The sequence below is a fragment of the Eretmochelys imbricata genome, chromosome 27 (assembly GCF_965152235.1).
Source record: "Eretmochelys imbricata isolate rEreImb1 chromosome 27, rEreImb1.hap1, whole genome shotgun sequence".
NCBI lineage: Eukaryota > Metazoa > Chordata > Testudines > Cheloniidae > Eretmochelys > Eretmochelys imbricata.
In genome coordinates this window covers 2338302-2395709 of record NC_135598.1, presented here as the reverse complement: position 1 = coordinate 2395709, position 57408 = coordinate 2338302, and the positions used below count along the sequence as shown (strand labels likewise).

The 57408-nt window shown below is 50.0% G+C and overlaps 1 protein-coding gene across 1 annotated transcript; it reads right to left on the bottom strand.

The window, feature by feature from the left end:
• Nucleotides 1-22601: 22601 nt before the first annotated feature.
• On the bottom strand, nucleotides 22602-53400 carry KIF18B (kinesin family member 18B). The gene is made up of 15 exons (XM_077806281.1): nucleotides 53079-53400; nucleotides 51425-51582; nucleotides 50389-50493; nucleotides 44499-44609; nucleotides 38783-38980; nucleotides 38247-38423; nucleotides 37634-37708; nucleotides 32257-32369; nucleotides 31613-31748; nucleotides 30738-30838; nucleotides 29189-29394; nucleotides 26075-26660; nucleotides 24930-25040; nucleotides 24458-24555; nucleotides 22602-23721 (listed from the first exon to the last, which is right to left on the bottom strand). The coding sequence occupies exons 1-15, from the start codon at nucleotides 53398-53400 to the stop codon at nucleotides 23615-23617; spliced, it is 2604 nt and encodes an 867-aa protein (XP_077662407.1). The 3' UTR covers nucleotides 22602-23614.
• Nucleotides 53401-57408: the final 4008 nt, after the last annotated feature.

Genomic DNA, 57408 nt, shown 5'->3' with positions numbered 1-57408 from the left:
GTTCCAGTCCCCTAATCATTTTTGTTGCCCTCCGCTGGACTCTTTCCAATTTTTCCACACCCTTCTTGTAGTGTGGGGCCCAAAACTGGACACAGTACTCCAGATGAGGCCTCACCAATGTCGAATAGAGGGGAACGATCACATCCCTCGATCTGCTGGCAATGCCCCTACTTACACAGCCCCAAATGCTGTTAGCCTTCTTGGCAACAAGGGCACACTGTTGACTCGTGTCCAGCTTCTTGTCCACTGTAACCCCTAGGTCCTTTTCTGCAGAACTGCTGCCGAGCCACTCAGTCCCTAGTCTGTAGCAGTGCATGGGATTCTTCCATCCGAAGTGCAGGACTCTGCACTTGACCTTGTTGAACCTCATCAGATTTCTTTTGGCCCAATCCTCTAATTTCTCTAGGGCCCTCTATATCCTATCCCTACCCTCCAGCGTATCTACCTCTCCTCCCAGTTTAGTGTCATCTGCAAACTTGCTGAAGGTGCAATCCACACCATCCTCCAGATCATTAATGAAGATATTTAACAAAACCGGCCCCAGGACCAACCCTTGGGGCACTCCGCTTGATACCGGCTGCCAACTAGACATGGAGCCATTGATCACTACCTGTTGAGCCCGATGATCTAGCTAACTTTCTATCCACCTTATTCAGTGTTAGAAGAAAGTGACTCTCTCTGTGATGCTTCACCATTGTCACATGACAGTAACATGCTCACCCCAGGTATAACAGCACTAACTTTAATGGAGTTACACCTGGGAGTAATTTAGTTTGAGGTCTGTGAAATATGCTTAATAGGAACATCAGAATTGCTAGAGTGGATCAGACCTGAGACCCATCTAGCTTCGTGTCCTGGCTCTGACCAGCAGATGCTTCAGGGAAAGGTAAGAGAACCCTGCAGTTGCAGATGAGGAATAACATGCCCCCACACTAGGTCTTATCCTGGTCTCTGGTAGTCAACGATTGGCATAAGCCCAATACAGGAAGGTTCGTATCCCTGATAGTATTTTTTCAGCATTAATTAGGGTAACTGGATATTCTTGTATCCATAGAAATGCCCAGCTGTTTTTTGAATCCTGCTAGGTTCTTGGCCTCAACAACTCCCTGTGGCAGTGAGTTCCACAGGCTAATTACATCTTGCATGGAGAAAAGTGTTTCCTTTATCAGTTTTGAATTTCCCCCCTTTTAGTTTCATCGTAGATTCCAAGTCCAGAAGGGACCATTATGATCATTGAGTCTGACCTCCTGTATAACCCAGTCCAGAGACCAGCCCCACAATAATCCCTAGAGCACAGTTTTTAGAAAAACATCCAGTCTGGATTCAAAAATTGTCAGAGATGGAGAATCCACCACGACCCTTGTAAATTGTTCCAATAGTTAATTACCCTCCCTGTTAAAATGTTACACCTTATTTCTGGTCTGAGTTTGTCTAGCTTCAGCTTCCATCTATTAGATCATGTTATCCCTTTCCCAGCTAGACTGAAGAGCCCATTATTAAATATTGTGGCTACTTACAGACTGTGACCAAGTCCCCCCTTAACCTTCTCTTTGTTAAGCTAAATAGATTGAGCTCCTTAAGTTTATCACTATAAGGCAGGTTTTGTAATCCTGTAATGAGTCTCATGGCTCTTTGCTGACCCCCTCCAATTTATCAGCATCCTTCCTGAACTGTGAACACCAGAACTTGAGCCAGGATTCCAGCAGTGGTTGCACCAGTGCAAAATGCAGAGGTAAAATCACCTCTTTGCTCCTATTTGAGATACCTCTGTTTATGCATTCCAGGATGGAATTAGCTCTTCTGGCTACAGCATCACCATGGGAGCTTGTGTTCAGCTGATTACCCACCACAAATGCCTCCTTGTTCTTATATTATGAGACAGGGAGAACAGAAGCTCTTGCTCTATCTTCTCTAGACCATTCAGTATTTTATATATTTTTATCATGTCCCCTCTTGCCCCCTCCTTTCTAGGGTAACAGCTTCAGTTGTTTCAATCTCTCTGCATAGGAGAATTTTCACAGAATCATATCAATGTAGGGCTGGAAGGGACCTCGAGAAGTCATCAAATCAAGACCCTTGTGCTGAGGCAGGACCAAGTAAACCCAGACCATCCCTGACAGGTGTTTGTCCAACCTGTTCCTAAAACCCTCCAGTGACAGGGATTCTACAACCTTCCATGGAAGCTGGTTCTAGAACTTAACTACCCTGAGAGCTAGAGAGTTTTTCCTAATATCTCACCTGAATCCCTTGGTGCAGATGAAGCCCATTACTGCTTGTCCTACCTTCAGTGGACACGGAGAAAAATGGATCCCCAGCCACTGTTCTCAGATCCCTTCAGTCTTTTTGTCTCAAGACTAAACATGCCCAGGTTTTTAGCCTTTTCTCGTAGGTCAGGTTTGCTAAACTCTGATCATTTTTGTTTCTCCTCCTGACTCTCTCCAGTTTGTCCACATCTATCCTAAAGTGAGGCACCCAGACTTGGACACGGTATCCAGCGGAGGTGTGACGAAATGGGACTGTTCTTAATGTTTCCTCTGAATATTGTGGGGGTGCCTCAGTTTCTCCTAGGCAGTTCTTAAGTATCTAGGTGGTGGGGTAAGGGTGTATGATCATTGCAGAGCCCTAGAGAGCAGGTGTGTGCAAAGGTCTGGACACAGAGAATGGCCGACACCCTGTTTCCTGGCAACTGATGGCCTGGGCCCTTCCTGCCTGCAAGGTGAGAGCTGAAGGGTTGGAGAACAAAGGAATCCAGTGACCTCCTGGCCCGGAAAAGGGACAAAGCCCAGGGGAGGAGGGGCTGGAGGGAGTTTCAGTTTGGGGCTGGCTGGGACATGGAGTGAAGTGCAGATGTGGTTGTCTGGCTCACGGCCCCCAAAATGGACCCAGCTGAGGGGTCTGTTCTCTGCACCTATAAGCTCCATGTTAGACCATGTTCCTGTCGTCCAATAAACCTCTGTTTTACTGGCTGGCTGAGAGTCACATCTGACTGCGAAGTTGGGGGGCAGGACCGTCTGGCTTCCCCAAGACCCCGCCTGAGCGGACTCGCTGTGGGAAGCGTACGGAGGGGCAGAGGATGCTGAATGCTCCGAGGTCAGACCCAGGAAGGTGGAAGCCGCGCGAGCTGTGTGTCCTGCAGACAGGCTGCTCACAGAGAGGAGACTTCCCCAGAGTCCTGCCTGGCTTCATGGGGAGCAGTTCCAGAGCATCGCCCGGGGACTCCGTGACAGGAGGCCTCCCGAGCGCCGAGTAGAGTGGAACAATGATCTCTCATGTCTACATACAACACTCCTGTTAATTCACCCCAGAACGCTATTAGCCTTTTGCAACTGCATCATATGGTTGACTCATATTCAGTCTGTGATCCAATATATCTGATCCCCCAGAGCCTTTAAAGCAGTACTGCCACCTAGCCATTTATTGCTCATCTTGTTGTTGTGCATTTGATTTTTCCTTCCTAAGTGAAGTTCTTTGCACTTGTCTTTACTGAATTGCATCTTGTTGAGTTCAGATCAATTCTCTAATTTGTCAGTGTTGTTTTGAATTTTAATCCTGCCCTCCAAAGTGCTTACAACCCCTGCCAGCTTGCTGTTATCTGCAAATTTTATAAGCATGCTCTCCGCTCCCATTAATGAATCAAGCATTTCATATTTTCATGAATCAAGCCATTAATGAAAATATTGAGTAGTCCTGGACCCAAAACTGATCCCCTGCGAGACCCCACTACATGCCCCCTCCCAGTTTGACAGCGAACCATTGATAACTACTCTGAGTATGGTTTTTCAACCAGTTATGCACCCACCTTATAGTGATTTCATCTAGACCACGCGTCCCTAGTTTGCTTATGAGGGACTGTGCCAAAAGCCTTACTAAATTCAAGATATCTCACACCTACTGCTTCCCCCCATCCGGTAGGCCAGTCACCCTCTCAAAGAAGACAGTTAGGTTGGTTTGGCCTGATTTGTTGTTGACAAATCCATGCTGGCTATTCCTTGTAACTCTATTAGCCTCCAGGTGCTGACAAACTGATTGTTTAATAATTTGTTCCAGTATCTCTCCAGGTATTGAAGTTAAGCTGACTGGTCTATAATTGGTCTATAATTCCCGGGTCCTCTTTGTTCCCCTTTTTAAAGATAGTAAGTACTATGTTTGTACTTCTGTATTCTCCAGTATGGGACCTCACCCATCCTCCATGAGTTCTCAAAGATAATTACTAATGGTTTCAAGATTTATTCAGCTAGTTTCTTAAGTGCTTTAGGATGAATTCCATCTGGCCTTGCTGACTTGAATATGTCCAACTTATCTACATATTCTTTGAACTGTTCTGTCCCTATTTTGGCTTGCCTTCCTCCCCCCTGGCTGTCAATATCAATTGTGTTGAGTATCTGGCCGTTCTTAACCTTTAGAGAGAAGACTAAAGCAAAATAGACATTAAACACCTCATCTTTCTTGATGTCATCTATTATTAGATGCCAGCAGATCGAGGGACGTGATCATTCCCCTCTATTCAACATTGGTGTGGCCTCATCTGGAGTACTGTGTCCAGTTTTGGGCCCCACACTACAAGAAGGATGTGAAAAATTGGAAAATATCCAGCGGAGGGCAACAAAAATTATTAGGGAACTGGAGCACATGACTTATGAGGAGAGGCTGAGGGAACTGGGATTGTTTAGTCTGCAGAAGAGAAGAGTGAGGGGGGATTTGATAGCTGCTTTCAACTACCTGAAAGGGGGTTCCAAAGAGGATGGATCTAGACTGTTCTCAGTGTTAGCAGATGACACAACAAGGAGTAATGGTCTCAAGTTGCAGTGGGGGAGGTTTAGGTTGGATATCAGGAAAAACTTTTTCACTAGGAGGGTGGTGAAACACTGGAATGCGTTACCTAGGGAGGTGGTGGAATCTCCTTCCTTTGAGGTTTTTAAGGTCAGGTTTGACAAAGCCCTGTCTGGGATGATTTAGTTGGGGATCAGTCCTGCTTTGAGCAGGGGGTTGGACTAGATGACCTCCTGAGGTCCCTTCCAACCCTGATATTCTATTATTCTATGATTCCATTATTAGCTCTCCTGCCCTGCTAAGTAGAGGACCTTCACTTTCCTTCACCTTTCTCTTGCTCCTAATGTATTTACAGAACATCTTCGTATTGCCTTTTATGTCCCTTGCTAGGGTAACTCATTTTGTGCATAAGGACTGGGACGGGGAATAACACAGAGAATGCATCCGATGAAGTGAGCTGTAGCTCACGAAAGCTTATGCTCAAATAAATTGGTTAGTCTCTAAGGTGCCACAAGTCCTCCTTTTCTTTTTGCGAATACAGACTAACACGGCTGTTACTCTGAAACAGAGAATGCTGTAACTCCATTATATAAACCAAAAGGGTGGCCTCATTTGGATATGTGTGCGGCCTTGGGGGTTCAGAGAAGGGTGACGAGAATGGGTCAAAGGGCCTGGACTTCAGAAACGCACACTGTAACAGACTCAGAGAGCTGATGGTATGGTCCCATGGGAGGAGAATCTAAGTGGGAAAGGAGTTCGGGGAGGTGTCAGTTTCTCAAGGAGACAGGATTAAACACACCTCTGCAAACTATTCGGATGCGAAAGAAAGATGGGAAGAATAGTGAGAGGCCAACACAGCTCCATCCGGAGCTCTTTAATGACCTGAAAATCAAAAAGGAATTCTACAAAAAGTGGACGCCAGGATGAATTACAAAGGGTGAACACAAAAGAATGGCACAAGCATGTAGGGGCAGAATATGTGTAGTGGTAGCACCCAGGAGCCCTTGTCACAGACCAGGACCCCATTGTGCTAGGTTCTGCACAAACATAGAACAGAGAACGAAAGAGAGTCTCTGCCCCAAAGAGAGCACAGTCTAGGTGGGGGGAGGGATAGCTCAGTGGTTTGAGCATTGGCCCCCTAAACCCAGGGTTGTGAGTTCAATCCTTAAGGGGGCCATTTAGGGATCTGGGGCAAAAATTGGGGATTGGTGCTGCTTTGAGCAGGGGGTTGGACTAGATACCTCCTGAGGTCCCTTCCAACCCTGAGATTCTATCATTTTATGATAGGTGTCAGAAAAGAGACGACAGATGGATACAGACAGCACTAGTCAGCGTGATGGGCTGTGCTCTGAGCACGTCAGCTGTTCATAGGCATCACGGCAGAGGAGCGCTCTGAAGTGGATAGTGCGGTGGCTTTGTGGGTGATTACAGGGAGCTCCTCCAAGGCAGGGGGGCAGCAGGGAGAAAGCACAAAGGGGCTTGTTTGAAAATGTAAACGGTGGGCACCAGAGGCTGGGATCACGAGCTGAGCAGAGGTGAGAGGTGATCTTTGGATACTGAATGAGACCCACTTGCTGGGGGTGATGGGCCAGGAAGGGCCTTGAGAGCGAAGACAGCAGCTAATGTTTGGTGCACTCGAGAAGGGGGGAGCCCCGGACGGGGATGCAGACACGGGGAGACGTGGCCAAAGCAATGGGCTAGGGGAACGATTGTTACATTGCAGCAGCATTGGGAATGGATCTGAGTGAGGCTCGATAGTGTGTGCCAAGGCCAGAGAGAAGGACGGTGTGGTGATCAAGACGTGGGTTGCTAGGAGCTGGGCAAGAGCTCTTGCTCTGGGGGTGGATAGGAAAGGCCGGATCTCAGAGATGTTCTGCAGACAGAGCTGGCTGGGTTGAGACACATCCTTGGGGTGAGCACCTAGAGGGAGGGTTGAGTCAAAGCTGGAGCCCAGGTTATGGGCCCGAATGACAGGCAGGTGGGTGGTGAGAAAGGAGGTAGCAGGAAGGGTGCTGGGGGGAAGATTAAAGAGTTCTGCTTTAGCCATGTTGAGCTTGGTGGTGGTGTCTAGACATCCACAAGGAGATGTTAGAGAAACAGGGCAAGATTTGGGTTTGGACAGGAGCCACGTCTGGAGCAGAGAGGTAGATCTGTGCGTTGTCAGCACAGAGATGGTGGCTGGATTTCTGTTTGTGGATGGGATTACGTAGGGATAAGGTGTAGCGGGAGAAGAGAAGGACCAAGGACACAGCCTGTGGAACCCGTGCGGAAAGCTGGAGGGGCATGAGGAGGATCCTGCGAAGGCCGCGCTGAAGGAGCGATTGGAGAGGCAGGAGGAGAACCAGGAGAGGACAGAGTTGTGGTAGCCAAGAGAGGACGCGATTTTGCGATGAGGAGCGTGGCTGATGGTGTCAAAGGCAGCTGACAGCTCAAGGAGGATGAGGCTGGAGCACGAGGCCTGAGCTTTGGCTCGGAAGAGGTCAGCAGGGGTTCAAGGGGGGAAGCTGGATTGGAGAGGGTCTAGGATGAGAGTGAGGAGAGGAATGTCAGACAGCGACTGCAGACAGCTGGCTCAGCAGGCTTAGAGGTGGTAGGGACATGGGGCAGTGGTCTGAGAGCAAGTGGGGTCCTGGGTGTTTTTTTAAGATAAGAGAGACGAGTGCATGCTTGTGTGTGAGGAGAGTAAAGGAGCGGCCAGGACTGGATTCAGACTCAGACAGCAGAGCCTGAGGCTGAGCTGGAGTCAAGGAACAGCACCAGGGGCCGAGCCGGAGTCGGGACCCGGGGACTGGGGCTGGGGGCCGAGCTGGAGTCGGGACCCGGGGACTGGGGCTGGGGGGTCAGACGGAGTCAGGACCTGGGGACTGGAGCTGGAGTCGGGACCCAGGGACTGGGGCTGGGGGCTGACTCATGACCACTCAGTCACAGATTATGGATATGTTACAGGAGTGGGTGGGTGAGGTTCTGTGGCCTGCGATGTGCACGAGGGCAGATCAGTGGTGCCCAATCTTATTACACAGGAGGGCCACATAAACATAAGCTCAACCTAGTGTGGGTCAAACAGGTTCTAAAGATCTGAATCAGATTTAAAGCCACCTGCAGCATAGGGTTGCCAACTTTCTAATCACACGAAACCGAATACCCCTGCTCCAAGGCCCCACCCCCCGCTCGCTCCATCCCCCTCCCTCTGTCACTCGCTCTTCCTCACCCTCACTCACTTTCACTGGGTTGGGGAAGGGGTTTGGGGTGTGGGAGGGGGTACGGGCTCTGGGCTGGGGGTGTGGGCTCAGGGACGGGGCTGGGGTTGAGGGGGTTGGGGTGCAGGAGTGGGGGCAGGGTCCTGGTGGCGCTTACCGTGGCTCCGAGGAAGTGGCCGCCAGGTCCCTGCAGCCTCTGGGCGCATGCGTGGCCAGGCGGCTCTGCACGGTGTGTGCTGCCTTTGCGCCACCCCCACAGCTCCCATTGGTCATGGCTCCTGGCCAATGGCAGCTGCGGAAACGGCACTGCAGCCTCCCAGTCTCTGGCCAGCCCAGCACCTCGGGGCCTCAGGGACCCGGCGTCTGCTTCCAGGAGCCGCACGGAGCCACGGCAGGGACTGCCACAGCCCCCGCTGCACTGACGACCCGACTTGTGACGGCCTGGCAGTGCCGACCGGAGCAGCCAGGGTCCCTAGTGACCAGGCGTTCGGTCAAAAGCCAGACGCCTGGCAACCCTACTGCAGCGACTTGTAGTGGAAGGTCAGCTTGTTCCGGGTGTACTTAGACAGGGTGTTTCCATGTACTGTGTGGCCTATTTACGCACTTGTGTAACCTAAAATGATGTAAACGTGGCGACCAAACTTTAACGAATCGGCCGCCGGTGTATGATGTGGAGGCAGGCCACAGGCCTGATGAAATGCTCTGGGGCTCAGCGCAGGTGAGGCACCCCGGGCTAGGTGATCGTAATGGTCCCGTCTAGCCTCACAGGCCACGAGTCCTGCACAGCAGCAGCTCAGGGGTCCGCTCAGCTGCGTCCGGTACCCCCTCCTGGCGCAGGCCGTGCGCCTGGGCCAATCGGTAGGGCTGGACATCTGTCCCATCGGGCGCTTTGTGGGCGGAGCCTCCGGGGGCCCGAGTCCCGCTAGTCCTGCACTGCGGGGCCCACAGAGCTGCTGAGTGGCAGCTGTGGTCTGGGCGCCGCTGAGGGTCCCGCGGTCCCGGGTTCGAGAGCCACCATCCCGCACATCAGCCTGCTCCTGAGATTTCCAGCAGAGACGCTCCGCAGAGCCGTAGCACCGGGAGTGGTGGCCGGGCGTGAGCCCGGGCCAGGCGCGGGCAGGGCAGGGACCGTGTGGGGGGCAAACCTGTCAGGGTGGACGAGAGCGAAGCCTGGAGAGCCAACAGCTATCTCGCCGGAAGAAAGGGCAGGTAGGAGAGAGTGGAGGAGACGTCATCACGGCTGGAAGGGCCAGAAAGGCCGAATGACGGGGCTGGTGGGTGATGCTGGAGGAGACCAGGTGATGGCTGGAGGGGGAGACTTGGCAAGAGAGGCCGGGCGTGCAGCGGGGCGGAGGCTGGGGGCACTGCCACACCCCCTGGTTGAAGCATTAACAACAACGAAACACGTGGTTTCCACCCTCTGCACCCCCACTATAACAAGTATTTCAGCCCCACGGAGTGCATGGTGAGACTGAGCTGAGTGACCAGCCCTGGGCGAGTCAAGCAAAGCAGGACCGATCCCCAATTAAATCATCCCAGCCAGGGCTTTGTCAAGCCTGACCTTAAAAACTTCTAAGGAAGGAGATTTTACCACCTCCCTAGGTAATGCATTCCAGTGCTTCACCACCCTCCCAGTGAAAAAGTTTTTCCTAATATCCAACCTAAACTTCCCCCACTGCAACTTGAGACCATTACTCCTTGTCCTGTCCTCTTCTACCACTGAGAATAGTCTAGATCCATCCTCTTTGGAACCACCTCTCAGGTAGTTGAAAGCAGCTATCAAATCCCCCCTCATTCTTCTCTTCTGCAGACTAAACAATCCCAGTTCCCTCAGCCTCTCCTCATAACTCATGTGTTCCAGACCCCTAATCATTTTTGTTGCCCTTCGCTGGACTCTCTCCAATTTATCCACATCCTTCTTGTAGTGTGGGGTCCCAAAACTGGACACAGTACTCCAGATGAGGCCTCACCAGTGTTGAATAGAGGGGGACGATCACATCCCTCGATCTGCTGGCAGTGCCCCTACTTATACATCCCAAAATGCCATTGGCCTTCTTGGCAGCAAGGGCACACTGTTGACTCATATCCAGCTTCCCGTCCACTGTAACCCCTAGGTCCTTTTCTGCAGAACTGCTGCCTAGCCATTTGGTCCCTAGTCTGTAGCGGTGCATTGGGTTCTTCCGTCCTAAGTCCAGGACCCTGCACTTATCCTTGTTGAACCTCATCAGATTTCTTTTGGCCCAATCCTCTAATTTGTCTAGGTCCCCCTGTATCCTATCCCTGCCCTCCAGCGTATCTACCACTCCTCCCAGTTTAGTATCATCCGCAAATTTGCTGAGAGTGCAATCCACACCATCCTCCAGATCATTTATGAAGATATTGAAAAAAACCGGCCCCAGGACCGGCCCCTGGGGCACTCCACTTGACACCGGCTGCCAACTAGACATGGAGCCATTGATTACTACCCGTTGAGCCCAACAATTTAGCCAACTTTCTACCCACCTTATAGTGCATTCATCCAGCCCATACTTCTTTAACTTGCTGACAAGAATACTGTGGGAGACCGTGTCAAAAGCTTTGCTAAAGTCAAGATACAATACATCCACTGCTTTCCCTTCATCCACAGAACCAGTAATCTCATCATAGAAGGTGATTAGATTAGTCAGGCATGACCTTCCCTTGGTGAATCCATGCTGACTGTTCCTGATCACTTTCCTCTCGTGTAAGTGCTTCAGGCTTGATTGCTTGAGGACCTGCTCCATGATTTTTCCGGGGACTGAGGTGAGGCTGACTGGCCTGTAGTTCCCAGGATCCTCCTTCTTCCCTTTTTTAAAGATGGGCACTACATTAGCCTTTTTCCAGTCATCCGGGACTTCCCCCGTTCGCCACGAGTTTTCAAAGATAATGGCCAATGGCTCTGCAATCACAGCCGTCAATTCCTTTAGCACTCTCGGATGCAACTTGTCCGGCCCCATGGACTTGTGCTCGTCCAGCTTTTCTAAATAGTCCCGAACCACTTCTTTCTCCACAGAGGGCTGGTCACCTCCTCCCCATGCTGTGCTGCCCAGTGCAGCAGTCTGGGAGCTGACCTTGTTCGTGAAGACAGAGGCAAAAAAAGCATTGAGTACATTAGCTTTTTCCACATCCTCTGTCACTAGGTTGCCTCCCTCATTCAGTAAAGGGCCCACACTTTCCTTGACTTTCTTCTTGTTGCCAACATACCTGAAGAAACCCTTCTTGTTACTTTTAACATCTCTTGCTAGCTGCAACTCCAGGTGTGATTTGGCCCTCCTGATTTCATTCCTACATGCCCGAGCAATATTTTTATACTCTTCCCTGGTCATTTGTCCAATCTTCCACTTCTTGTAAGCTTCTTTTTTATGTTTAAGATCTGCAAGGATTTCACCGTTAAGCCAAGCTGGTCGCCTGCCATATTTACTATTCTTTTGACACATCGGGATGGTTTGTCCCTGTAACCTCAATAGGGATTCCTTGAAATACAGCCAGCTCTCCTGGACTCCTTTCCCCTTCATGTTATTCCCCCAGGGGATCCTGCCCATCAGTTCCCTGAGGGAGTCGAAGTCTGATTTCCTGAAGTCCAGGATCCGTATTCTGCTGCTTACCTTACTTCCCTGTGTCAGGATCCTGAACTAGACCAACTCATGGTCACTGATTCCCAGATTCCCATCCTCTTTTGCTTCCCCTACTAATTCTTCCCGGTTTGTGAGCAGCAGGTCAAGAAAAGCTCCCCCCCCAGTTGGCTCCTCCAGCACTTGCACCAGGAAATTGCTATGTTCTATGCTATGAATTGCTATGAAATGTTCTCCTGGGCTGCGCACAGCAGGGCCCAGGAAAGCTGCCTCCGCCCCTGCCCCACCCCTTCCCCTGAGCCCCTGCCCTCACTCCACCCCTTCGCCCCCAGACCCCGTCCCCTGAGCTATGCGTCCCGGGAGACTGCAGCAGGGGTCGGGGTCAGGCCTGCCCTGCACTCACCGGGTGGTGGGAAGTGGAGCGACCCATCCCCAGCCCGCTCTGCTGCACCGCCGGTCACGGAGTGTGCGGGAATCGGGGCCCTGCACCCCTCTTCCTGCGATTCCCCGTGACTCTCAGCCAGCCAGTAAAACAGAAGGTTTATTAGACGACAGGAACACAGTCCCAAACAGAGCTTGTCGGTACAACCAGGACCCCTCAGTCATGTCCCCAGACCGCTCCAAACTGAAACCCCCTCCAGCCGTCTCGGCCAGCCTCCCCCCGGCTCCTCCTCTGGCCTTTGTCCAGCTTCCCGGGCCAAGGTGTCACCTGGCCCCAGCCCCGTCCTGGCTCAGGTATCGTCCTTCCAGTGAACCCCCTGTGCCATCCCATCCCCAGTGCAGACAGTGCCAGTAAAACTCCCCTGACATCCCCAGGTCAATCCGCCCCGTCCCCCCAAGCCCAGGAGCCAGGGGAGCAGAGCGGAGCAGGCTGGGGCCAGTCGCTCCATTTCCCGCTGCCCCGTGACTGCGGGATCGGGCCCGACTCCCACTGCCTTGGCTGCTCCTGCCTCCCAAAGCCCTTGGTCGCAGCCCCCCGGCCCCACTGCAGAGGCCCGGGCCAGCCCCCCGACAGGGCAGCTGTGTCGGGCTCCGCAGTCTCTGGGGATGACCCTGGGTGGACGGCCGGTAGCAGCCGCAGGGATTGGGAGTGGATAGAGGAGTGGGCTGCTGCACTGCTCCACAAGTGGGAAGGGGGCCGCTGGCAGCAGCAGGACGGAGAGAAGCCGGGGACCCCCACCCCAGTCTGAGCCAGGGCAGGGAGGGGACGCCTTGCTGAGGGGAGCAGCGGCAGAGGCCATGTCAGCTGCTGAGCCAGGAGTGGGAGGCAGGGAGCAGTGGAGGGGAGAATCCCTGGAGAGGGAGGAGGAGCAGGGGTGGGATGGAGGGAGGGCCAGGCCTGGGCGAGGAGGGAGTGGGTGTGGGGTCTGGCTCTGAGCCGGAGGGGGAGACTGAGACGGTGGAGCAGGGGGGAGCAGCTGGAGCTGGGGGAGCTGTCGCGGGTGAGGGGGAAGAGGGAGGGGGAAATGGAGCAATAGGAGCCGGTGGGGGGAAGGAGGAGGGATGCTGTGATTGTTGTGGGGCAGGTCTCTGGCCTGTGTTGTCCAGGAGTCAGACGAGAGGCTGGTCCCTGCTGGCCTTGGAATCGGTCAGTCGCTGCAGAAGAGGGTGTGAGGAGAGCAAAGGGCGAGTGATGCGTAGACAAGGGTGCGCACACATGCGTGCACGCAGACACGCACACGCAAACACGCACACGCAGACACGCACACGCAGACACACACACGCAGACACGCACACGCAGACACACACACGCAGACACGCACACGCAAACACGCACACGCAGACACGCACACGCAGACACACACACGCAGACACACACGCAGACACGCACACGCAAACACGCACACGCAGACACACACACGCAGACACGCACACGCAGACACGCACACGCAGACACACACACGCAAACACGCACACGCAGACACGCACACGCAAACACGCACACACAGACACGCACACGCAAACACGCACACACAGACACACACACACAAACACGCACACGCAAACACGCACACGCAGACACGCACACACAGACACGCACACGCAGACACGCACACACAGACACGCACACGCAGACACGCACACGTATGTACTCATGCACACAGACACACAGAGACGCACGCACTCGCACACATGTTTATTCACTTGGAGACACCTGTCACGGAGTGTGGGGGAGCCCAGGCCCTGCCCCCCTCTTCCTGGGATTCACTGAGACTCTCAGCCAGCCAGTAAAACAGAAGTTTATTGGACAACAGGAACACAGTCCAAAACAGAGCTTGTGGGTACACCCAGGACCCCTCCGTCAAGTCCTTCTGGGGGAGCAGGGAGCTTAGACCCCAGCCCTGGGGTTCCCTGCGTTCCTCCACCCAGCCCCAAACTGAACTAAACCCCCCAGCAGGCTCCCTCCTGCAGCCTGTCTTCACATTCCTGGGCAGAGGTGTTACCTCCCCCTCCCCCTCCTGGCTCAGGTGACAGGCTCTCAGGTCTCCCAACCCCAGGGCACATTCCCAGGTCAACACTCCCCCCTCCCTGCTGCGTCACATCCTCACAACACCAGATACACACAGGTGTGAGGAACGCTGGGAGGGGCGTGGTGTGGATGCTCTGCTCTCCCTGTGGTGGGTCGCTGGCCTGTGTGGCCCCACCCTGCCAGGGAGCGGTAGGCTGGGGGTGGGCTCCCCCACTGGCAGGATCTGGGTGGGGAGGGGCGACACCCTGGGACAGGAGATGTTCCCCCCTCCAGTCGCTGCCTGGCCCTGCATGTGGGGGGATGGCACTGCTCTCCGCCAGCTCCAAGCCATCGCGTCTCTTGTTCGACGGGTTCTCGACAGCCTGCTCTCACCCCCCCACTTTATTGCCTGTATGGCACCAGCACCTGGTCCCATCGCTCTGGGCTGGTGCTGCAGCTTCGCGGTGCAGCTGGCTCCATAATGCAGCTGGACTCAAACCGGTCGTGGCGGGGCAGCTCAGTGGCAGGTCTGGCAGGCAGCGCGGGTGACTCTGAGGCTTTGGAGCTGCTCCAGCCACAGGGCGAAACCCTCCTCTTCGCTGGAAGTCCCGGCATCCCCAGTCGCTGTCCCTGCTGCTGCTTTCTTCTCCCTGGCCTTGGGGAGCGGCAGCCTTGGTGCCTTTCCTGCTCCCCAGGCACTGTGGCCCAGGGGCTTGGCATTTTCTTTCTGCCTTTCGCGCTGCTTTCCATGGTGGGCACTGGACCATGGCGCCTGCCTTCTCTGGCCTGCCTCCTGGCTCCGTTCGCTGGAGCCGACGTACTCGCTCCGCACTAGAGACTGCTGTCATTGTGAACCTTCCCCTGGGCAGTTCAGCTGCCGTTATTCGTAGAGACCTTTCTTGAGGGCAGGGGTCGGCAACCTTTCAGAAGTGGGGTGCCAAGTCTTCATTTATTCACTCTAATTTAAGGTTTCGCGTGCCAGTGATACATTTAAAGTTTTTTTGGAAGGTCTCTCGCTATAAGTCTATATATTATATAACTAAACTATTGTCGTATGTAAACAAGATTTTCAAAATGTTTAAGAAACTTCATTTAAAATTAAATTAAAATGCAGATCTTACGCTGCTGACCCGCTCAGCCCATTGCCGGCCTGGGGTTCCGTTCACCTAGGCCGGCAGCGGGCTGAGCGGGGCCTGCGGCCGGGACCCCAGCTGGTAAGGGGCCGGCAGCCAGGACCCCAGACCGGCAGCGGGCTGAGCGGGGCCCGTGGCCGGGACCCAGACTGGCAGCGGGCTGAGCGGGGCCTGCGGCCAGGACCCCGGCTGGCAAGGGTCTAGCAGCCAGAACCCCAGACCGGCAGCGGGCTGAGCGGGACCAGCGGCCAGGACCCCAGACCAGCAGTGCGCTGAGCGGGGCCTGCAGCCGGGACCCCAGCTGGCAAGGGGCCGGCGGCCAGGACCCCAGACCAGCAGTGCGCTGAGCGGGGCCTGCAGCCGGGACCCCGGCTGGCAAGGGGCCGGCAGCCAGAACCCCAGACCGGCAGCGGGCTGAGCGGGGCCAGCAGCCAGGACCCCAGACCAGCAGTGGGCTGAGCAGGTCAGCCCGCTGCCGCTCAGCCCGCTGCCAGTCTGGGGGTCCGTCCGCCGGCTCCTGCCAGCCAGGGTCCCGGCTGCCAGCCCCACTCAGCCCGCTGCCGGACTGGGGTCCCGGCCCTGCCCACATAGACTGGGTACCTACCTTCTCCCTGGTTCTAGCCATTCTCTTCCTCTCTCTGCACTGAGATGAGGGTGGGAGTGTGCTGAGAACAGGGCTGGGGGTGAAGGAGCAGGCTGGGGGTTGGGGTGTCAGGTCTGGCCATGAGCTATAATGAGGCAGGGGGCTCAGGGTTGGGGCAGGAGGTTTGGGTGTGGAGCGCTTACCTGGGCAGCTCCCATTTGGTGTGAGGGGTGTAGGTGGGGCTGTGGGGATGCATGTGTGCAGGAGCTCCCGTTTGGTGCTCAGGGTGTGGGTGGGGATGTTGGGGGTGCAAGAGTCAGGGCGTGGGGTGTGGGGGGGCTGGGTATGTGTGGGGGGTGCAGGAGTCAGGGCAGGGGACTGGGGGTGTGTGAGTGGGGTGCAGGAGTCAAGGCGGGGGGGCTGGGTATTTGTGGGAGGTGCTGGAGTAAGGGCTGAGGTTGTGGGGGGGTTCAGGGGTCAGGGCAGAGGGCTGGGGGTGTGGGCTGGGGTCGTGGGGATGCTCCCAGCCCCCTGCCCTGAGCGGCTCGCGGCAGGGGGCTGGAGGGGCTATGCCCTGATTCCACCCCCTTCCCCAAGGTCCCCGGAGCAGAGAGGCGCTGCGGCTCCGCTTTTCCCTCCCCCCCTCCGTAGCAAGGGCCGTCAGCTGATGGGCCGCAGGGAGGGAGAGGCGGAGGGGCAGGAACCCCGCACGCTGGGGGAAGAGGCGGGGGGAGGGGGAAGCTTGCCTGCCCTGCAAGGAGCGCGCGGTGGGCGCGGGACGGAAAAGAGCGGGCTGGGCCGGGCAGGAATTTTAGTGGCACGCTGCTGTCTGCCCGGGGCCGGCAGGCAGCAGCGTGCCATTAAAAATTGGCTCGTGTGCTGTGTTTGGCACGCGTGCCGTAGGCTGCCGACCCCTGCTCTCGAGTTAGATTTGTTTCTCAACAATTCCAGAAGCTGGAATCACATGTCCTCCAAACAACCCTGTCTTGAATCAGAGAATTTTTACTGTCTCCCGAGACCTCCAGAGGTCTCAGCTCTGTAATGTATCTATTCCCTCTTCTGCCTCTTGGTTTGGGGGAAAAAATCCATGTCTCAAGGTGTCTGGAGTCACAGAACTCACCAGACCCTTAGGCCACGTGTACCCTACAAACGACGGTCGACGTGGGTTACATCCGCGCACAGCCGGCCAAGTTGGTGCATCGCTCGTGCACGAACATACTTGGCTGCTTGCGTCAGCTCTGCAGATATTCACCAGGCATGCTTGTGACCACGCAAACTGCGGTGCAACCCCGGACAGGTGTCCCAGCATGCCACGTGCCGCTGTCTGGTGCAAGGCCCTTTGGGAGATTTTTGCAATGCGTTGTGGGCCAGAAATGACTTGCCCAGAGACCTCTGGGAATTAAGGGTCAAGGTCACAGCATGCACCTTTCTCCCTTCTGTCATGCTATCCACATAGCCCATAATTTTTGTGCCTTTCTAAAAAAATTCCACAAACCCACATGGCTCTTTTTGGTCTCTGCCATCTCGGAGAGAAGCATGGAGCGCAGAGCTCTGCACTGTTCTCATGCATGTTGCAAATGCAGGAAGTCTGATTCTTCTGGGTTTTGCAGACTGGCAGAAAATACTGCAAGAGCAGGGGACAGGAGGATTTCATGAAGGACAGTTTGCTGAGAGACATAGCAGAAATTCAAGGTTGTCGGTGGCATTCATGGAGCAGCTGGAGACAGTGGAGCGCTGCTTCTGGGCCTGAGAAACAAGCACTGACTGGTGGGGTCACATCATAGGGCAGGTTTGGGAGGAGGAGCAGCGGCTGCAGAACTGTCAGGTGTGAAATGCCGCGTTCCTGGATCTGTGCTCTGAACTTGCCCCAGCTCTCCAACACAGGAACACCAAAATGAGAGCTGCCCTGGCAGTGGAGAGGCATGTGGTGATTGCACTGAGGAAACCTGCAATGCTAGATTGCACCTGGTGGGTGAGAAACCATTTTGGAGTTGGAAAATCCATCGTGGGGGGCCATTAACCGTTTCCGGCTATGCAGCACTGTGACTCTTGACCATGTGCAGGCCGTGGTCGGTGGATTTGCAGCAATGGGGTTCCCGAATTGTGATGGGGTGATAAATGGCACGCCCAGCCCTATTTTGTCACCAGCCCACCTTGCTAGGGAGTACATCAACGGGAAGGGCGACTTACGCATAGTTATGCCAGTGCTGGTTGCTCACCAGAGATGCTTCACTGACAGCAGCAGTGTGGGATCACCAGAGAAGGTCGCGTGACACTTGTGTCTGGCAGAACACAGGACTGTTCAGAGAGCTGGCCCCCGTCCTGGTTATGTCTTATAGGTCTAAAAATCTCATGGTTTCAGGCAATCACTGGAAGGGACCCCCCCCCTCTGCAATATAGTCTGTTTTATTATTTTATGTGTTTTATCTCCCTCCTCTGAAGCCTCAGGATGGCTGGGGCTGGGCTGGGCCGGGCCACTGGGTGGGGAGTGCCAGGGCTCTGAGGTGGCCCTGGGCATTTTCTCTCTCAGGTGCTTGGCTGATGGGTCTAGCTCACAAGCTCAGGGTCTAACTGGTTGCTACATGTGGGCTGGGGCAGGAATATCCTCCCAGGTCAGATTAGCTTGGGGGGGTTTCGCGTTTGCCTCAGCCTGGGGCGGGGAGGGGGGGTCACTGGCCAGGATTATCCTGGTGTATCTCACATAATCTTTTCCCCACCCTTGCAGGGGCCTTGGGCCCTGGCCGCCCTTGGCCTGTGGCACCGCATCATCCAGTGTCCTGAGGGCTGTGACGCTTTGGGCTCATTTCGGTTGTTGGGGTCCATGTGCGGGTGCTGGCTGGGGCTGGTGGGGGCCCGTGCTGGACACAGGCTCGGCAGACTTTGCTTTTTATGTGTTTGTAATGTTGCTGGAGGACAGCACGGTTTACTTTTAAGCATTTCCCCCCAGTTTTATGGATTTAAGTTGAACAGAAGGACGGTGGGGTGACATCACACTTCACACCATTCGATCTCCCCAACGCTAGCGCTCGTCCATTCACAAGCAGCTTTCTTCATACTTTGCCGGCTTGTACATGGCAATTACTGGCCAGGGAAGTACTTTTGTGGGTCTGGTGAACTCCACGTTTCCAGACGGAAAATCCAGCCCTTCCCAGCGGAGCTGTACAGACAGTCAGCCCAGATGACCTGGGGTCCCTTCTGGCCTTAAATGTTAGGACTCGGTGACTAGGCCACACTGCTGTGAGGAGAAACCAGAGCTGGAGCAGATCAGCCCCTTGCAGCAGATGCAGACTGCTCACCAAGCCCCAAATCTACAAGTGTCTTCCTTTGAACCCTGGCCTCGAGCCCTGGCCTCTGGGTGGTGCTAGGGGTAACATGTTGCCACAGTGGTGGTGTAAATGCCTGATCATTTAAACAGGGGACCTCACCGTGTCAGGCGGAGGGATAGCTCAGTGGTTTGAGCATTGGCTTGCTCACTCCAGGGTGGTGAGCTCAATCCTTGAGGGGGCCATTTAGGGATCTGGGCCAAAAATTGGGGCTTGGTCCCCCTTTAAGCAGGGGGTTGGACTAGATGATCTTCTGAGGTCCCTTCCAACCCTGAGATTCTCTGATTCCCCAAGTGCAAATCTCTCTGCTTTCATTTCAAAAATACCTAGAGTCTGTGCGTACAAGACCCTGCATGTGCAAGCTCTGCCCTCCACTGGGTGGAATCAGAGCTGCATCAGTCCCTCACGCGCTAACTCCCAGGAGAGTTTCTCCCTTGGCTCAGGGGTGGATTCCTGGAGCAGGAGGATTTCAGCTTTAGCCTTCCTGACCCCCGGGAGCTGCAGGTGCCCCTGCTGTGCAGCATGGGGATGTGACGCACTAGGTGGCTGCAGGCTTGTTACTGTATCTCCTCAGCCCTTCCCATCCGAGCAGCCCCATGGGTATAATTCACAAAGACACGTAGGGGTCTAAGTCTTGCTTTATGCCCCACAAAACTCCAGCCCGACCCTGCAGGTATTGAAGCTCCCAGGGTAAAAGCTCACCCAGTGCCTCAGGGACACACGCACAGCTGCCTCCTCTCGCCATCTAGACACCATCTCCCACCCGTGGTCCAGCGGGGAGAGGCTAGGCACATGCAGGCCTGAGGCAGTAGGTGCTCAGAGGCTGCTTGCCAGTCGGGGTCCCAGTGAAGGCCTGGCCAGCAGAGAAGATGGTGGTGACTGTTACCCTGGAGCACTCCCCAGGGATGTAGGAGACCAGGGGTTTCCTCCTCTCAGGAGAGCATCCTAACCAGTGAGCTGTGGGGCTCCCTCAATCTCTCCTGCTGATGCTGTGGACTAAATAATCAGTGTCCTTTGGACCAGTGTGAGAATGTACCTGGAGCCCTAAGGTTAGGGCACTGAGAGGGGAGACCCCAATTCAAATCTATCATGGCAGAAAGGGGGGAATTGAACCTGGGCTTTCCCCCATCCCGGCTGGGCGAGCACCAGCACCTCAGTCCCCCTGGTTCATTGGGCAGAGTGAGACACCTGCCTAGGGCCCTGCTTCGGCAGGAGGGGGGTCCTGTTCACAGCTCGTAGCCCGGATTTAGGGGCGCCTCTCACCGAGAGAGGGGCAGGGCTTAGCACACACCCCTGTGGTCAGCATCACCCAGTAGCTGGCATAGGTGGCTTCCATTCCCAGGGGCCCAACTTTCCCCATTCATTGCAGCAGAAGCCTGGGCACCTGACTTGGCTTTGTGGCTCCCAGCATTCCTGGGCATCGCCACTCAGCGTCACAACTCCCCCCATCTTGGTGACACTAGCCCACCCACATGCAGTTAATTAACCCTCCCAGCGCCTCGGGAGATAGGCAGGCTCATTGACCCACATACGGACAAAGCCCTGAGACATTGCATGCTGGTTGCTACCCTTCACCCTGATCCCTCTGCTTGCATGTTTCATCCCCATCTTGGCCGCACAGACTGAGCTCTTCGGGGCAGGGTGACGTGTTTGCACCAGGGGACCCCAACCTCATTCGGGAACATCAAGCAAACCATAAATGAGCAGCAATAGTGTGACCTGGGCAGCAAGTCAAGAGCAGATCCCAGTTCCCTGCTCTGGCCCTTTGACCACGCTGCCTAGTTCTGAACAGCAGAGACATTGGCCTAGCTTTGCTCTGGCAGCAGCTGGTGTGCATGCTCACCCCAGGCAGTGCAGATCTCACCTGCAGCGGGCCGCAGGTTGGAGGATTTGGCTGCAGCATCCAGCTCCACCTGCACCCCCATTTGATCTCACACCCAGGCCTTTTAAAACGACAGCAGGCTTTCGAATGGCTTGTCTGCCTTACCTTGCTGGGCGGCGCGTCTGTCGGCTTAGCTCTGCGAGCTTGTTAGCTGAGGCAATAGCTTTTCCTCTGCGCAGGAAGGAAGGATTGAGAGAGATGGTGCAGGGAGGGTGGGGGAAGGTCTTTGGGGTGAACAGAGTCTCAGCTAATCTCCCCAGATATTTATTTTTTCCCAGCTCCTATGCAGATGGGATCAAAGTGTTAACATCTCTTGTGAAAGACGTCAGTCACTTCAGCTGCAGGGAGGCAAAGCTGGGTTCTCCCCCCAGCCCCCACTTAATGAGAGGACCAAACTTTAAGGAAGCTGAAAGTTTTAATTATAATCTTCCAGCCTCCAACAATGCAAAGCTGGGTGCACATGAGCATCTTCCTTTGCAAGCCAGCTCTCTCCAGCGTTACACCAGAAAGGGACTGAAATAATTAGGGCAGTGGAAGTTTGTAACCCCCCCACTTCCCAGAGGGGAGTTAGAAAGCAGCAGATCGCTAAGCAAACCCGGGGCTGGCTGTCAGGAAGGGTTGCATCAGGAGCAAAGGGGACAGCTCTCTGGGAAATGAGCCTGGTGTTAGCATACTAAAGAGAATGGCATATTTAAAATTCTTGGGTTATTGCTACACCCCCTCATTGGATTGTAACATTTTTGTGAATCTTCAGCTGGATTGTCTGGGCCCAAGGCTTTGTGCAAGAAAGTCCTCTCCCCCAAACGGATGCAGGGTTATTGTAGGTGAGCTGGTCCCAGGATACGAGAGAGACAAGGTTGGGGAGGGAATATTTTTTATTGGACCAACTTCTGTCAGCGAGAGAAACAAGCTTATGAGCTCCACAGAGCTCTTCTTCAGGTCGTTCCCTCTCCCGCTTTGTGGGGTACCGGAGTCCAGGCTCCAGCCTGAACCAGGTCTACACTGCAATTTTATAGTCCCACCACCTGAGACAGCTGACGCAGGCCTGCCCTAGGTGTTTTATTGCAATGCAGACATAGCCTCAAAGCCCCTCTGCCAGCGTGTAAGTATTGAAAGGAAAAGAAAATCAGGGCCTCCTAAAGATCCATGCAGAGCTGTCTGGGAGGCAGTTTGATTGTAAAGAGGAAGGTGATTTGAGCTGGATTCGGGGTGCAGAGAAGAGGCAACTTCAGGGGGTCGCTAGTGAGACTCTTTCCCCTCCCCTTGGCAGAGGCAGTGCCAAACACTGGTGAGGGGATGATGTGAACCAATGGCTGGAACTGGCCTGAAACTAACGGTAGATTGAGAGGGCAGCAGAGGAGGCTCCAGCAGAACTGAGAGGTTGGGACAGTTCCCACTGAAGTGTTCTTGCTGAGCCAGCCCCCTGGTTAGTGGTAGCAGTAGGTGGGGCCGCTCACACACAGTATTTCTCTCTAGCTCACGCCCACTTACCTGAGGTTTCACCCCGTTTGCCCTCAGGCGCGCTGGAAAAGTTCCAGCTGCAGCTGGTGCAGCACTGAACAGAACACCGGGGTGGCAGAGGCCTTGGCTGAGGGAGTCTGGGCCCTGAGCGAGAGGCTCGCTGGGCACCTAAGTCACTGGCCGTCTAGGGAGCCGCAGCAGGGCCATCCGCGAGCAGCTCCATGACAGGCTCTGGCTGGGAGGGAAGTGAGAAGTATCACACTTCAGAGCTTTATTAGAAGTGGAAGTACTGCAGCCATCTGTTAGCACTAGACACCGAAGAGGAGTTTACACAGGATCTAAAGACAGAACAGCGATAATCCATCTGGTATAAAATATAGGGCTATATCTGACTGGAGGAGAGTTGCACAGCCCATTTGCACTGCTCAGGAGACTCCCCACAGCCCAGTTAAGAACCCAGGCCGTTTCCATTAGTAAAACCAAGCCAGGCGCAATGTGAATGCTGAGCAACTCCAGTGAAGTCACTGGTGTAACTGAGATCAGACTCTGGCCCTCGAGGAGAGGACTTTCTGGCCAGGGCAGGCAAGAAGAGCAGCGGGGCCATGTGAGAGCACAGAGCAGGAGGGTTCAAGGAAGTTTTGCTTTGGGGTGTGTGGAGGTGCAGCAGTCTGCCCCCAGCCCTGCAGTGCTCTGCCACAGCTGCTCAGCTCAGGAGCTGGGTATGCCGGGGTGCTGCAGGGCCCTAGGGCCAGACACCAACGAGGAGCTTTTGGACACTAGTAGGATCTGGGCTGGGGAAGAGAACTGCTGGCAGAACGCCCCATTCCAGTCTTCTCTCCTTCTCAGAATGCGGAGATGAGGAGCAGGATGCTGCCACCCTGCAGAGGAGAAAGGGTGAGGAGACAGTAGGAGCAGCGCTGCCTTCTTCCTTTCATTGCTTCACTGCCAAGAGAGGCAGCAGGATGAGGAAAGCCCTGAGGAGACTGGCACTCATGGGAGTGCTGCCCAAACGCCAGGGAGTGGCAGCTCAGGACAAGGGGACAGCTCCCCCCTCAGGGAACCCTGCCACAGAAGGGAGGTTTGAGCCCATTCTGTACATGAGGAGAGGGGGAAGAGGTCCATGCTCCAGGGTTAGATCCACTAGATGCCGGCCTTGTCCCAGGCCTTGTCTGGCAGGCAGCGCTAAGCTAAAACGGCCCCTGCATTGATGTCCCTCCAAGGACACTTCAGCAGAAAAGCTTCATGGCCCGGGGTCCGGGTGCAGCCAGCATTTTTCCACCAACGGCTTGGAGATCTTCTCTGCTGCTCTTGCCCAGAGGGCAGGAAGGAGGCTCTGGAGGTGAAAACACGGGAAATAAAAGCAGAGGCCTGAGCACCACTGGGCAGGATCGCTGGCACCTGTAGCCCTTGGAGCGTCCCAGGCTGGCAGCGAGCCCACACTTCTACAATGGAGCCCACTTCCCACCCCCTTCTCCCGCTAGGAGGCCCCACACCCTTCCTTTGTAGACTCGCTGCCCTCCTCCCCTTGTGCTACACAGGCACGAAAGCTCAAGGGGTAGTACCAGACCCACCGCTCGGCACAGGAGGAGGAAAGGATCTTCTGAGCCAGGTTTCCACCCGCCTCCCGGCCAGTCCAGCCCCCAAGGGCGCATGCGTGCTGGTCTTTGACCGATGGGGGCGGGGTGGGGATTCAGTGAGGCTGGGCACTCTTTGCACCCTGGGCTGAGCATACTCTTGGGAGCAGATGGCAGTGGGGGATGGGTACAGGCACCCCAGCGTGGGCTGCCGGGACACAATGGGGAAACACAAGGATTTGCATAAGTTGTCATAGTCACCGCAACACTGGCATCTCAGGCAGCTGTTCCCTGTACCCCACCCTTGAGTAGAAGGGCCGCTGCTCAGATGTAGCAGGGGAGGTTCACCTGGCACCTGTACTAGCCAAGGCCAGACCTAGCACCTGCCTGAGCCCCGGGGTTGCTCCCACAGTATATCCCCAAGCAGGAAGGCCCAGACTGGGGGCCCTCCTTCCTCAGTCTGTCTAGCCAAGCACTAAGAAGAGAAGGGGTTACCTGGGATACTTGGGGTCTGCAAGGACTTCACAGTGCTGCTCTGGAGCCTGGCAATTCGGCTCTGGCTCCGCAGCCCACCCAGCGAGCGGGAGGCAGTGCTGAAATGGAAGGCAAGGGCAATTAGCGACATTTCAATCCCAGCTCCCACAGGCAGGGCTCCTGAACAGCGTCAGTCACATCTAGGCTCTGGGACAACATTTACCTTCATCCCCCTCAGCCCCTCAAGATCAATCCTGCAGCCATTTCACCTGCCTCAGCACTGGGGAGAGAAGGCCTGTTACAGGAGAGGGAGAGCAGTCAGGCTCAGAAGGGAAGCACAAGAACTGCATGCTCCAGTGGTCCCTCAGACAGTTGCTTCTCCATGGGCTTCCCTGGACAGCTGCTGGGGAACCAGAGAGGGAGGATATGGACCTCACGCAATCCACTAGCTGGTGATCTGGTCTTGGGCTGGCTGCCTCCAGCGAGCTCTTACCTCACAGAACGCTTTCTCTTCTGTCCCATTGCTTTAGAGACTGAGGATAGCTTCGGGATGCTGCCAGGTGGGATGGAGGAGCCCTTCATGGTGAACACGGGCACGGCGGCTCTGAATCCAATCAGATAACAAGTTATCACGCGTGCCCTGAAACACTCTCTCCTAGACAGAATCTCAGGCCCATCTCCTCTGGACTGTCATTGCCATTGTAAATATAGAAGGCAAAGCAGTGAATATAATAAAGGCAAGCTAGCCCTATGGGCTACACCATGGAGAAATGGGACATTAACTGAGACTACTGAGGGGTTAACTCCATAAACAGTCAGGGAACTGGGGTCTCACTCACCAGCTAGATGGATGAAATGCAAACCTTTATAACTAAAGTTCCAAGCAAGGCCACAGCATCTATAGATTTGAGTAGGAGACTGAAGTCAGGCCTCCTGGGTGCTATTCCTGGCTCTGCTACTGGCTTGCAAGGTGACCTTGGGCAAGTCACTACCCCACTGTGCCGCAGTTTCCCCACCGATTCTTATATAAAGGGTATTCTGGAGTATCCACTTTGTCACCAAGCACATTCCCAGCCAGCATTTACAGACTAATACACATTCGGTTTATACAACTCAGCTCAAACCAGAGTCATTTTTGAAATGCAGCAGCAGGCAGGAGTCAAAATAAAGGTGGTACAATGGAACAGTCTCATCATTCATTTATCAGCATTTGCTAAGTGCTTTACGACAGCATTCAGAGGAGAAGTGAGGTACTGCTGGATTCTAACAAGTCTTTAGAGCCGGACACGCTATCTGAAGAAGCGATTCCTCTTGAATATCGACAGGAAAAGACAAGGAAGAATGGATTTTTCAAACACTTTCCAATTCTACATAAACAATGCATGTGCAAGGTTAGACTGGTGTTTGTTCACATATCTGACTGCTAGTTTGGGGGCTTATGAGTCTCAGAGAAAGAATTTCCTTGTAGCATTTTGACTCAAAGCCACAAGAACATCCTACTAGTACAGATGAACCAGAAAATGAAACTGACTAGAAGGCAGAATGAAATTCACCAGCCCAATTCCCTATCCAAAGCCAGTGCTGCACAGTGAGCAGGTTACAGTGGAACTGGTAGATAGGAGTCCCAGCAGTACTAACCTGGGCATGAAGGAAACTTCAGACTTTTTTAAGATGCACTGGACGTTCTCCCAGCTAGGGAATTCCGGGGCACTGAATTTCACAGGATCGTCCACACCAGATGAACAGCTGTCCTCAGCAAGGTCAAAAGTTATATTCAGGTCTCGGATGGTCAGTGTAGCTGGAGTGCAGCAGTTTTGGGCAGCAGATGTTGTCAGGGGGACCCGGCTTTTGGTGACTGTTGATGGGCAGGGTTTTGGGATGCAATAAGGCACTAGTTGAGAAGGTTTAGCTCCCTTAACAATGGGGGTGCTGTGACTGATTGTCACTGGAGGAGCAGTTGATTCATTTGCGGAGCCCCTTCGCCGGCTAGGAAGGGAGGATTTCCGCTGGCGCTTTGCCTGCCGTTTTGGCGTGGCAGGAGTTCCTGTTTTGGATGGGCTGCTCATTTCCGATCTCCTCCTCTTCTTCGTTGGCAGGCTGGGAGTCTTGGATGAGGGACTAGGGACCAACGCAAGCTCCTGCAAGGACCGTGTCACAGACCTTGTCATTGGGGCAGCACATTCTGTGGCAGGTGCACCCTGCAGCCTGGCAGCCAATGGCACCACTAGGAGAGTAGGTAAGTAGAGTGTTAAGAGATATAGCCACATCTCCCCTTATCCTCTTAAGTGCCAGCCCGTCCAGACCAGACACCTGGGGCAGTCACCAAGCAGTGCATGCCCCAACCCGAAGCAGGTAAGAAAGGCCATGCTGGCATAGTCATAGATGTTAGGAGTTAGGTCTTCTGGGTTCTCTTTCTGGCTCACAGAGAGATGATGCCCAACTCCTCTGTGATTCTAAGGCATCTGTCACTGCCTGGTGGGCTTGAGCTTGATGTGTAAAACCAGCCCTCTGGTTTACACGGAAGGGGGCTGCTAGCAGGCTGTTCTCAGGGAGGGGCACTAGAGGTTCACATTTGCTGTCTCCCCTCCCCACAATCCAGAGGCCAGGCATGGCACCCCTTTTACCCAAGCCAACCAAAACAAGAAAGTAGTAAACATTATCCTGGAACAAGTCAACCTCAAGAGAACAAGTCTAAAAGAACAAACAAAAAGCCTTATCTGCCCAGAGCAGAGTTTTTCCCTTGAAAAGGGAGAAGTCCCTGAGACTCTGAAGTCCATTAGGCACTTTGACACTGCTACTGATTTTACATGGCAGGTGCCTCTGGAGAAGGGCAGCAGTATCTACGAGAGACAGATACCTAGGCCCTTCTATGTATGCTGTTTCCCCGGGTTTTGGGGCGAGGGGTAGCCAGCAGCTCCGGTGTCAATGGGTTGAGTTTTGTGCATGCACCAAGAGCACTGAAGTCTAAACATAAAATTAAAAATAAACCCTGTAAAGTCTCTAAGCCTCACTTCCCTGATCTGTAAACCCAGGAAATACTGACCTATTGTATACAGAGAGGAGCCTTGTAGAGCCTCAGCTATACAGTGCTGGGAGATGGCTTACTGCGGCTATGCCCAGGCTTCTGTGAATGTGATTAAACTGCCATATAAATGGCCACATCCAAATTTTTAAAACTTGTGTATAATTGCACTGCAGGATCTACAGGTTGGTTTGTTTGAAACAAATAATGCCCCTGGGCCTTATTAGTTATAGAGAAAGCCTTCAAACATGAACCAAGTGTGACCAATGCCATGACCTGCACTCCGAGCTCATCTGCTCAGAGCTGAAATGATTTAACTGAGGTTTCAGAGTAGCAGCTGTGTAGTCTGTATCCACAAAAAGAACAGGAGGACTTGTGGCACCTTGGAGACTAACAAATTTATTTGGGCATAAGCTTTTGTGAGCTCACTTCATTGGGCGCATGCAGTGGAAAATAAGTGGGAAGATTTATATATACAGAGAACATGAAACAATGGGTGTTACCATACATACTGTAATGAGAGTGATCACTTAAGGTGAGCTATTACCAGAGGGAGAGCTGGGGGGAGGGGGAGGAACCTTTTATAGTGATAATCAAGGTGGGCCATTTCCAGCAGTTGACAAGAACGTGTGTGTGGTGGGGTAATAAACATGGGAAATAGTTTTACTTTGTGTAGTGACACATCCACTCCCAGTCTCTATTCAAGCCTAAGTTAATTGTATCCAGTTTGCAAACTAATTCCAATTCAGCAGTCTCTCGTTGGAGTCTGTTTCTGAAGTTTTTTTGTTGAAGAATTGCCACTTTTAGGTCTGTAATCGAGTGACCAGAGAGATTGAAGCGTTCTCCAACTGGTTTTTGAATGTTATAATTCTTGACGTCTGATTTGTGTCCATTTATTCTTTTACGACTGTCCAGTTTGACCAATGTACATGGCAGAGGGGCATTGCTGGCACACGAAGGCATATATCACATTGGTGGATGTGCCAGTGAACGAGCCTCTGATAGTGTGGCTGATGTTATTAGGCCCTGTGATGGTGTCCCCTGAATAGATATGTGGACACCGTTGGCAACGGGCTTTGTCGCAAGGATAGGTTGCTGGGTTAGTGGTTTTGTTGTGTGGTTGCTGGTGAGTATTTCCTTCAGGCTGGGGGGCATTGTTTCATGTTCTCTGTGTATATAAATCTCCCCACTGTATTTTCCACTGCATGCAGCCGATGAAGTGAGCTGTAGCTCACGAAAGCTTACGCTCACGTAAATGGGTTAGTCTCTAAGGTGCCACGAGTCCTCCTGTTCTTTTAACTGAGGTTGATTTTAAACAGAGGCACTTAGCGGAGGGCAGAGGCTCTGCCACCGCACCTAGTCCGAGGGTCCCCAGTGCTGTATCCACTCAGTTGCCCACCCACCCTCAAGTTGCCTTTGTCCTCCAAGTGTGTTTAAGTTGGGTCCCAGATGCCAAGTTAATGCTCCATGTAGCCAGGGGCTACATATGCCGCACCCAGCTTTGCTCTAGCCTGCTAGGGAGTTTGGGCTGCAGGGAAGGCTCCAAGGCAGACAGCCACTCCCATTGGGAGGGAGGACAGTAGTGACAACCCCAAAGTGTGAGCCACTGAACAGAGCCTTCCAGGCTCCTCTGCCCTGTCACTCATGCATATACTTCAAATCCTGGGGGGACAGCAGAAAGTAGGGGTTGAGGCCCAGCTGTTCTGGAGACCACACCCACACAAGCTCACCATTATCCGAGTGCTGCTGCTCCTCTTGGGCTGGGGTCACCTCGGATCCGCCCAGAGTCCCAGCTGGCTGTCGACTCCTACCGGTTTCTCTTTGCACCAGGTATTCCAGTTCCTCAAACTCTGAGACCATGTCAGGGGTTAGGAGGTTGGCAGCCTTCAACAGAGAGTACTGCCTTTGTGCAACACGCAGGACAGCAAGTACCAGCCTGGGATAGAAAGGGCCGTAATGTGCGTTTCGCTGGAGCAGGTGAACACTGTCTCCAATAGTCTAGCACAGTGTAGCATGCCTCCCATGCCAGGTGAGAACCTGGTCCCAAGAACCAGTTAGCTGAAAATCGTGACTTCAGCCTAGGTCTTCTGGGCACCTAGGTTACATCACCAGCACCTCACTCCCACATACCACCTACCTGCATTGGTTCCAGGAAGCACCCAGACAAGCCTGTTCAATTCCAGGTGTCCTCTTAGGGTCGCACAAGAGCACAGACTGTTAGTGCAAGGGATGGCCAAACTTTACAATACAGCGGTGTTGCAGCTTGCTGCCAGTCCGAAGTCTGTACCTCAGCTGTAAATGGATCGGGCAGTGGAGCCCAATCCAAGGTGGTAAGATCTGGTCAGACTATTTTAAGACTGCAATAGCAGAGAAGGAATTGCTGCTTGATGGGTTCACCAGCAACAGAAACTGCAGGTTGTCAACTCTGTAGTCATCCTTTGATTCCAGAGCTGGTATCGCAGGCATTGGGACGCTGGGCTGGGCTTTTGGCACCTCTGGTTCTTGGCCAGGCTGGCAGTGAGACTTTGCCAGGTTTTAAAGTTAAACACCCCCCTTCCCCAGGGCTCCTCCTGGAGAGTAACTTTCCCAAGGGATCCATTCTGGCAAGAGACTTGGGGCAGAGATCCCAGCAGACTGGGTCATGGACCCACCCCAGGCCACAACCTGTAGAAGCCCAGGACATAAGGAGAGCTTCTGGAGGTGAATTCTACCAGTCTGAAGTTCAGGTTCACATACCATTTGCCACACTGGGAATTCTGACTCTGCTTTGTTGGCAGAATCCATATTATTGGGATTCATGGAGAAAGGGCAGTTACTTTGCTACCACTAGTACCTTAGTACATAAATTACTTGGGCTGGACCATTGTTGTTCCTAGACACCATGACCTCCTATGGCAGCTTTGGCACAGGAAAAAAAGGAATCTCCCCAGCACATGGCACATTGGCCAGGCCTTGGTTTTGTCTCCCCCTGGAGCATTTTACAGAGATCACCCATTAGGATCAGGGAGGGGTATCCCATATGATCAGCTTCCAGTGGGCTATGGTAGGTGCTGCCTTTATAGGACAGGTAACTACAGAGGCCCTATATCCCTATTAACTGCTCCTGCCCCTTCACAATCACCATGAGGAGCACAAGCACCTGGCAGACTGCACTGGTTCTTTCAGCCTGGGCACAGTACTGCCGCACAGTTCATCTTGCCACAGGAAGGAGCACGTCCCTTTTTCCTATGTGCACGTATGTGGGGGCAGCAGTGGGGGAGGTGGTGAGGGAACACTCACCTCTGGGTCTGATCCCGGGGCAGTCCCTGGAGCAGAGAGCTTGGTTTATTGGTTTTCTGCTGAAGATCTGTGGCATAGTCATGAAGTTCCTTCTCTGGCGTCTGAATTGATCACAAGGACGGAACGTACGTTAGTTAGTTGGGGATTGATCCTGCTTTGAGCAGGGGGTTGGACTAGATGACCTCCTGAGGTCCCTTCCAACCCTGAGATTCTATGATTCTGTGAATGCTTTTGCTCAGTTTTGCCAGCTCCTGCCACTCTCACCTGGCACAGGTTTAATGGAGGAGAGAGAGAGTTTACTGTAGAGCAGAGGACACAGCTTCAGCACAAGCTGTAACTGGCCCCCCAGACAGTAACATGTGTCACGTAGATGGGGCTGTCCTTGTACTTTACAACAGAACCAAGCAGCATGAGAGACTAGTGGACTGCACTGCACATCACATGTTCACTGCTCACTGAGCCGTGAGACCTTGTACTGCATTATGCAGTGGAGAGCTCCTCAGCTGGACCCTTGTCTTAAGGCACAGAACAAGGTGCCGTGGGGACGGCCATCAGCGAGGTGTTCTGCAGAGCCGTGATCCTGTGGGGCTGAGTGCAGCTTTGGAGCAGCCTCTTATCCTTTCCCCAGGATAATGCTCATCTTCCAAGGCTCACCTTCCCAGCTTCTCTACTCCCCCCCTCCGCTGCTCACCCTCCAAACTCTCTCTCTCCTCCACAGATATTGCCATAGCCCTGCTATTCCTCGTCAGTGTCTCAACACCTCAGGGTCACCCTCACCTATCCTACTCTTCCCCTCACCCTGCTGCTGTCTCATTCTCTCCAAGTCTCCCCAAACCTGCCCAAGCGCTCCTCTGCCAACCAGCGCCTTCTCTCACCCGTTCCACTGCTCCCAGGTCCTGTTGCTGAAAGGATGGTCTCCTTTTCAGCTCCTTATGCTGTATCACCATTTCCTGGTTACCCTTCTCAGGGACTTCATGATCTGGAGACCCCTCCTGTGCAGCCTGTGCTGACCTGTAGCAATAGAGGAAGAAGCAGCAATAACAACACGGAGACAAGCTCTTTAGGAGCAGTTGCCAGAGCAGATTTGGGTGGAAAGCTACAGTGTTTGCTGCCACCACTTACAGGCTTCTCTGGGGAGGTCAGAGATGGAGACCCTCATGGAGAACTTTCTTTTACAGTCAGATTTTGCAAGTCTTGTTCTGTGCTTAGTCTGGCAAAAGGCCTTCGTGGACCACCTTCCCTCTCACTCGTCAGTGAGTCACTCTGCCCATCCGGGCTCTGGGAAGCACCGGTGGACAGACTATGGCTTCATCATAGGCAGGAGTGTACGACTGACATGACCATGTGCTTAGCGAGTCAACAGGTGTGGCTGCATTCCAATCAGCTCTGCTTTCAGACACAATCAAGAGTAAAATGAACCCTAAAAATCCTTGATGGGGGAAGCCTGGGAGATAGGATATAGCATTCAGCACTGGTCAGGCTCTTGGAAGGACAAGATTTGATGGTCAACAAAATGTACCTGAGCAGCTCCACCTGCCAAGGGCTAGACTGTGCCTGAGGAGCTGGAACCTGGTGGTCTGGATCCTGGGTGTTTCTCTCGTAAGTTTGGAGCTTCTCTCGCAGATTTGCCACCTGCAAGGGAAATTCAACCCATGTAGATCCGATTTCCCCATCCTTTCATGGCATTCGCTGGCAATTCCACAAAGCTACACCTCCCTTCTGAGAGCAGCAGCCTATGCATTGCGGGAGAGATCTTGACACTTAGGACTTGCGGTGTTCCTCCTGCACTTGAACCCCTAAGCAGCAAGAGACACCACATAACAGTCCCCAAGCATGTCCGCCACTTGCTCATGAGCCTGTAGTCATACTCCACTCCAGAAACGGCAGTCAGGAGAAGTTTGTGCATTTCCAGGAGACCCCTCCCCAGCCCCCACCCATGACACTTGGAGTCCTTGGAGAGCGGCCAGGCACCTGCCCTTTATTCCCCCAAGCAGTCTGCCAACCTCCCTGGATTCTGTATCAGATTGCAGACTGTGCAGCACCTTCAGGTCCAAGTGTTCCAAGGAGGTAGTTACCAGAATCCAGCCTCTGCACTAGCCCCTGTGTTGGTTCGACATTCAGTTCAGTCTTATTCTGCCCTGACATTTGTCAGTGTTGTGATCTGTCTAGCAGATTGCCAGCTCAGGCAGGAGCAATAGGACAATTCACTGGTGTGTGGATAGCAAAGAAATGCTAAAAGGTCATTGTGTGTTCAAGCCAATTCACAAAGGGGGATGTTATCACATTGCATTTACATGGCATATGCCCCCTAATTACATTTGCTCTAAATTCATGAAAACTAGCAAAATGCTGATGTTTATAGATTCATAGATACTAAGGTCAGAAGGGACCATTATGATCATCTAGTCTGACCTCCTTCACAACGCAGGCCACAGAATCTCACCCACCACTCCTGCGAAAAATCTCTCACCTGTGTCTGAGCTATTGAAGTCCTCAAATCATGGTTTAAAGACTTCAAGGAGCAGAGAATCCTCCAGCAAGTGACCCATGCCCCATGCTACAGAGGAAGGCGAAAAACCTCCAGGGCCTCTTCCAATCTGCCCTGGAGGAAAATTCCTGCCCGACCCCAAATATGGCGATCAGCTAAACCCTGAGCATATGGTCAAGATTCACCAGCCAGATACTACAGAAAATTCTTTCCTGGGTAACTCAGATCCCACCCCATCTAACATCCCATCACAGGTCATTAGGCCTATTTACCATGAATATTTAATTACCAAAATCGTGTTATCCCATCATACCATCTCCTCCATAAACTTATTGAGTTTAATCTTAAAGCCAGATAGATCTTTTGCCCCACTGCTTCCCTTGGAAGGCTATTCCAAAACTTCACTCCTCTGATGGTTAGAAACCTTCGTCTAATTTCAAGTCTAAACTTCCCAGTGACCAGTTTGTATCCATTTGTTCTTGTGTCCACATTGGAACTGAGCTTAAATAATTCCTCTCCCTCTCCGGTATTTATCCCTCTGATATATTTATAGAGAGAAATCATATCTCCCCTCAACCTTCTTTTGGTTAGGCTAAACAAGCCAAGCTCCTTGAGTCTCCTTTCATAAGACAAGTTTTCCATTCCTCGGATCATCCTAGTAGCCCTTCTCTGTACCTGTTCCAGTTTGAATTCATCCTTCTTAAACATGGGAGACCAGAACTGCACACAGTATTCCAGGTGAGGTCTCACCAGTGCCTTGTATAACGGTACTAAAACTTCCTTATCCCTACTGGAAATACCTCTCCTGATGCATCCCAAGACCGCATTAGCTTTTTTCACAGCCATATCACATTGGCGGCTCATAGTCATCCCATGATCAACCAATACTCCAAGGTCCTTCTCCTTCTCCGTTATTTCTAATTGATGCGTCCCCAGCTTATAACTAAAATTCTTGTTATTAATCCCTAAATGCATGACCTTACACTTCTCACTATTAAATTTCATCCTATTACTATTACTCCAGTTTACAAGGTCACCCAGATCCTCCTGTATGATATCCCTGTCCTTCTCTGAATTGGCAATACCTCCCAGCTTTGTATCATCCGCAAACTTTATTAGCACACACCCACTGTTTGTGCCAAGGTCAATAATAAAAAGATTAAATAAGATTGGTCCCAAAACCGATCCTTGAGGAACTCCACTGGTAACCTTCCTCTAGCCTGACAGTTCACCTTTCAGTAGGACCCACTGTAGTCTCCCTGTTAACCAATTCCTTATCCACCTTTCAATTTTCATATTGATCCCCATCTTTTCCACTTTAACTAATAATTCCCCATGTGGCACAGTATCAAACGCCTTACTGAAATCTAGGTAAATTAGATCCACTGCGTTTCCTTTGTCTAAAAAATCTGTTACTTTCTCAAAGGAGGAGATCAGGTTGGTTTGGCACGATCTACCTTTTGTAAAACCATGTTGTATTTTGTCCCATTTACCATTGACTTCAATGTCCTTAACTACTTTCTCCTTCAAAATTTTTTCCAAGACCTTGCATAGTGCAGATGTCAAACTAACAGGCCTATAGTTACCCGGATCACCTTATTTTCCCTTTCTTAAAAATAGGAACTATGTTAGCAATTCTCCAATCATACGGTACAACCCCTGAGTTTACAGATTCATTAAAAATTCTTGCTAATGGGCTTGCAATTTCGGGTGCCAATTCCTTTAATATTCTTGGATGAAGATTATCTCGGCCCCCCGATTTAGTCCCATTAAGCTGTTTGAGTTTCGCTTCTACCTCATATATGGTAATATCTACCTCCATATCCTCATTCCCATTTGTCATGCTACCATTATCCCTAAGATCCTTTTTAGTCTTATTAAAGACTGAGGCAAAGTATTTGTTTAGATGTTGGGCCATGCCTAGATTATCCTTGACCTCCACTCCATCCTCAGTGTTTAGCGGTCCCACTTCTTCTTTCTTTGTTTTCTTCTTATTTATATGGTATAGAACCTTTGACTATTGGTTTTAATTCCCTTTGCAAGGTCCAACTCTACTTGACTTTTAGCCTCTCTCACTTTATCCCTACATGTTCTGACCTCAATAAGGTAACTTTCCTTGCTGATCCCTCCCATCTTCCACTCCCTGTAGGCTTTCTGCTTTTTCTTAATCACCTCTCTGAGATGCTTGCTCATCCAGCTTGGTCTACAACTCCTGCCTATGAATTTTTTCCCCTTTCTTGGGATGCAGGCTTCCAATAGCTTCTGCAGCTTTGATTTAAGATAATCCCAGGCCTCCTCTACCTTTAGATCCATAAATTCTTCAGTCCAATCCGCTTCCCTAACTAATTTCCTTAATTTTGGAAGTCAGCCCTTTTGAAATCAAAAACCCTAGTTGCAGATTTATTTTTGTTTATCCTTCTGTTCAGTTTGAACTGAATTAGCTCATGATCACTTGAACCAAGATTATCCCCTACAACCATTTCTTCTATGAGGTCCTCACTACTCACCAAAACGAAATCTAAAATGGCATCCCCTCTAGTCGGTTCAGCAACTACTTGATGAAGGAATCCATCAGCTATCGCATCTAGGAAAATCTGAGCCCTATTATTATTACTAGCACTCGTCCTCCAGTCTATATCTGGGAAGTTAAAGTCTCCCATGATCACACAGTTTCCATTACTATTTACTTTATTAAAAACTTTAAAAAGCTCTATCCATATCCAGATTAGATCCCGGCGGTCTAGAGCACACCCCAAGCACTATTATTGTCTTCACTTACCTATAACCTGTTGTTTACTATTGCATTACATTAGGTATACCCCTTACTTAATTAACCCTAGATCAAAAGTGTATGTTAGTGAGAATTTACATGGTGTGTAAACTGCATGAAAACTAATGAGTGATACTTGTATTGTTTTCACTTCTCTATCCCTATTAGACTGTAGTGGCAGGCAATTGCATGATGTATGTCACTGCAACTACATTACTTGTGAATGCAAAAGTAGAAGGCTAACTTCAAAGCAAGAGTCGTTGCGTTCAACAATGGATACAGAAGCAGTCAGCTAATTTTCTGTGAGCAAGAATCTATAAATACTGGTTCAAGGAAATGATCTTCCTTCTTAAGGGGGAGGAATAGCTCAGTGGTTTGAGCATTGGCCTGCTAAACCCAGGGTTGTGAGTTCAATCCCTGAGGGGGCCATTTAGGGATCTGGGGCAAAAATTGGGGATTGGTCCTGCTTTGAGCAGGGGGTTGGACTAGGTGACCTCCTGAGGTCCCTTCCAACATTGATATTCTATGATCCTGCATCTTTGAACTGTTTTGGATTCTAATAGGGTGGAATATTGAACAAGTGGACAAAGATTCCCCACAGTTATTCTGTGTAACGCTGAGAGACTTATTGAAATCTAGCAGCTCACTTCATCTCTGCTATCATATTGGACTTACAAACCGACTCCCTGTGAATGCATTTTACCTGCTTTAACCTCTCAATAACTCTATTTTTTTTTTTCTTAGCTAATAAAGCTTTAGAGAGTTTACTAGAGAAACTGGCTGTCAGCGTTGTCTTTGGTGTGAGATCGGGTATCCATTGACCCAGGGTAAGTAACTGACCCCTTGGGGTTGGCAGTAACCTAATATGAGGTGATTTGTGGTGTTAATAGCCTTTCATCACAAAGTTCAATTTGTCTGGATAGTAAAGAGGGGCTGGAGAGCCTAAGGGGGCTGTCTGTGGCTCCATGGTCAGACTGGTATGGTGATCCAGGAGCACACATTTGTTACTGGCTTGGTGAAATCTAATTACAGAACACGCCACGAGTTTTCTGACAGTCTGACCCGAGATTGGCACACTCAGTTGTAAGCCTTACAGTCTTACTTTGCCTCAAAGTTTTTCAGGGTGTTGCAGGTTTATTGACCATTTGCCTTGTAGAAGAGGTAAGGGGGAATGTGGAGATTCTGGCAGCTGGCTGGGGACACTAGGAGCTTTGGGGATCAATTGGGCAGTTCACACTTCAGTGCCATTGTTTCTGGCTGTCCTGCTGCAGATTAGGGGAGGCAGGGCTACAGCAGTTACATGCCATTCACCTTTGGGATGCTCTCTTCACAAACAAGGCAGAGAGGAATTCATTACCGGGTTCTTGAGCAAGGGCTGCAGGATCCCAGAATACCTGGGCCCCTGGATATGTCCAGCAGCAGAGCTCTCATTGCAGCCCTAGAAGAGTCCATTCCAGTCCTCTGCTCTTCCTTAACGTAAGACACTGCCCACTAACTGGGCTAAGCAGTTCTCCGGCAGCATAGCCAATGCTCTGAGCCTATCACAGAACTCATGGTACTTACAATCCCAGAGCAGTGCTGGTCTCTGGCAAGGGCTACAGACAGAACCATTCACCAGCCCCCTGTCAGGCATCTCACCTCTGCTTTCAGCTGCTCACAGATAGCTGCGTATTTAGTGATGTGGCAGTCCAGGCTGAGTATGTTACTCTTCAGCTGCAGGGTGGAAAGGGGGTGGGGAAGGAGGAGAGAGGGTTAAAGGAACAGAGGTGGAATAGCCCTGGCTCTGTGCAAGAGAACTGAGAGGCCAGTGAGTCCTGTTGCTGGGTCCCAGTTACTCTATGGGTTAGGTTAAGCAGCGCTGCTGGGATACCCCTGTGATGTAGGAAACACCTCGAAGGGACAATTCTGAAGGGAGAAGCTCCCTTTCATAGTCACTAATGCCGGCCCATGAAGTGACGCTTGGCTTCAGCCAATGCTCACATCTCCTCCAGACTGAGCTGCATCACCATCAGCAACTCTAGCTGGGCTTGTCCCCAGATCAGGCATAGATACGTGGACTAGATAGTTCAGAGATCTAAATGAATGTCTACCAGTGGGTTAACTGAACTAAGACCCCTTTAATTATCCAGAGGCACTATGGTAGATGATGAACCTCACGGAGCCAGCTTTTGCCCCAGCCCACTTGCCAACAGCCTCTCAACACAGCAGCACCATAGAGATAGAGGTCTGTACACAGATGTGTGGGACCCACCGACAGTTTGATCTCCTTGGCCCGATTGGCATACTTGAGCGTGTTGTAGGTGTCCTCATAGGCGAGTGCAGACGGGCTGATGGCAGCAATCATGATGGTCCGGCAGTTGCCCCCAAGAGAGTCCTTCAGCAGGCGTGTGAGCTTACTGTCCCTGTATGGGATGTGGGACTTCCTGCTCTGTTTGGAGAGATCAGGGGACCCACCTCAGTTGTCAGGTATCTCTAAGAATCCTAGCATGCGGATATCCTAATGCTCAGACTCATTCCCATAAACCTAGGCTAGGAAGCAAGAGCATGAAGAGGCAGTTGGTCCAGCTCTGTTTTACCACAGTTAATGTCAGAGGCTATTCCTAATCCTATGAAGTCTTCCTGAGCTAGATGTGTCAATATCCTGCAACAGAGAGTTCCTTAGGTTTCTCAGACAAGGAAATACCTTATGTCAAGTGTCCTTTTAACCCCCCTGCCCTTTGTACTGCAGGAATGCAAGGTGGTTTTCCGAGGAGGGTGTATTGTGGAAGGGTGGAGCAGGGGCATTACCTTTGCATCAGCCAGGGCATTGATGACATTAATCAGGGCCAGCAGTGAACGGTTGATGTTGGCACCCTCTCGGAGCCGCTCTCCCTTTGTGTTGGTGGTTGATGCTCGCTCCGAGCCTGCCAGGTCAATCAGGCTCATCTTGGCCACCTGCAGGTCCTGAGTGATGCCAACGACACGGTCCTGCTGCTTCACAAAGATCTGCAAGGACAGGAAGAAAAGATAAGGCTCGTGAGGAAAGATAAGGCGAGGCCTCATGACCTGCTCAGCCCAGTCAGCAGGCAACGTCTTATCGTAGGGGACAGCAGAGAACTGAACATGACCTCTCTTGGGGTCTGATAAGGCCACCAGGCAAGAGATTCACTGCAGGACTAGCCATCACCACAAGCAATGACAGCAAGAGCCTGTGTTTCCTCTCCACTCACTGATCTACTGTGCCATGTTGTCAAGCTACAGGTCAACTATCTTCCCCCGGCTGAGGGGCTAGCGGAGAGAAAACACTGCCCAGTCTTCCCCACACTCAGTTCTAGGATCTCGCAGGCCATAAGGCCAACTCTGATTGGTCTCAGGTCGTGGGAGGAGAACTTGTAATGGATACAGGATATGACAGGTTGGCATGGGTATGTCTGTATCAGTCTGCAAACTCCATTTTGATTGTAACTTGTACTGCACCTTCGCTTTTGCCTTTTACCCTTTTATTGGACTGGGATATCTAGAAGGTATTAGCAGAGACTGCGACCACTAGCAGTGGGTTAACAAGAGAGCAATCAAGAGTCACTAACCTGGAAAGTCTTCCATTCAAATGGAAGTGTCCCAGAACAATAAACTGTCCCTTGGGTGGTGGGCTTATCAAGGGGACCAGTGTCCCCAGTCTGAACTGTAGATGGGCTGTAAACAAGCAATGACACACCGGCCAAGGGACTTGAAGTTGATTGGGGGGCAGTGGCACCTGACAGAGGGGACTGGAGCTGTATAAAAGGACAAGTTCAGCTCTTACCAAGGGCTCTCTGACTGACCAGAACAAGATAACAAGGCTGTGCAGGAGGGGAGGAGGGTCCTGGGACTCTGGAAGGACTGACCAAACCCCAAAGGGCTCTCAGAGTGGTGAGGATGCTGGAAGGAGGGTTTGATGTGCAGATGTTTATTATATTCTGTAGATTTGTATCTCTCTTGTGCTTTGTCTATCAGTGAAGAATGACTGGTTGAGAAATTCCTTTGCTGAGTCTGTGCGTCCCTTGTTTTAACTGTCATGTAGTCTCCGAAGGGTGAAATAGCAATCCAGAGGGTCCATAGCTTCGGAGGAACTTTGGGGAAGCATGCATTTGCTACTGGGCAGGCCAGCAGTAGTTTGATTGCAGAATCGTATATCTCAGGAAGGGGTGCTAGACAGAGGATCTGCATCCTGAAAGTGCCTGGAAGCCCAGACCTTGAGACAGTGACTAGACTCTGTCCAGACCCAAACACTCTATGTAGGATCTAGTAGTTGCATCCCAAAAGCAACCTGGTAAGCATCCACAAGGGGGAGCTCAGCCAGGGTTGCAAACACATGGCTTCTCATTTCTAGGACAGCTTCACCCTCTGGCTCTGTCACTGAAAGTCATTGCCATTTGTTGGCCCATAAGTAATGAGATTTGTGGGGCTCTGACCCATTAAGGGAGTTTATAGATACTTGATATACTATAGCTGGATTAAAAAAAACTAGATAAGGTCATGGAAGACAGGTCCATCAATGTTTGTTAGCCAAGATGGTCAGGGACAGAACTCCATGCTCTGGGTATCCTTAAACCTCTGCCTGCTAGGAGTTGGGACTGGACAACAGGGGATGGATCACTTGATAAACTGCCCTGTTCTGATTGTTCCCTCTGAAGCATCCGGCACCAGCTGAAAGACAGGATACTGGGCTAGATGGATCACTGGTCTGACCCAGTCTGGCTGTTCTCATGATCTGAAGCAAACCCTGCTCTCAACTACTCTCTCCCTTTCATTCCCACACAAAGCCTCAACTACTCCCCTTCCTCACCTCACTAGCTCTCTCTGAGCAATGGCTGTCCCAGTGAGCCGGCAGCCTTACATGGGTTAAAGGAGAGTATAGAGGCAGGAATATCCGACCTGCTACCTGACAAGGATGGTGACCATGATTGTGAAATGCTGAAGGAGACTAGAGAGGCTACAAAGGCAGAAAATGCAATAACTGGGGATTTCAACTATCTTGATATTAACTGGGTATGTCACTTCAGGAAGGGATGCAGGGATAAAACTTCTTGACACATAAAACGACTGCTTCTTGGAGCAGTTTATCCTGGAACCCACAATGGGAGAGACAGTTATTGATTTAGTCCTAAGTGGAGCACAGGATCTGGTCAAAGAGGTGGATATAGCTGAACTGCTCAATAATAGTGGTTTAATTTAATGTAATTAAATGTAACATCCTTGTGGGATGAAAATGCCAAAGAAACCCACCACAGGAACGGCACAAAAATAAGGTAGCTAGTTAAATAGAAATTAAAAGAAACAGTCACAACTCACATGCCTGCAAACAGCGTGGAGATTATTAAAAAGCACAATAATAGAGGGTCATATTAAATGTACATCCCAAATTAAAAACAAAAACAAAAAAACAAACCAAAAAAATAAACCAAAAAAACAGTAAGAGGACCAAAAATATGCCTCCATGGCTTAAGAGCAGAGTAGAAGAGGGGGTGAGAGGCGAAAAGGCGTCCTTTAAAAATTAGAAGTCAAATCCTAGTGTGGAAAAGAGAAAGGAGCATAAACTGTGTCAGGTCAAGTATAATAGGGCAGGTCAAGACAGAATTTGAAGAGCAACCAGCAAATGACACAGAAAAAAATCGCTAAAAGAAAAGGAGTACTTGTGGCACCTTAGAGACTAACCAATTTATTTGAGCATGAGCTTTCGTGAGCTACAGCTCACTTCATCGGATGCATACCGTGCATTCCACGGTATGCATCCGATGAAGTGAGCTGTAGCTCACGAAAGCTCATGCTCAAATAAATTGGTTAGTCTCTAAGGTGCCACAAGTCCTCCTTTTCTTTTTGCGAATACAGACTAACACGGCTGTTACTCTGAAACCTCTCAAAAAAATCGCTGTTACTTTTTAAATATATCAGAAGCCGGAAGCCTGCTGAATGGTCAGCAAAGCCACGGAATGACTGAGGGGCTAAGGAAGACCAGGCTGTTGTGGAGAAGCTAAAGCAATTCTTTGCATTGGTCTTCACTGCACAGGATGTGTGGGAGATTCCCTACACCCGATCCATTCTTTTTAGGTGACAAATCTGAGGAATTGTCCCAGATTGAGGTGTCAGTAGAGGTGGTTTTGGAACAAATTGAGAAATTAAAGAGTAGTAAGTCACCAGGACCAGATGGGATTCCCCCAGGAGTTCTGAAGGAACTCAAATATGAAATTGCAAAACTACTACCTGTGGTATGTAACCTATCACTTAAATCATCCTCTGTACCAGATGACTGGAGAGTAGCTAATGTGATGCCAATTTCATAGAATCATAGAATATCAGGGTTGGAAGGGACCTCAGGAGGTCATCTAGTTCAACCCCCTGCTCAAAGCAGGACCAATCCCCAATTAAATCATCCCAGCCAGGGCTTTGTCAAGCCTGACCTTAAAAACTTCTAAGGAAGGAGATTTTTAAAAGAGGCTCCAGCAGCAATCTTGACAATTACAGGCCACTAAACCTAACTTCAGGACGAGGCAAACTGGTTGAAACTATAGTAAAGAATGGAATTATCAGACATGTAGATTAACATGATATGTTGGAGAAGAGTCAACATGGCTTTTATAAAGGAAATCATGCCTCACCAATTTTTAGAATTCCTTGAGGGTGTCAATAAGCACGTGGACAAGAGTGACCAGTAGATATAGCGCACTTGAACTTTTAGAAAGCCTTTGACAACATCCCGCACCAAAGGCTCTTAAGCAAACTAAGCAGTCCTGAGATAAGAGGGAAGGCCCTCTCATGAGTCAATAATTGGTTAAAAGATAGGAAACAAAGGGTAGGACTAAATGTCCAGTTTTCACAACAGAGAGCAGTAAATAGTGGGCCCCCCCCCAAGGATCTGTGCTGGGAACTGTGCTGTTCAACATATTCATAAATGATCTGGAAAAAGGGGCGGAACAGTGACATCGCAAAATCTGAAGATGATGCAAAATTACTCAAGATAAATCCAAAGATGACTGTGAAGAGTTACAAAGAGATTTCACTAAACTGTGTGACGGGGTGACAAAATGGCAAATGAAAATTCAGTGTTGATAAAAACCAAGTAATGTACATTGAAGAAAATAATCCCAACGCTAGATACAAAATGATGGGTTCTAAATTAACTGTTACTACTCAAGCAACAGATCTTGGAGTCATCGTGGATAGTTCTCTGAAAATATCTGCCCAGTGTGCAGTGGCAGTCAAAAAACCCGAACAGAATGCTAGGAACCTTAGGAAAGGGATAGATCACACAACAGACAATCTCTTAGTGCTGCTATATAAACCCATGGTACGCCCACACCTTGAATACCGTGTGCAGTTCTGATTGCCTCATCTCTAAAAAGATACTAGAATTGGAAAAGGTGCAGAGAAGAGCAACAAAAATAGTTAGGGGGATGGAACAGCTCCCATATTAGGAGAGATTAAAAGACTGGGACTGTTCAATTTAGAAGATAGATTACTAAAGGGTGGCATTATAGAGGTCTATATCATCATAAATGATGTGGAGAAAGTGAATAGGAAAGTGTTATTTACCCCCTTCACATAATACAAGCGGGGGGGGGGGGGGGGGGGGGGGGGGGGGGGAGAGGTTGTCACCTGATAAAATTAACAGGCAATGGGTTTAAAACAAACAAAAGGAAGTACTTCTTCACACAATGCTAGATGGACAGCCCTTATGTTCTTAAAGAGCAGGACTAACAATCAGCCCCGCCTCCCTGCACAGAGCTACTCTGAGCCAGTTCCTCTCCCTGCACATTATAGTTGCCAGCCTAAGTGAAAGGCAGAAGCAACCAGTAGGAGAGGAGGTGTGATGGGGTGGACTAGGCCCAGAGGCCCCCTCATGGAGGACTCAGGGTCCTGCCACACTCATCCCAGGTAAGGAGCAGTGGAGAGGTCCTCCAAGCAGGCTAGAGCGAACCCTATAAAAAGGAGCTACAGAGCCAGAGACAGGGCAGTTGCTGCTTGGAGCTGGAGAAGCCAGGACTGCAGGCCTGGCTGCCTGGAAGAGCAGCAGGGCCACAGACGGCTCAGTGTGGACAGGGACTGAGGGAGCGAGAGGCTCTTGACTGGCTGCTAGGACTGACCCAAAGCTAGTTTGCTAGCAGGGACTGAGGGAGCAATGAAGGAGCTCCTGGCTGGCTGTGGGCACTGAGTAGGGACTGAGCCTGGGGAGGGCCGCAGGAAAATAGCATCTCCAGGGAGGAAGCTCTGGGGATACAGCCCCATACCAGGGCTAGTCTGCTATAGTTGCAAGAACAAACCAGTGGTCCAACCCAGTATTCTGTCTGACAGTAGCTATTGCCAGATTCTTCAGAGGAAGACATAATCCTCCTGCTTAACATACTGAACAGAAGTAATAACTGGAGACCCTGCACTCCAAGCCAGCAGGAGATTTCTTCCTGTTTCCTCATTTGGCTCAATTTAGGCACAGAAGCCTGAAGATGAGAGTCCTGAGAACATCCTCGCAGATGTTGCTGCTGCTACTTGCCTGGAAGACGGCGTGGGAGCGTGAGGAAGTAGCATTGGCATCTGTGGGGTGCTGTGTGCGGTTTCTGTTCCCACTTGCCAGCATCTCCAGGAGCTGCTCTGCTGATTTTGGCTGGAAAGGAACACAGAGAGAAAGATTAGTATCGTACAGTGCTTCAAATGGGAGGTCTTTGCAGCTCTCACCCATATGGGGAAGCTATGCCTCCCCCCTCCCAAGGAACTTGTAAGCACATCAACCAATGCACTAGTAGGTGCATACAAACCTTTGTGGGGAAGGTGAGCATAGGGCTGGGAAAAGATGCCACATTAATCTCCCTTGAGACTGAAGCCCTGTTTATCCAAAGAATGGGTACAGCATAGGCAAATGCAGGGCCAATGGGAGCTGCGGGAAGCAGTGCGGGCTGGGCCACCGCTTCCCTCAGCTCCCATTGGCCGGGAACGGAAAACTGCAGCCACTGGGAGCTGCGAGCGGCCGTACCTGTGGATGCTCAGGTAAACAAAATGTCTCGCAGCCCACCAGGGGCTTACCCTGAACAAGTCGCGAACCAAGTTTGGGAATCCCTGAGTTACTGGGAATGCCTAGGTGTGGTATCTATATATTAGTTTGCCAAAGGGTGTCATGTAAGGTCTCTGCTAAAAGCCTGTATCCTGCCAGTTCTCACAACCATTGTGAAGTGAATGTATGGCTGATCAATATAGAGTTATATAAATACATTGAACATAATGTTCTTATTGTCTTTGACGTGGGGCTGGTCACCAGATGAGAAACAAGTTTCTTTCAGGCCAGAGATATTTATCTTTCAGTTTATGTGCAAATTGAGTATTGGGTACTTCACAATGAAAGCCTACTTTCAATCTGAGCAAAACGCTAATCAAGGGATTGCAAAGGCTCTAGGGGAGATTATAGACAGGAAAACACAAGCATCATGGGTTATCCTATTTCCAAGTACAGACAATGGATTTCTGGGTCTATAACTGTAGGTATAGAGACCCAATGGGCATCTTTCACCTAGGAAGTAAGCTGACAGTGTGCTTGTTTCGCGAATAGAAGACAACTGCCAAACCTGGCTGAAGTACTCTGGAAGGGTTTCGGGGGAGCTTTTGCTCTGTATAACATAACAATGTCTTATTTGTTAAGCTTAGACTTTAGTACATGTGCTATGATTTTATTTTGTATGTATACCTTTGTTTCCAATATTTGTGCTTGCTATCATTTGAATTTCTGTTCTTTATTATTAAGTAAACTTAACATAAGAACTGCTATGCTGCGTTAGACCAATGATCCATCAAGCCCAGTATCCTGCCTTTTGACGGTGTCCAATGCCAAATGCTTCAGAAGGAATAAACAGATCAGGGTAATTTCAAGTGATCCATTCCCTGTCCAGTCCCAGCTTCTGGCATTTGGAGGTTTAGGAACACCCGGAGCATGGGGTTGCACCCCTGACCATATTGGCTAACAGCCAACCTATTTCTCATGAACCTAATTCTTTTTTGAACTGTTGTTATATTTTTGGCCTTAACATCCACAGCGACTAGTTCTACAGATTGACCGTGGGTTGTGTGAAGTATTTCCTTATGTTTGTTTTAAACCTGCTGCCTTAATTTCATTGGATGACACCTACTTGTTGTGTTATGTAAAGGTGTAAAGAACACTTCCCTATTCACTTTCTTCATACCATTCATGATTTTATTGACCTCTGTTATACTTCCCCTCCTCTTAGTCATCTACCGTCTAAAATGAATGGTCCCACCCTTTTAACCTCTCCTCCTAGGGAGGTTGTTTCCTAACCTTAAACATTTTTTGTTGCTCTTCTCTGTACCTTTTCCAATTCTAATATATTTTTTGAGGTGGGGGCAACCAGACCTGCACCCAGTATTTAAGGTATGGGTGTACCATGGATTTATAGGGTGGCATATTTTCTGCTTTATCATCTATCCCTTTCCTCAGGGTTCCTAACATTGTTTTAGCTTTTTTGACAGCCAATCAACATTTAGCAAGGAATTATCCACAATGATTCCAAGATCTCTTTCTTGAGTGGTAACAGCTAATTTAAACCCCATTGTTTTGAATGTATAGTTGGGATTATTTTTTTCCAGTGTGCATTACTTTGCAGTTAAACATTGAATTTAATCTGCCCTTTTGTTACCCAGTCATCCAGTTTTGTAAGATCCCTTTGTAACTCCTCACAGTCTGCTTTGGACTTCACTATTGAATACTTTTGTTTTGTCTGTGTATTTTGCCATATCATGGTTCACTTCCTTTCCCAATCATTTCTGAATATGTTGAACAGCACTTGTCCCAGTACAGACCCCATTGTTCCCCTCTCTCCATTGTGAAAACTGACCTACTCCTATTCTTACCCTGTGTCTCCTATCTTTTAAGCAATTATTGATCCATGAGAGGACAATCCCTCTTATCTCAGCACTGCTTAGTTTAAGAGCCTTTGGTGCGGGACCTTGTCAAAGGCTTTCTAAAAGTCCACATACACTATGTCCACTCGATCATCCTGATCCACATGCTTGACGACACACTCAAACAATTCTAGTAGATTGGTGAGGTATTGTTTCCCTTTACACAAGCCGTGTTGACTCTTCCCCAAGTGTTCATCTATGTATCATCATTTTGTTCTTTGCTATAGTTTCAACTAATTTTCCTGGTACTGAAGTTAGGCTTACTAGCCTGTAGTTACCAGGATCGCTACTGGAGATATTTTTAAAAATCAGCCTTACATTAGCTACCCTCCAGTCATCTGCTACAGAGGCAGATTTAAGTGATAGGTAACATACCACTTAGTCGTTCTGCCATTTCATATTTAAGTTCCTTCAGAACTCTTGGATGAATATTTGCTGCTCTCTAAGTCCTGGTCACTTATCAATTCAATTTGTTCCAAAACCTCCTTCTATTGACACCTCAATTTGGGACAGTTCTTCAGATTAGTCACCTAAAATGAATGGCTTGGATGTGGGGGAGGCCCCCACATCCTCTAGAGTGGAAACCAATACAGAGAATTCATTTATCTTCTCCGCAATGGCTTTGTCTTCCTTGAGCGCTTTCTGTAGCAGCTAGATCGTACGGTGGTAGGCTTCCCGTGTACTTAATTTTGTTTTAATTTTACTTTAATTTTGTTTTGTGGCTTTAGCTCTTCACATTTTTTCTTTGCCTGCCTAATTATACCTTTACACTTGACTTGCCAGATGTTATGCTCCTATTTTCCTCACTAAGATTCAATTTCCAATTTTTAAAGGATGCCTTTTTTGCTTGTAAGACCTCCTTTACCTTGATTAGCCATGGTGATTTTTTTTTGGTTCTCTTACTGGTTTTTGTTGTTGTATTATTATTTAAGGGTATACATTTAGTTTGAGCCTCTGTGTTTTTAAACAGTCTCCATGCAGTTTGCAGGCACTTCACCCTTGTGACTATTCCTTCTAATTTCCATTTAACTAGCCTCTTCATTTTTGTATAGTTTCCCTTTTTGAAGTTAAATGTTACTGTGGTGCATTTCTTTGGCATTCTCCTGCCCCCGATGTTAAATTTAATTACATTATGGTCACTGTTACTGAGCAGTTCAGCTATATTCACCTTTGGGACCAAATCCTGTGATCCACTTAGGACTAAATTAAGAATTGCCTCTCCCCTTGTGGGTTCCAGAACTAGCTGCTCCAAGAAGCAGTCATTTATGGAGTCTTGAAATTTTCTCTCTGGATCCTGTCCTGAGGTGATATACCCAGTCAATCTGATGATAGTTGAAATCCCCCCATTATTAGTAGCAGTATTGTGTTTTCTGCTTTTGTAGCCTTTAATCTACCTGAGCATTTCACAATCACGATCACTAGGTGGCTGGTAGGATATTCCTACTGCTATACTTTTATTGTTCAAGCATGGAATTTCTATCTGTAAGCAGAGTCAGGATGAGCTCTGCCCTGACATCTGGTGGCGAGTCATGGTGGGTTGTGGAAAAGAACTTCAGGGGCTGATCTCATTTGCATAGGCACCCCCCCTGCCTAGATGGTCACTTTGGCTGCTGTAGGAGCCCCAGTTTCTCTGTTATTGGGGCAGGAATAAACTATTATCCTGATTATATGAATCAAGGACAGTGGAACTGTACTTGGCCTTTTCTTAGGATGGAGGGACTCACCATCAACTAAGCAGCACTCGCTAGGCAAGGGTCATGGGTTCCAAAACCCAGTGAATAGAGAGAGGCTGGGGATAGATATTAATACCTGGTAGTATGGGTCTTCAGGTAAGGGCCTTACATGCTAATTGCACTTTCTCCTCTCTCCACTGTGGAATATCGGAGCTAATTTTGATTCCATAAGGAATCTAGTTACAGGTTACTGAGCTGAATTCACTTTGGGCCGATGGTGCACCCTACTACAAGCTGAAATCACAAAAGAGCTAAACTTACAAAGAGCTGAAATCACTGAGTGTTGTGTTAAGTAGTGGGAGAGCCTGAAGATATATTGCAGAGCAGTTTGCGGGACAGCTGGCAGAGCAGAGCGGCTCGTGGGACGGCTGGAATGGTTCGTGGGACGGCTGGCAGAGCAGAGCGGCTGGTGGAGCGGAGCAGTTTGTGGGATGCCTGGAGCAGCTCATGGGGGTGGCTGGCAGAGCAGAGCAATTCGTGGGACAGCTGGTGGAGCAGAGCGGAGCCCCATGGAGAGGTGGGGCAATCGGCTTTGGACCACATACGGTGCCCCACCCGCCCCCATCTCCACCCAGGTTGGGAGGTAAAACTCTGCAGATAAACTTTCAAACTCTGGGGCTGCACTGACCAGGGACAGAGACTTTTGGGGTGTTGGACTTTTGGGACTTTGGCGGACTTTTGGGTTGCTGGACTGAAGAACCAAAGGGAAAGGACAAGGCCCAATTTGCCTTGGGGTGGGTTTTTTTGCTCATGGATTGCGTTAGGAATCCTCTTGGTGGTGTTTCCCCAACATAATGCCACATTGTTTCTCTCTGTTATTAAAAGGCTTTGCTACACTCAGACTCTGTGCTTGCGAGAGGGGAAGTATTGCCTCTTGGAGGTGCCCAGCGGGGGTGCTGTATATTTGTCCCAGGTCACTGGGTGGGGGCTCAAGCCGGTTTTGCATTGTATTATTGGAATGGAACCCCTAAATACTGAACCTGGCCCTTGTTGCTGCCAACTCTGACGGGCAGAAGGGTTACATATCCATAGAGATTCTATGGTACAGGTTGATTTAAGATTTTTACTTCGACTATGCCTTCTGTCAGATATAGCACCACTCCCTCACCAGTTTGACCTACTCTTCCGTTCCTGTATATTTTGTACCTGGGTATTATCCTGGGCCATTGATCATTCTCATTCCACCAAGTTTCCACACTGCCTATTACATTAATATCCTCATTAACGTCAGGCACCCTAATTCCCACAGCTGAGTGCTGTGTGTAAAGCAGAGCTGTGTCACTAGTAAGCTGTGGTATGCAGTTCTTTTGGGAACAGGGATTTGGAAATTCTGTGAGTGCCCAGGGGATCCAGGACTTCTCCAAGGACATATTCTGTGGACTTGGGGGCTGAGGTGTGCCTATCGCTAACATCTAAAGAGCAAGTGGGGTCAATGTAGGCCTGGAAGGCCGAGCTTGCGTTGCCAGGGGCTGGTGGTATTGACTAACTGACCCATGCCAGGAACAAACAAGACTTCCTCACACTATGGGTGGGTGGTAGCGAGGTGCCTCACAATCCTGGCTATCCCCAAGAAGCACTGTAGACCCCCAGTCACCCAGCTCTTCAGGAACAGTGGGAAGGGCTCAAGCAATGTAACTTCTCCTCTGCTATTTTCCCTTTACTGAAAATAAAGTAATTATTTACAGTTAGACCTGTAGCTGTGCCTAGTCCATGCACTCTTTTGTTGTGGGGAGTCCTTATACATACCTGATGGAAGGAGAGACCCTGTACCACTACCCCTTTCTCTGGGTCCTCCCTGATTGCTAGAGGGCCCTTCGGCTCCAGGAGGTCATGAATCTGCTCATTGTACACCTAGAACAAGGAATCAAGAGTAAACATCCTAAACAGTGACCCTAGGAAGCTAGGTGCAGGAGGCCAGAGGAAGGTCTTTGCATGGAGGGAGCTAGACCGTATAATAGATTACAACAGGAGCAAAGAGAGTGGAGTTCAAACAGGTCAGACTAGTTCTTCCTAGGGAGGAAGGGCTGATTCTCTGGAAAGGCTTTACACAAGTTCCATCAAGGAAGAGTGCTGCAACACCATATATGCAAGCACCTAGTCCCAAGGACAGCGTTAAGACCGTTACAAGGACTTTATCCCATGTCACTGCCACTGCCCTTTTAAGAGCATAGTGCTTCACAAACACTAATCTCATAGTTTTCACAAACATAGAATCTCATAGTGCTTCACAAACATTAAGCCTCACAAACCGCACGCCCCTTAATCATCCTTGCGAGGCAGAAAAGTGTTGCCATATTACAGAGGCACAGAGAAGTGAATCAGCATATTCAAGTTCACATAAGCAGTTGTAGAGCTAGGGACAAAACCCTGTTTACAGGTCACCTGAGAGTTCAAACTGGGGATTTTAGATAGATTCTGCTCCAACAAGGAAGCTGGGTGTAGACACAATACACTGTGTTGGACTCAGTAACGGCCTAGGGAGAAGGGAATACACAAGTGAAAATTTCGCTCCCTAATGGGTAAAGGCAAGCACAGGAGGGTCATTGTAGAGTGTCTGTGAGAGGATGCCAAAAAGCAAGTGGGAAAAATGGAGACAGAACTTCTTTCCCACTCCAGGACCAGCTTGACTAGTCAGTGGCATAGTGCTATGGAATCTCAGCAGCTTGCTGGCACCATACTGAACCTGAGGGGATGGAGCCATGTAATCCTAACTACCGCCCCCTGACACCTCTTCTTCAAGGTGGTAGCAGATGGAAGGGGGTAGCGTCAGACACCCGGGTACCTCCTGGTAGGAGATGAGCACCTCGCAGCTTTTCTCCTCCTTCCTTGCCTCAATCCTTTTATAAAGCTCCACCATGGTGAGGTACATGATGCCTGGACTCTTCTCAGAGCCCAGCATGGTGTAGGTTTTTCCTGCACCTGTTGCACCATAGGCAAACACTGGAAATAGAAAGACAAGACACTAGAAATTCAAAGGCCAGAAAAGACCACTATAATCTAATCTGTCCTCCTATATATAGGCCAAAGAATTTCACCCAATAATTCCTACAACCCCCTCTGGGGTTGAGCCAGGGTCTATTTTTTTTAAAATAAGGATGCTCTATCTTGATTTAGATTTCAAGTTACAGAGAATCAGCCCCATCCCTAGATAAATTGTTCCAATGGTTAATTACCCTCATTGTTGGAAATTTGCACCTATTGTCTACTCTGCTTTTATGTAGCTTCAGCTTCCAGCCACTGGATTTCATTATGGTTTTTGTCTGCTAGATTAAAGAGCCATCTAATATCAGAAATCTGCTCCCCGTTTAGATACTTATAGATATGATCAAGTCATCTCTAACCTTTTCTTTAATAAACTCATAAGATTGAGCTTCCTAAATCTTTCACTATAAAGCAGATTTTCCAGACCTTGACTCAGTCTTGTAGCTCATCTCTGATCCCTTTGCAATTTTTCAACATCCTTTTAAAAGTGTTGACCTCCGAATAGGACATGGTATTCTAGTGATTTCAGTCTTTCCCCCATTAATAAGATGCTGTAGAAGTACGAAGTATTGTTAAAGGATCTCAAAAATATTTAGCATAAGAAGGGCATGTAAAGAGAGCCCGTCACAGATCTGTGCTCACAACACACCCCAAATAGAGCCAGGAATAGAACCTAGGAGTTCTGATGCCCAGTCCCAGGCTCTAACCACGAGACAACTCCCTTCTGTTTTTAGTTCGTTATTACTGCACCAGCATGGCTGACTTGCAGAATTGCACTAATGTCTTCATATCAAAGGGGAGCTCCATGTTTGGTGGGGCCAACAGAAGATGGTAGCAAACCAGACAGTTGCCTGGGGCTCCACACCACAGGGGACCCACATCAAAGGGGCCTCTGTGAAGTTAAGGTGTTCTGCTTCTGCTTCTGGGTGGTGGGGCTCAGGGCCTCGGGCTTCAGCCCTGCATAGCAGGACTTAGGCTTTCTGCCCCGAGCCCCAGCGAGTCTAACACTGTCCCTGCTTGGCAGACCCCTGAAACCTGCTCACGGCCCCCCAGAGGGCCATGGACCCCTGGTTGAGAACCACTGGTCTACAGGAATACAGGACTGACCATGCCTGATCCTCTATTGAGCCAGTCTGGCCTCGGATCCCAACTCAGGCATCAGCTAAGTTATTAAAGTTTAATTGTATGGACCAAACAGTGGGAAGGTGGCTCTGTTAGGGGAAATCAAATGAATGAAAAAAAAGAGTGGAAGAGCCTCTTCTACGTGCAGCAGCTTCCTGCAAATTACAGTGCTGGATGTGATAAAAATCCCCCCACACACACACACTGCAAGGAGTCGGCTCAGGTCCTGAGCAATGGCATTTGACTATGTTCACTGTATACCTAACCCTGTAATGTGTTCAGTTAACTCTGTATAATGAAGCCAAATAAAATGCCGTACCAGGGCTCCTTACCAGAGCAGTTGTACCCATTCAGCACCCCATCCAGGATCTCCTTAGTTGTGTGCTGGAATACTTCCTCCTGTGTAGCACTCTCACCAAACACTTGGTCAAACACAAACTTCAGGTCCTTGCCCTTTCGCTTGGGGGCATCATGCCCCCGGAAGCCTGTAAAAACTCCCGATAGACGGGGTTCCTCGGGGTCAAACACCAACATGCTGTCACCGATCACCTGCACCACAGCGTGACGACTCCCTTCCCGCTCCTGTTGATTCTGGGGCCGTACCCGCACCACCACTGCCACATTGCCCTCTTCTGTGGGCAGAACGGACACCATGATTGCAGAGCAGCTTCAGTCAGTACTGCATCCAAAGAGGGAATAACAGCCACAGTCAGAAGCAGGACACTGAACACCCATCACTGATCATTGGATCACACCTTTTCAATGATCCAAAAATCCAGAGGGGCTGGCAAGATGAATGGATCTGAATTAGCAACCACTTAGGGAACAAACTCTCTTCTCAGGGCAATAGACCCCTTTATTTAAAAATAGGGGACTGCTGTTTGCTGTATGTTCTTGGCTACCAACCTATTTGCCTCTCACACGCTGTGTAATGCTCTAAATGCCAGATTTACAATCCAGAGACTAAAGCCTATCTATTTGCAGAAGTACAATGTAGGAACCTTGCCTACCCCTACCCCCTCATGCCTCCCATCACCACCACCAGTGCTCAACCTCTTCCGGGGCGGGGGGCAAGGGTAGGGGGAGAGTTCAGTCCTTGGTCTTTCTGCTGTGACTATTGATAAAAAGCCAGTTAGTGCTGCCAACTGCAATGACATTTTGTTTATATGGTCACCTGTCCAAACACTGGACTTCCATCTGCCCAGTTCATTTCATATAAGAGCAGCCATAGTGGGTCAGATCAATGGTCCATCTAGCCTAGTATCCTGTCTTCCAACAGTGGCTGGTGCCAGATGCTTCAGAGGAAATGAACAGTGATCCATCCTGTTGTCCAGTCCCAGCTTCTGGCAGTCAATAGCCATTGATGGACCTATCCTCCATGAACTTATCTACATCTTTTTTGAATCCAGTTATACTTTTGGCCTTCACAACATCTACAGCAATGAGTTCCATAGGTTAACTACACACTGTTTAAAAAGTGCTTCCTTTGGTTTGTTTTAAACCTGCTGCTTATTAATTTTATCAAGAAACCTCTGTTGGGTTATGTGAAAGGGTAAATATTAGTGTTGTTAAGCAACTAAGAAAGTTAATTGCGATTAAGTGTGCTGTTAAACAATAATACCATTTATTAAAATATTTTTGGATGCTTTCTTCATTTTCAAATATATTGATTTCAATTACAACACAAAATACAAAGCGTACAGTGCTCACTTTATATTACTACAAATATTTGCACTGTAAAAAAAAAGAAACAGTATTTTTCAATTCACCTAATACAAGTAATGTAGTGCAATCTTTTTATCATGAAAGTTTAACTTACAACTTTAGAATTATGTACAAAAAATAACTGCATTCAAAAACAAAACAGCATAAAGCTTTAGCACCTACAAGTCCAATCAGTCCCACTTCTTGTTCAAGCCAGTCGCTCAAACAAACAAGTTTGTTTACATTTGCAGAAGATAATGCTGCCTGCTTCTTGATACAATGTCACCTGAAAGTGAGAACAGGCGTTCACATGGCACTGTTGTAGCTGGTGTTGCAAGATATTTACATGCCAGATGCACTGAAGATTCATATATCCCTTGATGCTTCAACCGCCATTCCAGAGGACATGCATCCATGCTGATGACAGGTTCTGCTCAATAACGAACTAAAGCAGTGTGGACGACGCATGTTCATTTTCATCATCGTGAGTCAGATGCCACCAGCGGAAGGTTGATATTCTTTTTTGGTGGTTTGGGTTCTGTAGATTCTGCATCAGAGTGTTGCTCTTTTAAGACTTCTGAAAGCATGCTCCACATCTCATCCCTCTCAGATTTTGGAAGGCACTTCAGATTCTTAAATCCTGGGTTGAGTGCTGTGGCTATCTTTAGAAATCTCACATTGGTATCTTCTTTGCATTTTGTCAAACCTGCAGTGAAAGTGTTCTTAAAATGAACATGTGCTGGGTCAGCATCCGAAACTGCTCTAACATGAAATATGTGGCAGAATGTGGGTAAAACAGAGCAGGCGATATACAATTCTCCTCCAAGGAGTTCAGTCACAAATTTAATTAACACTTTTTTTTTTTTTTAAAACTAGCATCATCAGCATGGAAACATGTCCTCTGGAACCATGGCCAAAGAATGAAGAGACACATGAATCTTTAGTGCATCTGACATGTAAATATCTTGCAACGCCAGCTACAACTGTGCCATTTGAATGCCTGTTCTCACTTTCAGGTGACATTGTAATTAAGAAGTGGGCAGCATTATCTCCTGTAAATGTAAACAAACTTGTTTGTCTTAGCGACTGGCTGAACAAGAAGTAGGACTGAGTGGACTAGTAGGCTCTAAAGTTTTACATTGTTTTGTTTTTGAGTGCAGTTACCTAACAAAAAAAACACAACCCAAAAAAACTACATTTATAAGTTGCACTTTCATGATAAAGAGATTGCACTCCAGTACATGTATGAGGTGAACTGAAAAATACTATCTTTTGTTTATCATTTTTACAGAGCAAATATTTGTAATAAAAAATAAAGTGAGCACTGTACTCTTTGTATTCTGTGTTGTAATTGAAATAGATACATTTGAAAATGTAGAAAAACATCCAAAAATATTTAAATTTCAATTGGTATTCTATTGTTTAACAGTGCGATTAATTTTTGTAATCATGATTAATTTTTTTGAGTTAATTGTTAGTTAACTGTGATAATCGACAGCCCTAGTAAATATTCTCCACACCATTCATGATTTTATAGACCTTCATCTTAGAAAAGACACTAAGGATACGATAAACAGTCCCAGTCTTTTTAACCTCTCATCCTATGGAAGACTTTCCGTACCCCTAGATCATTTTTGTTGCCCTTCTCTGAACTTTTGCAATTCTAATATCTCTCTTTTAAGATGGAGTGACCAGAACTGTACGCAATATTCCATGTGTGGGCATACCGTGGATTTATACAGTGGTACTATGATATCTTCTGTCTTAGTATATCTCTTTCCAAAGGTTAGATAGCCACCAGATGATAGCTATGTGCTGGTCTCTGCCAACATGAGATAGATTCAAACTAAACCTAGACCAGGGGTGGGCAAACTATGGCCCGCGGGCCACATCCAGTCCGCCAGCCGTTTTAATCTGGCTCTCGAGCTCCCGTTGGGGAGTGGGGTCCGGGGCTTGCCCCACTCTGGTGCTCCAGCCGTGAAGCAGGGTTGGGGGCCGCTCCGCACAGCTCCTGGAAGTAGCATCATGTCCCCACCCCGGCTCCGATGTGTAGGAACAGCCAGGGGGCTCTGCTCCGCACGCTGCCTTCACCCCAAGTGCCTCACCCACAGCTCCAACTGGCCAGGAGCCACAGCCAATGGGAGCTGCAGGGGCAGCGCCTGCAGACAGGGCAGCAAGCAGCAGAGCTGATTAGCTACACTAGAACCAGGACATGCCACTGCTTCTGGGAGCTGCTTGAGAAGTAAGCGCCGCCTGGAGCCTCCCCCCACAGCCCAACCCGCTGCCCCAGCCCTGATCCCCTGCCCACCCTCCAAACCCCTCAGTCCCAGCCCAGAGCACCCTCCTACACCCCAAACCCCTCATCCCCAGCCCCATCTCAGAGCCCTTGCCCCACCCCACCCTCCCTGCCCCAATCCAGAGCCCCCTCCCACATCCTGAACTCCTCATTTCTGGTCCCACCCCAGAGACCGCACCCCCAGCCAGGGCCCTCACCCCCCCCCATCTCAAATTCGTGAGCCTGCCATACAATTTCCATACCCAGAGGTGGCCCTCAGGCCAAAAAGTTTGCCCACCCCTGATCTAGAGGTTAAAGGTCATATATCCTCCTCCTATATTTATTAGTGCAAGGACACCAGAAAAGGGGGTCATGAAAGATCCCTTCTGATCCCTATTAGCTTCTCCACAGACACCTTGCAGATCAGCAAAGCCCTTTATTTTGGGCATGAACGATTGTCAGAGTTGTCCCACCCCCACAGATCCTACTAATTTCTGTGGGAGCCCTGGCTACGTGGGGCAGGGAGAATCAGACACACGCTCATTTACCCTGAAGATAGCCACTCCAGCAGCGCCATGAACACCAGGTGGCATGTCCTCACCTTCTCAAGAAGAAATTGCAAAGGCAACGGGGATGAACTTGCAATGACCTTTCAAATAATCAGCCCTCCCCCCCGCCCCCCT

Excerpts from the sequence above, each read along its gene's own strand:
- KIF18B (XM_077806281.1), bottom strand. The coding sequence starts at position 53,400 with ATGGTGTCCGTTCTGCCCACAGAAGAGGGCAATGTGGCAGTGGTGGTG. Across the intron at positions 37,709-38,246 it reads CCAAGGAGATCAAACTGTCG|CTGAAGAGTAACATACTCAG; the intron begins GTGGGTCCCACA and ends TCCACCCTGCAG. Across the intron at positions 32,370-37,633 it reads GTGAGCAGCTGAAAGCAGAG|GTGGCAAATCTGCGAGAGAA; the intron begins GTGAGATGCCTG and ends TTTCCCTTGCAG.